Below are 72,089 nucleotides of genomic sequence, written 5' to 3'. Positions count from 1 at the left end.
CATTTATTTTTCACTTTTATTCTTGTTTTTGTTTTCAAATCAACTTGTTTATTTAATCTTTGAGAACTTCATGCAATCTATTCTGATAATATTCAGTGTAGCAGCTCCTCCCATATGCACGCTCCTTCCCTACCCAGAAAATTTTGTGTCCTCTTCTGTTTTTAACCCGTCAAGTCCAGTCTGCGCTCCACTGAAAAGTGGTGAACTTATGAAGGAACTTACTCTTGTTGTTTTTGCTTTTATTTTTTTTTCCCGGAGCTGGGGACCAAACCCAGGGCCTTGTGCTTTCTAGGCAAGCGCTCTACCACTAAGCTAAATCCCCAACCCTGGAACATACTCTTAAGAATACTAACTCTTCCTTTTCCAGCAGCTACCAAGTGCCAACAACCCCACATTCTATCCTGGGATACAGTCTAGCTTGAGTTTCCACAGATGTTATGCATGTTGTCAAAACTGCTTTGAGTCCAAATGTGCAGCTGCACTAATGTGTCAGGAAAACACTCTTTTTCTGGAAGTCATCCACTGCGTCTGGCTCTTAAGTTCTTTTATCCAACCAACCCCAGCTATCCCCAAGCCTCAGAAGGAAGGGGTGTGGCATACTTGTTCCATTTGGGGGCTGATCATTTTTTAGCCTCTTTTTCTATGCACCTGGACCAGTTGTGAGATTCTATTTTACCATGTGCGGCAAGCAAAGTTTCCTGGTGAATATTGAGAGAGTCATCAATATCTGGAAATAACAGAAGTTATTAGGAGCCAGTTTGACAGCATGCCCATTTTGAAGAACAATAGGTTTAATATTCAACAAAATTCCAATGCAGTAATTCACAGATATTGAAAAAACATTAATTTTAGTTCATGATTATGAGTCACAGGAAAACCCAAACAAATCCTGAACAATAGAAACAAACAACAACAAAAATCCTCTTGGAGATATCGCCTTCCAAGATTTCAAATTATAATGCAGAGTTATAATAATATGAACAGCATAGTACTGGCAAATTATAAGACTCATTGTTTGATGAAATATAACTGAGATCATTGATATTTACAATTGAATGATAAATCCATTGTATCAATGTACCCCACTTCCCCTATCAGTTCTTCCATTGGGGGCATCTATGCTGTTTCTAGGTTCTGGCTATTACAAACAGTGCTGCTATTAACACAGTTGAGCAAATGTCCTTGTGGTGTGGTTGAGCAACCTTTGGGATTGGTATAGTTGGGTCTCGAGGTAGATTGATTCCCATTTTTTGGGGGGAAACTGCCGTATTAATTTCCAAAGTGGCTGTACCAGTTTTTACACTTACCAGAAGTGGAGGAGTATTTCCTTCACTTCACATCCTCTCCAACATAAGCTCATGAAATTTTCGGACAAATGGATGGAACTGGAAAAAAAAAAAAAAGATCCTAAGTGAAGTGATCCAGACTCAAAAGACAAACATGGTATATACTCACTCACAAGTAGATATTAGGAATATAGTACAAGATAACAAACCTACAATCCACAACCCCAGGGAGGCTAGATAACAAAAAGGACCCAAAGAAGAATGCATGAATTTGCCTGGGAAGGGTAAATATATATTAGATCTGTGGAATAAAAGGGGTTGAAAGGATGAAGGGATGGGAACTTGAGGGAGACTAGGTATGAGAGGTGGGCTGGGGCAGGGCTAAGGGGGAAATAGAGAAATGAAGGAAATACAACCGAGAACCAATTTAAGCACACGATCCTGCAGTGATCTCATTTTTTGACAAAGTGACCAGCAGTGCACATTGGAGAAAATACAGGATCTTCAGTAAATGACACTGGTCAAACTGGAAAGCTATATGTAGAAATACAAAATTGGTTCTTTATCTCAAGTCCTACACAAAGCAAAAGTCTCAGTGGATGAAGAACCTTAACATAAGATCTGATACTCTAAGTCTGATACGCTAAGAGGAAGAGGGAATGTAATTAGCCTCATTGGCACAAAATATTACTTTCTGAACAGGAAACCAATTGCACAGGGTTTGAAGCCCACAAATAATAAATGGGCCCTCATGAAATTCAAACACTTTTTTACAGCAAGGGACACCCTCGTTTGTGTAAAAAGGCACTCTATAGAATGGAAAAAAAACTTTATGAGGTATCTATCTGATAGAAATTTAATATCTAGAATATATAAAATTTCACAGAAATAAACATAAAAAAATAACATCCAATTTGAAAATTGAGAATAAAACTAAACAGTTCTCAAGGGAGGAAACACACATGACAAAGAAATATTTTCAAGTGCTCAATATTCTTAGCTTTCAGAGAAAATTAAATTTAAAAATATTTAAAGTTTTATCTTACCTTTGTCAAAATGGTTAAGATAACAAAACAAAACCAAATGAGATGTCAAGTGCCAGGATACGAGCTTGATTGCTTCATAGTGACTGTGGGAAGAATTAACATTCAAGGTCATTGAAAAAGGCACGAAATGAGGATCACATGGACGGAAGCTAGAGAGAAACCTGTTCTCTTAACATCCTGGCAGGGAAATCATGCTAGCTGTTTGCTCTAAAATACAACTGGTAAGGAGTAACCTTGGGTATTTAACCAAGATCACTAAGCAAAGATGTGGAGAGGAAAACTGGTTCTCTTCAGCTGGAAAATGTGATGTGAAATATTTGAGTAGTTACAGGGAAGCAAAATTGAACTAGAATTTGATTATTTGTGAAATCCTCACTCTATCTAGAATGTAAAAAATAAAAGTAAAAATAAGCCAGTGTTTGTACATTTAATTTTTAGGGAGTTATTTTCGGGAAAGAAGACTAAATGCATGTCTCGACAACGTTGCTAAAAGCGTTAGGCAAATGACTCATGGATTAATTTAAACTTTTCCATAGTGAACAAGAGTAGAAGTAGGGATTATCCAGGAACAAACTTTGAATGACTCTATTGACTCATGCTCTGAATTGTCAGGAATGCATGAATTGCCTACAAGGATTGGGGAGAGATACTCAACAAAACCAATGAGATACAAGCAGAAAGCATAACTACGACTTGGAATTTGTCAGTAACAGGGAGCAAACTATTCTCTATCGGTTGAAGTGAACATAAGCTGCTATGCAAAAGTAAAATGAGATGAAGAAGGTAAAGAGTGAAGGAGGGAGAGGAAGAGAATATGAGAAGGAAACAGGCAAGGGAAAAGAAGGGAAAGATAAATCAGTGTTACCGCAGAGTAAATTACTTTGTAAAGTACTGGATTTCCTGTGATGTATTTTGAAATCATCAAAATACCCATATTCTGTCAATATTGTTCCCCGTGTATGTGAATTTCTGTTCAAGGCCACACTCTTCACCCCACGGTATATTGGAAGGCTGAAATTTGCTGTGAAGCTTGCTAGGAGTAGAGGGTATGGTCATCACTATCAGACCAAGAATCTCACCAACACCTGATGTAAACATTAGCCTCTGTGAACGTGGAGTTAACGACTCTTGGATGGAGTTATGGTTTCTACATATGCAGTAAGAGATTCAGATTTTGGTGAATGTATGTTGTGTACAGATTGCCCATGAAAGACTAGAGAGCAGAGGTACAACTGGGTTACAACTGTTTAAATAGACTACTTTGTGCATATAAAATTATAGATCTATATGTGTATAGGTAAGTATTTAATTCTTAGGCTATGTAGAAATCATTTTACTTGGCAAAAGTGTCAAAATTATCATGGGTAGTTTAGATATATTTAAGTTCAAATATTTATGTGGAGGAAATTTTCCTAAAATTATTCAGGAAATACAATCACATATCTTCCTAAAAGCTACGTGCCACAAAGTTTGACACACAAAACGGGGTTCAACAGGGAGACAGATGAATAGACTGGAATGATGAAATCATATCCGAGGAAGACCATCAATGGCAAGCAAATACGTGGTGGAGGTAATGACACAGAACTGAATGAGTTAAATCCTACTGACACACTGACACCAAAGAATTGTTTCATAGTTTTCAGATTAAAATTCTGTTATTTAAATAAACAGAGCTTGGAATTAGGACTCATCTACATCATAATGAACTAATATATGGAAATTCTAGAGATGAAAAATAAACAATACAACATAAAAATTTCACTTCATACCATAAAAGCTTATTTATGCCAACAGAATTTGACACCCATAACCTTGATAGTAAAATAATAGGAAATGTATGTTCCAAACATTAGGAGGGAAGAAAGCATGAGTACAAGGGTAGAGATCTGGGAAACTATGCAACAGGGTGTAGCTGTGTAAGTTGTGTACAATAGGATTCTCAGGAACCTAGAGGGTAGCTATTGAAAACAGTGGGTAAACGGTTTGCACATCCCATAAAACTGTGACTCCAGGATATTAACTACTGGGACAAATGGAAGGCTCCTAAGACGAGAGTGACTCACCACTTGCGAACACCAGAAGGACGCAGTAAAGAGGGAGCAGTGACGATGGAAACACATGGTCAGCCTGGAAAATATGAATAGGGCCCATGGGCTTTTCGTTCACCACATTCAGGGGCATCTTTAAAAACACTAAGTAGAAAATTAGTTCAGCTATGTGGAACTCAAAATTCCTCTATTAGTACAGGTAAAATGAAATTACACTATAGACAAACATGAGTTTAGATATTTATCCCCCAAAAGCCAGCACCACACCACACACATGCACACACACACACACACACACACACACACACACACACACACACACACAAAGATAAACAATGTTTTTGTTTTTCAGGCAGGAGAAAACAATACAATACCAGAGAGAAATTTGAATCTATTTATTTATTCATTTATTTATTTATTCATTTATTTATTTATTTATTTTAGGAAAAAAAAACTATTACAGTAAACCATGAAATAAACACAAAAGATATTTTTCTTATCCCTGTAGAAAAGCCTCTTGAATAGTTATTTACTAATTAATATGAACTCAATGTCAATGAATGAAAGGTTTATAGAAATACAGCAGAAAAAAATCAAAGTAATTTGATATTTAATCCATAGATTTTTTTTTGAAGAAAAGGAGAATGTGTAAAATTTGTTCTGTGTGGTTTTATGATTTTATTTCAGCAAGTTTCAGTGAAACTAATTATTTGTGTTTGTCGGCTATAAATACTGAAATTACAAAACAAATACAGTGTCTACACTTTCACTACAAGACATAAACACTGATAGTATCAATAGACTTGCTAACATGGAAGCAAGAAATTTCTCAGGGTGACAGCTCTCGTCAGAGAACTCTAGGCAACTAATGACTGCTAAAAGAGGGAGAATTATCCCTGGGGATGAGTTCAGAGACGGCTACTCACTGCAAAGTGGTCAGCCTTGAGATCATGCATACACAATCCACACTAAACGGACTCACTAGTATTTACTGCTATGTGCTAACGTATGTAAAAATAATAATAATAAAGTAGTTATCAATTAAGGTGAGAGTGAGCATGAAGACATGGGGAGGGTCAGAGGGTGGGCAAGGAAAGAGCTCAATGATGTATATTATTTAATATATTAAATATTAAATTAATAATATGTTAATTTTTAAAATAATTAAACACCAATTTAATGTTTTTGTTTGCCTATGTACTCTGGAGAAAGAAGGTTGCATTTGTCATTGGATTCACGGAGAATTCCTATAAACTTGATGGTGAGTCTAAAAACTGAGTAAAACAGTCAGCAAAAATATTTGGCTTTTTTTAAATTTTTAAATACTATTTACAAAGTATGACATACTTTACTTAAAATTTGGGAATATCTAAGGATGAACGTTTTTGCAATAAGTTTTGGGATCACTTTATTAATATATGTGGCAACTTCTTTACTTCTTCTTGTCAAAAAAATAAAGCAATTAAATGGCAAACTAGTGAGCTGTGCATTTCACAATGACTTTAAGCTCATTAACTAAAGTCATGAGCAAGCAAAAATGACAAACATTTTCATTTTCTTCTAGTAAAGCATGGAGAATTCTAATTATTTCTGCAAAGGTACAGTAGTGTTTTCTAAAGATTCTGTATAATGTGGTATAAACATTGAAATTTCTGAGTAGTGTCTATTGACAATTTGTCACTTTTTTTCTTCTTATCTTTTTCTGAAAAATGAGTTGTTCTTAGATCCAGGCCCAGCTTCTTGGCTGCCATGAACTCACACACTGGCATATGTCCTTCCCCTGCCATGATTGCATGATGGTCAACATGGCCCTGCCACTTCCGTGGTCTCATGCTCTGCCACGTGCCCCGGCATTGCTATGATCTTCCTCATGCCAGACAACAGAGTCAGAGAGCCTCAAACTGAATCAAGCGGATATACAGATTGGAAAGAAAGATGTCAGATTATCATTATTTGAAGGTGATATAATAGTATAGATAAGCAACCACCAAAATTCTACCTGGGAACTCCCACTGCTGAAAACAACTTCAATGAAGTGGTTGGACACAAGATTAACTCAAAAAAAAAATCAGTAGCCCTCCTGTATACAAATGACAAAGGGCTGAGAAGGAAATCATGGAAACATCACCCTTTAAAACAGTCACAAATAATATAAAAAATTCTTGGGGTATCTCTAACCAAGCAAGTGATATAGCTATATGATAAAACTCTAAGTCTTTGAATAAGAAAATTAAAGAAGATATCAGAAGAGGAAAAAATATGCCACACTCATAGATAGGTAGGATTAACATAGATAAACTGGCCATCCTACCCAAACTGATCTACACATTCAATGTAATCTCCACCAAAATTCCAGCACAATTCTTTACAGACCAAAAAAAGAACAATATGCAACTTCATATGGAAATACAAAAAAAAAAATCTAGGATAACTAAAACAATTCTAAACAACCAAAGAACTTCCAGAGATATCCCTATCCCTAATTTCAAGCAGTACTACAGTGATATAGTAATAAAAACCCCATAGTATCAGCATAAAAATAAATTAACCAATGGAATTGAATTGTAGACACAGACATTAATCCACATACCTATGGACACCTGGTTTTTGATAAAGAAGCCAGAAATATACAGTGAGAAAAGAAAGCATCTTTAGTAAATGGTGCTTCTGTAACTGGATATTAGTATGTTAAAGAATACAAATAGATCCATATCGATTACTCTGTAAAAAACTCAATGCCAAGTGGATCAAAGACCTCAAAACACAAAACCAGATAACCAGATACACTGAACTTGATAGAAGAGAAAGTGGGAAATAGCCTTACACAGGCTGGCACAGGAGACAACTTCCTCAACATAATACTAATAGCACAAGCACTAACATCAGCAATTAATAAATGAGACCAACTGAAACTGAAAATCTTTAAGATGCAAAGAACAGTCAATAGGATGAAAGGCTGGCCCATGGAATCGACAAAGATTTTCACTGTCCACATTTGACACAGGTCTAATATCCAAAATATATAAAGAACTCAAGAAACTATACATCAACAAATCAAATAACCAATTAAATAAATGATGTACATATCTAAACACAGAATTCTCAACAGAGAAATCTCAAATGAAATTGGAGAAGATAAAAGATGATGGAAAGATATCCCATGCTCATGGATCAAGAAGATTTACATATTAAATTGGCAATCTTACAAAAGCATCCTACAGATTCAAAGCAATCCCCATCAAAATTCCAAAACAATTCCAAAATTCTTTACAGACCTTTAAAGAACAATACTCAATTTCATATGGAAAAAAATCCAGGATGACTTACCCAATCCTGTAAAATAAAGGAACTTCTGTAAGTATGACCATCCCTGATTTCAAACTCTGCTATAGAGCTATAGTAATAAAGACAGAATAGTATTGGCATAAAAACAGACAGGTGTACCAATTGAATCCAATCAAAGACCTTGACATAAATCTACATACTTATTAACACCTGATATTTTACAATAAAGCAAAAATTATACAGTGGCAAAAAAAAAAACAAATTATCTTAAACAAATGGTGCTGGTATAACTGGATGTCAGCACATAGAAGAATGCAAATAGGTCCATATTTGTCACCCAGCATACAGCTCAAGTCCAAGTGGATCAAAGACCTCAACATAAATTCAGTTACACTGAACTTCATAGAAGAGAAAGTGGGAAGCAGCTTTGAATACATTGGCACAAGAGACAATTTCATGAATATAACACCAGTAGCACAGACACTGAGATCAAAAATTAATAAGTGGGACCTCCTGAAACTGAAAAGTTTTGTAAGGCAAAGGACACTGTCAATAAGACAAAATGGCAGCCTACAGAATGGGAAAAGATCTTTACCAATCTCACATCTGACAGAGTTGATCTTCAAAATATGTAAACTGGACATCAAAATAACAAATAATCCAATTTAAAAATGTGATACAGATCTAAACAGAGAATTCTCAACAGAAGAATCTCAAGTGGGCAAGATATTGTTAAAGAATTATTCAACATCCTTAGCCATTGGAGAAATGCAAATCAAAACAACTCTGAGATTCCACCTTACACCTGTCAGAATGGCTAAGATCCAAAAACACTAATGACAGCTTATGCTGGAGAGGATGTGGAGTAAAGGGAATACTCCTCCACTGCTGATGGGAGTGCAAACTTGTACAGCCACTTTGGGAATCAATATGGAAATTTCTCAGAAAACTGGGAATCAATCTATTTCAACACCCAGGTATACCACTTCTGTGTATATACCCAAAAGATGCTCAATCATAGAAAAAGGACACTTGCTCAGCTATATTCATAGCAGTGTGATTCATAATAGCCAGAACCTGGAAGCAACATAAATGCCCCTCAACCAAAGAATGGATTAAGAACATATGGTACATTTACACAAGGGAGTATTACTCAGCTGAGAAAAAAAGATCATATCATGATATTTGCAGGCAAATGGATGAAACTAGAAAAAAAAAATCATCCTAAGTGAGGTAACTGAGACGCCAAAAGACAAACATTACAGTATGTACTCACTCATAAGTGGACATTAGTTGTAAAGTGAAGAATAAGCATGCTACAATCCACAGACCCAGAGAAGCTAGGTAACAAGGGGGGCCCAAAGAGTGAAGAAGGGATTTCCCTGGGAAGGGGAAATAGAAGAGATCTCTTGAGTAAACTGGGGGCCAGGGGTGGGAGGCGGGAGGATGGGAACATGAGGAATCAGGTTGAGCCTTGACTGAGATACTTGATAGAAACTACAACCAGAGAAATGGGGAAGATTTCTGGAAATTTTATCATCAAAGTTTCATAGATACAAACTCAACCTCTTGCTTAGACATCATGATAATCCACCATTTCACTGTTACCTACAAATACATTTAGAATTGCAGTAACAGGGGTGGAATGGAGGAGGAGAGTAATTAATGATATTTCTTGATGAGGGACACATTTTAGTGTTAGGGAGAATACTGGTGCCAGGGAAACTCCCAAAAATCCATAAGGATGAACCCAGATAAGACTTCTAGCACCCACCAACTTTATTCATGTCAGGAGAAGTTGTAAATGTGTAAGGACTATTTAGAAAACTATATCTTGATTTCTATTATAGGAAAGATTAGCATGGGAATTAATTAAATCTCTTTTATGTTATTTTATTTTTGTGCAAAGGTCATACACAATTGCAGGAAGATGCTAGGGAAGAGAGGCCAGGAGGCAGTAGCAAAGGCAGGTCCACATAGACATTTATATTCCTGATTATTCAACCGATATATGTACAGATGGCTATTTAGCAAAATCAGTGGGTGAAACAAAATACTAAATTAATATTTATTGAGTCTTTATTGAGTTTCTTCATGACATGGAACAATAATAACCAGGTTTACTAACATGCTAGAAAACACAATATTCAGTTTTACTTCCTTCTTTTAATAAATCATGCAACTTATACATAGCAAATATCAGCTATGGGTGTTGTAAATCCTGAGCAGTGGGTAGATTTCTGTTTATAACATGAAATAATATCCATCTTTTCCAAAGAATTCACAATTAAATTTAAGAAAAAATAAATAGAATCTTAATTTTGTAAATAGATACCATATAGACATTAACTTGTGCTATATAAAAGTCAAATTATAAAAAGTAAGTAAAAGGTAAATCAATGCCTGTCTTAAAACCACACGAGAAAAGGAAGAAACAAAGTGCTAGAGAGGCCCACAGAAATCCTCAAAGATACCCCCACAATAGACGGCTGGCAATGGTCGAGAGACAGCCGGAACTGACCTACTCTGGTGATGGGATGGCCAAACACCCTAATAGTCATGCTAGAAACCCCGTCCAAGGACTGAGGAATCTGGTTGCAGAGATCCACAGCTAGGCCCTGGGTGGAGCTCCGGGAGTCTAATTAGTGAGAAAGAGGAGGGTTTATATGAGCGAGAATTGTTGAAACCAAGGTTGGATAAAGCACAGGGACAAATAGCCAAACAAATGGAAACACATGAACTATGAACCAATAGCTGAGGAGCCCCCAACTGGATCAGGCCCACCGGATAAATAAGACAGTTGATTAGCTTGATCTGCTTGGGAGGCATCCAGACAGTGGGACTGGGTCCTGTCCTCAGTGCATGAAGTAGCAGTTTGGAACCTGGGGCTTATACAGGGACACTTGGCTCAGCCTGGGAGCAGGGGACTGAACCTGCCTGGACTGAATCTACCAGGTTGAACTCAATCCTCTGGGGAGTCTTTGCCCTGAAGGAGATGGGAATGGGGGGTGGGCTGGGGGGAAGGAGAGGGGTGGGGAGGTGGGGTGGGTGGGAGGGGGGAGAACAAGTGAATCCGTGGCTGATATGTAAAATTAAATTTAATAAATAAATAAAAAAATTAACAATAAATTTCTTAAAGAAATATAAAAAAAAGTTGATGTTTAATGCAAGCCTTAAAGCATTTTCTTACAGTTTAGGTTGAGGGAATAATTACCTAACTAAGTCAACTAGCCTCATGAAAACATTTTAAACCATATGTGTAGCAAATATATAAATAACAGAAATTTCAGTTTAAAGCTACTATAAACCAATATTATGGAAAGATATGAAGCTCACTGTATTAGTAACTTTTCTCTTCCTGTGATAAAGTACCATGACCAAAATCATGTTAGAGAAGAAAGATGTATTTTGTCTTATAGTCCCAGAAGGATGGAATTCACAATGGAGGGGAAGGCATGGAAGCAAGGGAGGACGAGGTCACATTGGTAATTAGAGAGATAGAGGACCAATAGACATGTCAGAGCACACCCCCAGCCATGCACTTCCTCCAGCAGGCCTCCACCTCCTGTTTTATAACCCCTTCACACAGTGCCACGAACAGAAAACAAGTGTTGAGATAAGGACATAGGAGGGACATTTCCTACTCAAACACTGCTCGCCTATAACTTTATAGTGAATATATGGAAATTACATAGAAGCAAATTTAACGTGGATTTTCATTTGTTCAGAATCAATTTCCAATGAAATTAAAGGAAAATTTACACTAAAAACAGAGTTGAATCTTGGAGTAAATTCAACTCAGAATCTATCCTAGTGTAGCTCATCACTCCTGTGACATCTTAATCATTGGTCATCTGGGACATACCAAATATATGCCATCTGGGGGAGCATTGATCCCACAAGGTAACCACTCTCCACTCTTTCCTGAATAAACCATAGATTTTTATACCCTTGAATTCTTTGTAACATATTTTGGATGCTGTTGTATAACAGTTTCTGCTGAGACTGAAACATCCTGTCCTGCAGGGAAAGCTCTTTAATCAAGAAGGTAAACAATTCTAAATAGCCGTAGGAAGTCTCTGAAGCTGAACAGATTCACTGGGCCCCACCACGGCAAAGTAAAGAATGAAAGCTAAAAGTCGCTCTCAGAGGAAGTGAAACTGAGCTGCAGAGAAGGCTTAAGAGGAGAAAAGCTACAAAGAAGATGCTGAGACCAAAACAGCTGCCTCCAATAAGCAAAAATCAACTGAGTTACCTGGAAGAGGTTTAGAACAACTGACACACATGTAAGGGAGATGTTCCAAGCGGTTGAGCTGCCTGCAGGATATGAAGTGTGCTCTAGGTCCAAGCTTTATGAGCCGTCATCCATATGTAGGGATGAGCTTTGGTGATGTAGCTCTCTTTGAGTTATTTTCCCTCTTATAAGTAACTTCAATAAAACTCATTGGTTCACTAAATTGTAGTTTGCTGGTATCCATACTTTTTGGTCAGTCACGGGTTTCCTACCTCAGGTAAATAGACTTGCATGTGGCATATCTCTAGGAAACACTTGGTCAAAAATCAGATGCCCAGGCATAAGATTTGGTTCCAGACAAAGTCTGGCTTTCATGGTGCCAATCATAGTTATGATTGCAAATGTGCAGATTAAGTCAACAGCAATGATCACTATATAAAATACTAGAGGACTAATTAAACAAGAAACATCTGCATTGCAGATAAATTTCTAAATGGTCTTACTAATTAAAAAAAAAAAAACAGAGCGGCCGGGCGGTGGTGGCGCACGCCTTTAATCCCAGCACTCGGGAGTCAGAGCCAGGCGGATCTCTGTGAGTTCGAGGCCAGCCTGGGCTACCAAGTGAGCTCCAGGAAAGGCGCAAAGCTACACAGAGAAACCCTGTCTCGAAAAACCAAAAAAAAAAAAAAAAAAAAAAAAAACAGAGCCAGATATAGAGGTGAAAACCTGAGAGATCAGGAAAATAGGGAAAGCCACAGCTAACTTCACCTCACCAACTCCACAGCTTCCGAATGTGAGATACTTCCTATCTACTCATGCCTATATGCCTTGCTGTTCTGCCATCTAATTTGCTCTCTGTCCAGTTACATCACTTCCTCTTCTTGCCCAGCTGTGTCACTTCCTGTCTGTCTGTACAGACCTCCAGACCACCATAGTTAACTAGTGTTGGAATTTAAGGCCTGTGCCACCACACCTGGCTCTGTTTCCAGTGTTGCCGTGAAATCACAGAGATCCAGACAGATCCCTGCCTGCCAAGTGATGGGATTAAAGGCGTGTGCTACCATTGCCTGAATTTTGTGTTTACTTATAATGTCTGGCCTTTTCCTTTGATCTCCAGGCAAGCTTTATTTATTAAAGTACACATAAAATATCACCACACTGCAACCTTTCCTGAGCCATAGTAACTACAGAGGGTGAGGAGAAAATAAAGCTGTCTCTACCTGTTCTTGAGGCTGACATAGCAAAACTTCTACCCAATCAATTACATGTCAGAGTCTACCAGTATGTATGGGTGGACAAGACTGTAAGAGACTATGTGTGAAAGTGTTTAAGTATATTAAATTTTAGTGTGGAGTCATTAAAACCATACATGACAGGTTTGTTTTTGTTTTTGCAGTGTACTGTTGATATTGTTCACTACTCCACATCTGGTATTTATTTCTCTACATTTATCTACAAGAGTCTAAACTGTTCCAAACATATTCATTTTCTTGATGTAACAAACAAAAGGTATGAGAAATCTTAAATGCAAGAATAATGATTTGAATGTTATATAAAATAGATATTTACGCTCATTAAAAAAGAAAAGAATGTAGAATAGCAGTAGAGACAGAATTCTAGTAATTTGGTTAAGAAAGCTTTATTTTTATTTATGTCTCTGGAGTCTTCTTTCTTCAAATTTTAATTTGTTCAATTAAATTCTTGAAAAATGAGCTCCTGGTGCCTTTTCTAAAACATTGGTTGACACTGTTCTACCTCTACCAGATGATGCCATTTTCAACCTCTGCCTGTGTTTTGGGGTCTGGATTGAAAGCCATTTCTGGAGTTTCTTATTTGGAACATCCCTGACTCTTTATATTGCTCTGAAATCATTAAATTAATTATAAAAGGGAAAACAATCAAATTATTATTTTCCAAATGCTTGCTGCTCTCTTGGAAAATCTATTTGCCATTTTAAGTCTTAATTTCTTGAAAAGGGAAGATTTGTATTATTTACTAAAAGTATTTTTTCCATAAATTATAACAATGTGATAAAACATTAAGCATAGTGACAAAATAAGAATTGTAAGCTCTGAATATATGGCACCTATTGTCATATACAATTAATTTAATTATTGAAAGTGTATAAGAACATCTCAAGTACTCTGATCTGTTCTAATGTGGTGTCTCCAGAAAATAGAGATACTAATTTGTGTTCATTAACTAGACTAAACTAAAATCAATATAATTGGATATTGAGATGATGACTAAAGAATTTTACTGTTACTGATGTTCATGAGAAACAGTATAAATTCCATGTAAGATGTACTGATAGGAAATTCCTTTATGATTTATGGAATGAATTTCGGTTCTGTGTCAAGAATATTTAAAATTCTACAAAATGATATATAGAAAAATGATAATCCTGAAGTAAATCATTTATTTTTAGCTGAATTATCTGAAGCAATAAAGCTGTCTAAGAACATCCTTTATTTTTGGCATGATACAGGAAAGGGCTTACATTCATGTTCTTCACAGTGGATGGAATGGCAGTCTGTTTACTTCATTTAAATTTTGTTTTTCCATGGAGAAAGTTAGTTCCTGTCTATCAGGAAAGGATACTGGATGTAGGAGCTGTTGATTTGAGCAGTATGAAGCTCAAATATCAACAAAAGGACATTTTCCTCAACCTTACGAAGTCAGAGTTCACATATGTAAAATATGCTAAGAGGCTATTGGTCACTTTTAACAAAATCTGCTAAGCAAATGACTAGTAAGATAAGTGCTAACACAAGGTAATATAAGACAAAAGAAATTGACAAAATACCCTTGAGTTCCTTTTGTGTGTGCCATCTCCTGCTGGGCACAGGGCCTATGCTTACCTATGGTTTATGCACCTATGGAAACTTCATTTGAAAAAAATTAACTTTTCCTTTACAAGAAGTTGCCATTGTAGAGAGCTTCTTGTCTTGGGATGGGGCATCATATCCACTTCTCCTGCCCAGTACAGAGCACACATCTTTGCTAAACCTGTGCAGCCCCCATGCATTCTGTCACAGTCTCTGTGAATTTATATGTGCATCAATCACATTGTGTCTGGAAGACATTCTTTTATTGGTATCATTGATCTGATCGTCTCTGGCTTTTACAGTCTTTCTGCCTCCTCTTGCACTGAGCCCTGGGGGAGGGATTTAAGACATTCCATTTAGAACGGAGTATTTCAAAGTCTCCCTACTATCTACACATTGTCCAGTTGTAAATCTCTTTATTAGTTCCAATCGACTGTTGAAGGAAAGATTTCTGATATTGGTTTATTGAGAATTTGATCTATGGGGTATAGCAGAATGTTATTAGGAGTCATTTTATTGCTAGGTTTCTTTAGCAGAACAGTAGTATTTTGTTTTTGTTTGTTTGGCAATCTGAGCAGTGTCAGGTATGGTTTCTATCTCATGAAGTGTGCCTGAAATCCAATCAGATATTGGTTTGTTAGTCACACAACATTTGAGCCTCTACTGCACCAATGTATATTTCAGACAGGTCTTTATGGTAGATCAGAGTTTGTGGTCAGGTTGGTGGTTACCTTTCTCAGTTGGTAATGTGCAGAGTATTGTCTAGTTTTATGAACACTGGTCAGTAGGGGTCAAAGCTCTAATGAGGCAGCTCAACTTCTCAGTGTTAAATGAGTTATGTGAGTGTTGTGTTCAGTAACAGGGCCTTACCATCAGCTTCTGGAAATCAACCAGTAGCCTTGATAAAAACAGCTGGAGTTGTTTAGTGGTTTCCATGGTGCCCCTTTGGTCAGCATCTGAATGAGATATATAACCCAAGCCTGGTACTGGAGGCTTCACTTGGTGTCAAACAATGTCTAGTGGAGCTTTGTCTCCCCTATAATTTGGTGAGCCCATTTAGGTTTCCTTTGTGCATATATGTCTGCATTTTAAGAAGGTTTTACCGAAGTGTGCTTCCACATGACCCCTCAAATGTTCCTTGTGTTAGTTGTTCTTCCCTCTATCTCCTCTCTTTCGCTCCCTTCCCTGTTTTATCGTTCTGTACCAATCCTCTACCTATGTCTCCATAGAATAGATTCTATTTCCCCTTTCTTGGGAAACCCTCTTCTTCTCTATTCCCTTATCCTTACATGTGTAGTTATACAGACTGTAGCATGCCTATCAAAGGATTAAAAGCTAACATCTACATAGAAGAAAATAAATATACATCATATTTGTCTTTTTGTGTATAGGTTACCTCATTCAGAATGATTTTTTTTCTAGCTCCATTAATTGATTTGAAATTTTCATGTTATATTTCATTTTGTTTTAATTAACAGCTGAGTAATATTCAATTTTGTGACTTTACATCATTTTCATTATCAATTTATCTGTTGATATGCATCTAGACTATTTCCAATTTCTTGCTATTATGAATAGAGTATCCTTGAATATGGGTGAGCAAATGTATTTAAGAGGAAGTATGGACCTTTGCATATATGCCCAAGAGTGGTATAGTTGGATCTTGAGGGTCAGATTTATTTTCAGCTTCCCGATGAACTTCCATACTGATTTACGTGGTGACTATATGTTTGAAGTCTCAGCAGCAAGTGATGAGGGTTCCCTTGCCCTACTTCCTCTTAGTTTGAACTTTCATTTGTTTAAATAATCTTAGCCATTCTGACTTGTGTAAGTTGAATTCTCAGAGTCATATTGAACATTTCTCAGCCACTTGAGGTTTAATTTTAGAGAACTTCATGTTTAGTTCTGCATGCTATCTTTAAATCAAATACTTTTTATTTGATGCACAGGTTTTGCTTTTCATTAGTTCTTCATATACATTAGATATTAACTTCCTATCAAATGTGAAATTGGAAAAAAATCTTTTTCCATATGTAGTCTTCTGTGTTGTATGAATGATGGTATCCTTTGCAATACAAAAGCTTTTCAGTTTCATGAAATTCCAATATTTCTTCTCAGAAACTGAAAGGTCATTTTCCCACTTCATATGGAGACACAAAATTCTCAGTATTGCTAAAGCAACTCTAAATAATAAAACAGCTGCTGGAGAAATCACCATTCCCAATATCAAATTGTACTACAGAGCTATACTAATAAGAGGAATATGATATTGGCATAAAAGCAGACAGGCTGATCAATGGCATAAAATTGAAGACCTGGTCATAAGTCCTCACACCAATGGACACTTGGGGTTTTATTTTTGTTTGTTTGTTTGATTTTTGTTTTTGACCAAGAAGCCAGAAATACACACCAGGAAGAACACAGCATCTTCAAACAAGTGATTCTGTTCAAACTTGATGCCTGCTTGTAGAAGAATGCAAATAGATCTGTATTTATCACCCTTATAAAACTCAATTTCAAATGGATCAGTGACTTCAACATAAGCCCAGTTTCCCTGTATCTGTTCTATGAGAAAGTGGGGAATAGTCTTCAACTCATTGGCACAAGAAAAGATGCTCAGAATAGGAAACCAGTAGCACAGGAATCTTTGTATCTTTAGACATATATGTATAATTAGGAATACCTGTGGAGGTTTTTCATGGGGGCAATAAGGAGGGACAATTTTTCTTAACCTCTGAGCCACCTCTCCAGCCCTGCAGGAGGGACAATTTTTCAACTGAGGGGAGATACTGTGTAGGGATACAAAGAAGGAAAAAAGAACAATGAAGCAGGAAGGATAAACTGGGTGGAGGGTTGGAGGTCAAGGCAGAGGAAAATATATTTGGAGGAATGTTTAATGTTAAAAGCCTTTTTTAAAAAGATTGGAAATATATTGCATGTAGAATCTTACTAAAAATATACATATATAAGATTGTTTAAATAGTCTTATCCTATAGTGGAATGATAATAACCCAACTAGACACCACCTACTAACAATAAAAAACCATTAGTCATAGGAAATGGATTACATTTTTATGAATTGCTGGACAAAGGGTTTCCAAGCATCCCAAGAATCACATGCTGGTTTCTGTGCTTCGGTTACCTTTCAGTAATGAAATATTTAGCATAGGAAATAAATGTAATTTATTTTAATCCCACATAAGAATGGAAGCTATTAAAATACAAAATGTCATAAATAGGAAGAGATATGTATATATGTATATAATGTGTAGGTATGCTGAATAATAATATTTTTTCTAAATAGAAATTTGTTTCTTTATTCTCTTTATATTAGTTTATTATCTGATGTTTTAGACATTTGTTATTTATCTGAATAATAGTTCTTAAACAAACACAATCCTAAAATTATATAAAATACAGAAGACCCTAAATGAATGCAATCCTGGACCAAAACAAATTTGATAGAGATATAACACAAACAATTTCAAGTGATACAACACAGATGTAGTGACAAATGGCTTGATAGAAGGACCAAGCAGAAATTCAGAACAATAGAAGAGATGACAATAATATAATGACCTCCAAAATCAACTTTCATGTGTAGAACAGGTGATTTTGGAATAGAAGACTGGGTATCCCCATGTATAAGAATGAATCTCAATGCCCATATCTCACCCCACACAACAGTCCTTAAAATTTAATTAAAACCTTCATACCTGAAACTTTTAAGCTATTCAAGAAAATTATTTATATATATTCATATCCATATATAAATACATATAGTAACTATATATATATATATATATTTATCATATATATACAATATCAAATTATTATTGGTGATCCAATATACAGTGGTCATCCCTGAAAAAAAAAGTATATATACAAACAAACCAGGCTTAGAATATTTATATAGGTATATTTGTGCATACACACATATATGTAACAAATATAAATAAAGTAGAAGGGAATATATGTTTTAAATTGGGGGTAATAGTATGGGTTTAAGGTAGTGTAGATGGCAAGGCACTAGAAGGAGAAAAGTGCAGAAAGTGTATTTTAATTATAAAAATATTTTAACAGTCATAAATCATGGATTCCTTACTAGTAATCTAGTAACCTAAGATATATAAATATGATTTAAGAAGTGGTGTTATATTTAATCAAAAACTTCCTACATTATAAAGGGAAAATTTACTAGGGTGAACGTCAGCCTGCAACATCAGGGAATGTCTTTAGTAACTATGCATCCCAAGTGGGATTATTATCCAAATCATGTAATAAAGCCAAGTAATTAAACAAAATAGAATAAGTATCCCATCAATAATTGAGTTGAAAATAAATTTTCAAGAAAACAAATGAATATAACCAAAATATATATATGAGAATATGCGATAATATAGTGAAACTTCAGGGTATTTATTGAAGTTAATTGAAGTTTGTCATATAGAACTGATTTACTGATATGCCTACATATCTATTGGTGAACTTGGCATGGGAAGAATAGAGTAAGGCATAAAATTTCAACTAACCTCATTTTAAACCCAGTAGCAAGGTCCAGGATGGGTAACAATGCAAGTGCTTAAGGGAATTCCAACAGAAAGTTCTAGGCTCTAAGACAACACAGCAGAGTCCCACAAGATGACCAAGAGCCTGAACCCAGGAAGGCATGTGGGACACATATGTAGAAATGCCAGCATCTCTAGTCACATCATGATTAGCTGTTCAGAGAGTTAACATTAGTTAACATAAACTATGGGATATAGGTTGTCTCTTATGTTGATATGTTTTAATGAGCAATTGTGGTTTGCTACCTTTTCTATGGGAGAATAATTGTGTTAGACTGAAAACTGTTAGTCAAGGAAAACATCACAATTCAAAATGAGAAGTGTGATCTCTAACAAATGTGTATTTCCATTGTACTATAGGACAGTAAAAATCATGGTGAGTCATCATAAATTCAGGAATATTTTGCATCTCTGTTTTTGCTTCTGAAGGGCCCCTACCTCCATGCTCTATTTTGTTCTGCTACCTGAGTTAATTCTATTAAGAGTGGCAGAACAGTTTGCTCTTCCAAGGTAAGGGTGGGTTAGTGCTATGTAAACATTTTTTTGATAAGAGGGATTTCTAGTAGAAAGCAAGATCTTGGATTATGTCTGCTGTCAGTGAGGCCTGCTCTTAAGGAAAAAGTCATCCTTCTCTCTGTCTTTGTTTTATCCTATGCTGGAGATTGAGGTCAGGGCATTGAACATAGCATACATGCTTAAAACCCGTCCCACCCTCAGAGTTTTAAATTTATCTTTTTAAGTTGAGGCACTAATGTGTACATTCAGATTTTTTCCTGCATCACTTTTGTGTTTAGGACTGATTCTTCTAGAGTGCCTGATTATTGAGAAGGATAAATCCAATCTAAAGACCAATGTTTACTCTCTGAACTGCTAATAATGTTGTGACTAGAGATGCTGGCATTTCTGCACATGTGTCCCACATGCCTTCCTGGACTCAGGCTCTTGGTCATCTTGTGGGACTCTGCTGTGTTGTCTTAAAGCCTAGGACTTTCTGTTGGAATTCTCTTAAGCACTTGCATTGTTATCCATCCTGGACCTTGCTACTGGGTTTAAAATGAAGTTAGTTGAAATTGCATGACTTGCTCTATTCTTCCCATGCCAAGTTCACCAATAGATATATTAGGCATGGAGAATGGTAAGCCAGAAATAAATGCTTTGTCATGAATCAGTTTTGCATTTTCTTTTTGATTTTTTTGAGTTAAAAATAATTTGACAATTGTGATTCTAATTGAGAGAGAATTCAATTTATGCTTAACATAAATACTTATTAAAAGAAAATTAATGAGAGACAAATAGAGAATGATTACATAAAAGGATGTATTAATGTGATCTTGGATCAGAATAATATAAATGATGTATTAGTGCTTACATTGATTGATTAATGAGTGATTATATTTAAAAATAAGTGGTTAGAAGAAAGTAAAATCTATTGTACAAGTTGGTATAATAAAAGATGAATGTGATATTCTTAGATGAATATCATGTACCTGAAATTGAATACTGTGACATAGTTTGAGAATGTAAAGATACAACTTTATCCATAGTGTTAAACATCAACATAGAAGAAGAAACTGTTGTAGCTGAAAGTTAAAAGAGATCCTGAACTGCATCCTAAACAATAATCCTTTTCTAAATTTGTAAATCAATGAAGACCTGTTGACTTCTACATATGATATGATTGCTATCCTAAGAAGCAGCCTCATTTTGGAACTGGATTTAGTAATATTGGAATCAGGGTAACTCATCACAGTAATTTACACAGGAATGAAGAAAGCAAGGGAGGTGCCCAGAAATCTGTATAGTGTTATGAAAGTTTGATATCTGGCTGACATTGACTTAGTAAGTAGTGATGGAGAGAGGATATCAAAGACGGTTCTGTCTCGGTGAGGTGGGAACTGTACTTGAAGCTAGAACTAATGATGGATGGCTTGGTTCTCAGAGAAGTCTGAGATCATAGATAGGGAATTATAGGTCATCAGTCTAAGAAATTAGGGAAGAAAATGGCACAAATGGGACAATGACATCTATATATACCAGTCTGGAGATCTGAGAGTCCTAGAGACAGAAAGCCATGGAACGGCCACCATGACTTGTTAACTGGTATTGTTATTAATTACAAAAACTGCCATTTTTCTCAATTTTAAAATACAGACTACATAATAAATACAAGAAACAAATGCTAAGTTAAAAGAAAAATCAAACAAACTTGGCATTAGAGAATATTAAAATTCAAATGTACAAGCAATGATACTAAGGCGGATTTTAAAATGCAAAATTAAAGGGAAATACTTTGGATAATTTCTATAGCTCTTATTCTAATGTAGCTCTTTATCCTAAAAACAAGCGCTTAATAGGAAACTAACAAATGAATGAAATGCACTTAGGTTTGCATACATTAATGAATTCAGATACTGGGGAATTCAGAAAATAACAGCTACCACAATAGAAGCAGACATTTCTTCTAGTAATATTATGACAATGTTACTTGTAAATATATTAAACTGCCTTTCTAAGAAATCAGCTAATTAAATTTACTCATACAGTAAAAAACCAATACCAATATTAATCAATATTCTTATTAATTGGTTACTGGTATGGCATGATTTCTTAGGAAAATTGTCTCATTATTTCAAATGATCTTAAAGATACCCTTTTATTTGAATAGCTTTAAAAATGCATCCTTAACACTTAATCAAATTTAAATTTTATTCATTATCATTTAGCAATTTAAAGTTATTGTTTTTAATAGTAATGATTAATTTACATTTCCGGAACCCATACTGCAATTACCAATATATAGGTGGTCAGAACAGATTGTATTGCTGTAACGAACAAATAGAGTGACTCATCAACTCTTTCCTCAATGATAAAAGCCATGACTTACTACACAACTACAAGGTAAATATTTTTAAAAAGTCTAAATATATACTTCTTTTCATTATTTGACTAATTTTCCCAGGATTTAATGAGAAAATCATGTTTCAAATAACTAAAATTAGGATTTATTGTGGAGTTTTATGTAAGGCCTCTACAATGACCTAATGAAGGTGTGTTGGTACACTGTATTTCTTTTCTTTTCTTTTACTTTTATTGAATTTTGTGGATTTCACATCATGCATTCCAATCCCACTTAGCTCCCTATCTCCTCACATTTTGCCCTCTGCCCGCACATCCTCCCCCTAAAATCAAAGCCAAATTTAAAAGAAAAATCGAAAATCAAGCCAAAGAAACAAAACATAACAAAAACAAAAGCAAAACAACAACAACAAAAACAAAACAAAACAGAAAAAATAAGAATCTTGCTGTGGAAGCTGTAGTCACAGTTTACCCTGTAGTACATTCATCTTTATTTTCAAGTGCTCATTGCCCAGGAGTCCTTGGTCTGGTTCGAGGCCTCTGGGTTGTACTACACCACCTATAATGAGCTCTCTCTGGGGGTCCTCTTGGATATCCTGTTGTCATGGAGATCCTGTGTCCTGTGTTGTCCTGTGTCATAGAGATACTGCTGTTTGGGATCTGTAGGTTCATCTCCTCAATATGCTCCAATAGTTCATAGGATTCGGTGGATGTTGGGGTGGGCCAACTCAGAGCCCTGGTCTATGCGTGGGTGGTAGCTGGGCTGGTCAACCTGCCAGCTTTCCCCCATAGTCACTCCCCAGGCAAGCTCTCCAGTACTGGCCAAGCTAGCTCATCCAATGTAGCTGGCTGCAAGGAGCAGGCCCATTTCTCTTGCTCTCAGACCCTAAGATCTGGGTTCCCCACGCTCATATCGCTAGGTCCAGCTCTACTGTTTTGCCCAGGTAAGATGCCGGGCCCTCTCTCCTGATTGCTGTAGGAGGCTTATGAGGAGGGGGGGCGTGTCAGCTCTCCTGCTCTCACTCCCTCTGGGCTGGCTCACCTGCACCCCCTACCACAGGGTCAGCTCTAGTGTGCTGCCCAGGCTGGATGCTGGGCTCACCCTCCTGTTGGCTACAACTGTGTGGGGTCAGGGTTAGTACTGTCAGGCTCATGAGTGAAGGTCCATCTCTTCCACCTGCCACAGGTAGCAAGGGGCATAGAGTGGGAGCGCATCTTTCTCTCACCCATGCCACCTCATGACAGGCAAGGGTGGGTGGGGTCAGCTCCCCTGCTCCCAGGGTTGGCTCACCTGTGCCCCCAGCCACAGGGCCAGCTCTAGTGTGTTTCCCCGGTGAGGCACATGCCTATGATGAGGGGTGGGACCATGTTTCCTGAGTGCAAGGGTGAGCTATCCCCTGAAGGGTAGGGCCAGCTCACCTGCTGTCGTATCCAGCAAGGGGCAGGGCCAGTGAAGTGTGGGACCAGATCAGCACAGTATGGTTCTAAGGATCCCACGTGCTAACAGGAGACATGAATATCACCATGGGCCCCAGCTGCAGCAGGACCATGGGCACCAACATGGTCCCGGTATCTGGTCAGATCCCGGGCATCCATCCATAGAACTTTCTGTGGCAACTGGAGCCATGGATACCACATCAGAAACCAGGCTCTGGAGGGCCATGGATCCATACATGGTCCTCGGCAGTGGCTGGTGCCTGGATGTCTCCGTGGCTCCAGGTGGCAGCACCAGCTACCCAGATCAGCATGGCCTCCAAGGCAGCATGGTCCTTGGACACCAGCATGGTCCGAGGTATCTAACCAGACCCTGGTCAACTACACGGTCCTCAGTGAGAATAGGAGCTCCGGACATCAACTCAAACCCTGGCTGCCATAGGGTCATGGACCCAGACATGGCCCTTTGTAGCAGACCTGGCCCAGATAATTCCATGGCCTCAGGTGACAGCTCAGACCACTCAGATCAAGATGTCCCTGGTGGCAATATGGCTCTCAAATGCCTTCATGGCAACAGGTTGCAGCCCAGACCCCGGGCATCTATGTGTTCTTTTGTGGCAACTTAGGGCATGGACATCAATACAGCCCCTGGCTGTGGTAGAAACACAGACCCAGACATGATCCTGGGCAGCAGCCTGGGCCTTTATGTCACCATGGTCCCAGGTGGCAGCACAGGCCACTCAGACCAGCATGGCCCTCAGACACCAACATGGCCCAGAAGGTAGCCCCAACCATGCATCGGCAAGGTCTTCGATTGTCTGAGGAGCCAAAGACATTTACACAGAATCTGGGTGCAGTAGGACCCTCGAATCAGACACGGCCCTCAGCTGCAGCCCTGGTCACTCAAATTGACCTGGCTCTGGCAGCGGCACAGCCTTCCAACATCAGCATGGTCACAGGTTGTGACCCAGAACCTGGGCATCCATGTGGGTCCTGGTGGCAGCATGTGCCAGGGACATCAGCACAGATCCTGGCCACAGCAAGACCACGGGCCCAGACATGGTCCTCTGCAGCAGCCTGGGCCAGGTTGTCACCATAGCCACAGATTGCTGTGTAGGTCACCCAGATTGGCATGGCCCCAGCGGCATCACAGCCCTCAGATAACTACATGGCCCCAGATGGTAGCCCAGACCACAGGCTCCTTCTTGGTCACAAAGGCCACAGGAACCACATGCATCAACACAGGCCCCCTCAGTTTCTTCAGGGCCCTGGATCAAGACATAGCCCCTTGGTCATAGCAGAGGCCCAGACATCTCCCCGTACTCACATAGCCAGCTGGCCATTCATGTAAACCCTTTCCTCACCCACCACCCTCAGATCTCTCCAGATCTGCCTCTTTCTCCAGCCCACAAACCATTACGCCTCTCTCTCTCCGTCCCACCTCCCCACCCTGTACTCTCTCACCACAATGGTGCCCAACCACCCAGCACCCAGCCTCTTGGTTGAGTCACAGGTGAAGCTTGGTTGAGTACTGCCCACCCCAGCCACAAGGGATGGTGGAGCTGTGGCCGTTCCTCTCTCCTGTGCCCTGGCCTAGAGAGCTCATTCAGTAGTTGGTCTGATGGTTACTGATCCCCTGGTGCATTGAGTTCCTGGTGGATTTTGAACCCCACAGCAGACAGAAAAGTCTGCCGGGGGAGGGGATGGGAACCATCTGTGTTTCCTGCTGATTCAGGCTCAGGACTTTCTATTTCTTAACATTTTGGATTGAAAAACAAAACTTACCTAACATTACCTTCCAATTGTTCTTTTACTATCCATTCATCTTCTTAAAGTTTTTACTTTAGTTATCCGCTTAAGGTTAGAATATCAGGTTTTTGAACATTTTTTGTTTTTTGTCATCCCTCTTCATCCCTGAACCTTATCAGCTGGTATTGGGAAGTCCAGGTATTCAACACAATGAGAAGGAGCAAGGTGATTCAGTTCCTGATCTTTTCCACTGCTGCATAGGAAACCTTTCAATTCAGGCTTTTTTTACTTCAGAGCCAATAAATAGTGAGTAATATAATTCATCATGAATATATACTGGAAGATTTAGTATCACTTTTAAAACATTCACTATATTAAGAGTTTTTATTCCTCATGACTTAAGTTCCAATAAGAATTAAATTGCAATTCTGAAAGCATAGATGCTGATCTCTCTATATTTTGTTCAGTTTGTGCATTTTTCTCATCCTCTTAGTTCTGAATTTTTGCTTAGTGGCATCTTCTTGTGTTCAATATTTTTCAGTTCAAGGTTCACTAGTTTCCCATACCTAAGACACCTTCCTTTCTCAGACTCAGCCTCCTGGGTAACCGTAATTACAAGCCACACCCTTCTTTATTATTGTCCATTTGATCATTAAATATGATGTTTATTCAGCTCATATTCTTTTAGTTTTTGAAATCATAATATTGTTACATTTCTGTCTTTCCTTTCCTTCCTCAAAATCCTTCTGTATATACATACTGCCTTGCTCTGTTTTAAATATATGACTTATTTTTTTCAAGAATTGTTATTATTTGCAAATACATATACATAAATGCATATATATTCTTAAGTAAAACCTGCTCAGTCTGTATCATGTTATTTGTATCTAAAATTTTATGGCTAGACATTTGGTATTGAATAAACAATCAGTAAACCCTCAGATAAGTGTAATCTTCATCCCTCATCAATGAAACTTCTCTTTGCCATAGATGAAGATGATAGCAGAAAACAACAACCGTCCAGAGTCATGCAACCCAGTCCCAATGGACACACATACAAAACACTCTATTCCCAAGGCTCAGGGAAGATTGTAAAAGAGATAGAAAGACTTTAGGAGCCAGAGGATCAGGAAGTTTGAGTGTGTCTCTCAGTAATGTCAGAAGCTACACCCATATCATCTTACCAACATGACTATCTAAACATGAGTTAAAGGAGGAAAACAACAATAAACATGGCAAAGGAGACTGGGGAAAATCCAAAAGACCTCAAACCTCCACACAGAACCATAAGGCAACTGACTAAAAAATGCAGAGAGTGGGAAAAATCATCTTCCAAGCTCACAGGTTCTTTCACTAAGTCTTTGTTATTAAAAGACCTGACATGCTTTCCATTGAATCTTATATTTGGTAGTTAGAAAGTACTTTACAATAATTTTTTTTAATAAACTCATAAGTACAGGGAAACTGACAAGTCCTATCAGTAACTGGAAATCTCATCATGATTGACAGAAATAAATCACAACCCAGATTACTGTTTAGATAAGCTCCTCTATGGTGACAAATTCATTTGGATGTGAGCATTAAGTTCTAAGAAACATAATTAAATTTGCTCAGTAAGAAGTTTCAACACAGTGTTGTAATTAGGTTGCTCTGTTAGAGAGAACCCAGGTACTGAAACATGGCTACACAGACCAGAGAGTTGTTGCTGAGACACACTGAATCAAGGCAGCAAGGGCTGGCACATTGGCTTCCACCCCTGTTTGTTGAATTAAGCTGAAACAGTTTGCCATGAAATCTATGTTTGCGGCGGAGGGGGGGGGTCTGCAATGGGACATTTAGAGTTTTGTCTGAGGCATTCTGGTGAAACTGTGGACTTCCTTTTGTTCCAGACTCCATTGGAACACCTTTCATACTTCACCACAGAGGAGCAACCCATGGAAATTTCATCCTCATGCTGTTGCTCCAGTCACCCCAGGGAACTCTTAGAAGAAGCCTATTGCCTCACGTTTTTGTAAAGTGAATTACCACCATTGTCTTTTCCCTAGAAATCTTGGTAATGTAATTATCTTCTACTCCTACCACCAGCACCACCATTCAATTGTTAAAATTTGACATCAGTAATGGGAATCAAATTGACTAAAATGTTTTAATCTGATTATAAAGTGCTCTATGTGTGTGTGTTTGTATTCTTGTATGTTCTTCACACACCACAGACAATAGAGTGTGAGAGTTTGAAATATGGTGTAGGTCTGCTAAAATGCAATGAAACTAATTTGAAGATTATTTTGTTTTTTATCAAGAGTTAGCTTTCTCTAAGAGGGCCAGCTGAAGAGCAGGCACAATAACCCTAAGAGTCTGCTCAAAGCACTTTGTCAGGACACTGGCTCCTCCATTCTTAGCGACATGAATGCACTTAGCAGTTCTCTGTCAGTGTGCAGGCATCCTCTCTACATTTGTTTACCTTTGTAATGACACACTGGTTTCTAAAAAGAGTTTTAATTTACTTTGTTTTTTATGTCTTTTCCTATTTACTCATATACTTTATCTAACATGCCTTATTCTATCCATTAATCATTCACCATCTTAGACTTCTGTTGTTGGAGAATAATCTCTTAAAATCTCAGAACTTTTATCCAAGGCCTTGCACTTAAGGTTTTAATGATTTTTAGCTAAATGAGATATTATTTTAAAAGAAAAATAATAGTGAAAGTACTTATTTAGTTATTATCAAACTTGCAAGATCTCAAATATGATGAATTATTATTTAGTTTTGTTTAATATTTAGTTATTTCAATTTTTTAAACTTCATTATATGTGAAATATATATTTAAATGTTGCTATATAATTTTAGCTAATCATGGGTCATTTGAAACAGAATATAATAATACATAATTGCATATTGGGCATCTCCTGGTTGCATTGCCTATATATTTGTTCATATGCCTACTTTAGGAGCCTTCTAGTCTGTCTGATGATAAAACTGAGGCTTAGGGTAAAATGAGCTCACAAATAGGGCTAACTAGCTGATTAAGCACAGAGTTGTGTGTAAGGATGTATTTATCTCTCTATTTAAGTCTATATCATAACCGAAGGAATTTAGTGATCATTGGGGCCAACCAGCTCATTATAATGAAAACAACAACAACAACAACGGAGGTTCAGCAGGGTCAAGTGGCTTACCAACAGGGGGTGTGAAACAAACACAACAGGGCTTGCAAAAGAACTCATCGCCTCTGAGTCATTTGTGGCAACAACCATCTCCCTACAGCTTGGGTTGTTATGTTCTAGATTTTTCCCTTGGTATGTAGCTCTGATAATAAATATGGGTGAGCCCATGACAGGTGGGTGAGTCCCTTTACCTCTTCATGTCCATCCTTTTCATAATACCATTTGCTACAATCAAAACTTCAATTACAGCTGATAGTAGATGCTCTTAGAAGAAAATGTAGGGAGATATTTACAGACAATATAATAGAAAATGAAGGGATATTTACAAGTAGGTAAAGCTTTTTAAAAAAGAAAATAAATGAGATGAAAGGAAAAAGTAAGAAAAGGGCATGCTGATGAGTGAGAGTTTTGAATACTTTTATAACAAACAGACTTCAATTTAAGTTTTATTATTCTATCTGTGGCACATAGGAAAACTTGAACTGTTGCAGTGAGTAATGGCACACAAAATACCTTCACCATCTATCCAGGTTTAATAGGTGGTTGAACTAACTAGGATGCTAAAAGTTAAAATAGGGAAATATCTAAGTATTTTTCTGGAGAAATAAAGATGTTATCGCAATCTGGAGAATTGAATACTTAGTTGAATGGTATTTGTTAAGCACAGAGTTGAATGTCTTGCTGGTCCAAATTTGAGTATTTCAGTTGAATGTTTGGTTGACATTTATACAAAGAACATCCACATGAAGTTAGTTGTATCCAATGACAGCAAACAGCAATAAAAGTAAAGACTGAATTAACAACTTTAAGGGAATTAACAACAAAGGGAATGAAGTAATTCACGTGAATTCACATTTCCCACTGTCTGATGCACTGTAGCTCATTATTTCACTTTCAGAGAAGTTGACTTATTGCATGAGATTTTCTCCAAGCCACTAGAGTATGAAGGTATTAGTAAAATTTTTACCATAAATTTAAAATTGCAATATTAGTAAACAATAGCATTTATGTATCTATTATCTATAAGAGTTCTATGTGATAAATAGTATAAAATAATATAATAAGTGCAATTCTATACTTGTGTTGTAAAACTAAATAACTCTGAGTGATGAACTAATTTAAATATAAAGACTTAAAGCAAAGTAGTTTGGTAAGGAGGACAATCCTTAGGGTATTCTGATCTCAGATGAAATGCCAAACATGTCTACTGTCTGGGTTTCTGTTTGCCACTGTATTAGTCAGGGTTATTATATCCATAGTTACTGAATTTATATAATGAATCTCTCTCTCTCTTTCTCTCTCTCTCTCTCTCTCTCTCTCTCTATATATATATATATATATATATATATATATATATATATATGAATTTATTGGAACATCTTACAGGCTGCAGTCCAACAATGGCTAAGTATGAATAAAAAGTACAAGAATCCCATAGTTGCTTAGTTCCAGGAGGTTGGGTGCCTCAGCTGATATTCAGTATATGCTGGAATCCCAAAGAAGTAAGACTCCAATACCACTGAAGAAATGGATGTGCTAACAAGGTGAGAGCAAGTAGCCAAAGAATGAACACACTCCCTTCCTTCTTCCATTGTCCTCATATAGGCTCCCAGTGGAAGATTTGGCCCAGATTAGAGATGTATCTTCTATCCTTAAGGTCTGGATTAAAGATGTGTGACATTCAGCCTTAACATCTGGATCAAAGGCATATTGTCTTCTGGCCTCAACATCTGGATAATAAGTGTGCCCTCAGTTTCTGAATTATAGTCATTCTGGATATGGTCAAGTTGACAACCAAGAATAGCCATCACAATCACCAACGGCTGACCATAGGCTGAGTTGGTGAGGCCTCCTCCAGCATGGTAGTTTGATCCTTAATAATGTCTCTTCCTCAACAACAGGAAGCTCTTCAGGTCTCTCCTTCCCAAGTCTCTCTTCCTTTTGTAGACTCACCTGGGGGTTCATCTACCAGAATGGGAAAGCTGCCCATAATTGCCCTTTCACAAAAACCTCCCAGAACATGGAAAACCCTTGCTGTTAGTGATGCATCTCCTCTTCAAGCCAGTATTTGGGAGACAGCAGAGGGGAAGAGATGCAAGGCTTTCAAATGTTCTCCATAGCTGAACAGCCAGATGCCCAGGGTAATATAGTATAAGTGAAACTACAGCTTGTAGCAGTAGGGTTTCCTCTGAAGCCAGGGCTACTTGAGAGCCATGGCTCATAGCAGTGGCAGGAACCTTGAGCCCCTGGGGTGAGAAGCAGTTGAGAGTGCTTGGACCTCAGGACTGGTATCCTGTTTAAAGGCCTGAACAGAGCTAGCAGCTAAAGCCATGCAGTTTATGTTTGCTTGTTGTAAGAAAATCTCTTTTGAAAGGACTCTTCCATAGCCAGCTAGCAGCTTTTGCCCTGGAGCAGTTTTCTCCCAGGGAAAGCTAATTGAAAGTGCTGCTGTAACTGGGAGGGAAGTTTGAGCAATGTTGAATTTTTGTATTCAGTGGAACTGCAATGCATTTGGGTAAAGAGACTGCCCCTGTCCGTCAACCATCTACCCCTGGGTGTACTTCCACAGGTTTGGAATGGCTGGGAGGCCCTGGTGGAGAAGGAGGCTCAGGGGGAGTGGCTTTGTCCAGAGTGTTGCAGCTCCATAGCAGTAGTTCTCACTGAATCCCGGGGTCGAGGGATACAAAGACTCCAGAGCAGCTGATGCATTAGGCTCTAATTTCAAACATTCAAGAGAACTTTAAGATGGTTAAGTAGAACTGACTTTTCTGAGCTATCACAAACGTCAGAAATGAAACAGTTTTGAGTTCATCTACCATTTTGACTATGGAGACTCACGATTCATGCACCCTGTGTCTTTTTGGATGAAAATGTAAATAGTTCTGTTAAGAGATCACTTTTAGATGTTTGCTAAAGTTTGTAGAGTAGTCCTATAGAGAGTTTGAGTTTGAATGTGTTTGTAAGAATTGTAAATATGTATAGTAATATTCATGCTAGTTGAAAATATGTATGGTAATATTCATACTAGAATTACATTAATCCGTTATTAATGAACCATGGTTTGGTGAAGCTAAGGGAGTCTTTAAGTTTGATGCAGTTGCATCAGGAGTTTATTGATTTATTTGATACATTTGCATCAAGAGCTTATTGATTTAAAAAAGGGCTTGGCACAGCTAAGGCTGTTATATATATCTTTTTTTTTTTTTTTTTTTTTTTTGGTTTTTCGAGACAGGGTTTCTCTGCGTAGCTTTGCGCCTTTCCTGGAGCTCTCTTGGTAGCCCAGGCTGGCCTCGAACTCACAGAGATCCGCCTGGCTCTGCCTCCCGAGTGCTGGGATTAAAGGCGTGCGCCACCACCGCCCGGCTGTTATAGATATCTTAGACACATTCAAAAAGGATATTCCATCTTGGTCATTCTCTACTCCTTCACTGGTGGGTGTGGCAGCCCCAGGGATTGCTGTGGTTGTTCCAACTACTTACATGCCCTTAGTTGGCACCTCAGTCAGAGCTGAGTTAGGCTCTGTACTTCCCCCTGCCAGAGGCTGGTAGTCAGGGACAGGCAACATTCTTCTTACTATCTTCCAACCTAAGACAAAGTACACTTGGTGGAAAGTGTATCTCAAAGATGAGTAAGTCTTGACTAGTTGAAGAAGACGATCTAAGGCAGACACAGTCTATCTGAGGGGCCTGAGAAACCCTTTAATTGGACCACGGGTTTGGTTACCAGGTGTTTGGAAGGGTCTGTACTTGGCTATGCAGTGTGTTTTGATCTAGCAAGATGGGGGTTCTTTTGCTTTACCCCTTGGCATTGTTATAAAACACCCTTTTGAAGGGGGTGGTGGATTTTGATCCAGGTCCTCCCAAAGCTATCCTGTGTTTATGTCTGTCTTCTCTCAGCTATCATTCTATCTAGAAGTGTCTTATTCCTCTCTCCTCTTCAGGAACCCTTGAAAAGTTGGGAGCTAGCCTCCCACTGATGGTGCCTTGAACAGGACTTTGGGTTCAGGGCCTCCCACACATATAATGTTTGAAAGTATAAATGTGAAAGATTTATACCATTGTATGAATTTCTACTATAAACTGCAGTTTAACTTAGATCCAATAATTTTCATACTCTCATTTCCAGGATATTTGTCAAACTGTAATAACTGCATTTCCTAGAGCGCCTACTATATGTTACATTAAAATACAGGAAATATTTTAAAAATTATTTTCTTGAATGAAATTAGAAACTTGTTGAGATAGGTAAAACAATATTACCCTTACTTTTAGAAGAAAAATGTTAATCTTCATAGATTACCTTTATTCTTCACCTTGTAAATTTTTAAGTAAAAACCGTCATTAAAATCTACTATGTCTCCTCTTCTTATGATAATCTTTCTTATATTCTAAAACTGAAGTACTAATCATTTATATTTGTTCATTAATGCACTTTGAGGATTCTTCTCATTAATGTTGAATAACATGTTTTCTCTGGCATATATCTGAGTTTTAAAAAGAAAATACTTAAAACATGATTTGAAAATTACTTAAAAATATACACCCCAAACTTTGTAATTTCACTATTACTTACTGATTTTTAAGAGGTGGTCCATGTGTTTATGGTGGCCCAAGTTTTACTTTTGAATATCACAAAATTCTCTCGTATGTCAGGGTCTGAACATATGTTAATGAACAGCTTGAATTATCTCAGAGAGTCATTCATGTATAATGCCAAACTTAGTGCTAGACCCTGGTTCAACAGTTCAAAGGGAAGTTGTATATGAGCAATTATATGATGATGACATACATGTATACCTTACCTGCTGGGGATGCTGTAAATGTGTTGCTCTGGTTGATTGATAAATAAAACACTTATTGGCCAGTAGCCAGGCAGGAAGTATAGTGTAGGTGGGATAAGGAGAGAGGAGAATTCTGGGAAGTGGAAGGCTGAGGCAGGAGACACTGCCAGCCGCTGCTGCCATGAGAAGCAAGATGTGAAGGCAGAACTGGAAAAAGGTACCAAGCCACGTGGCTAAACATAAATAAGAATTATGGGTTAATTTAAGTGTAAGATCTAGGTAGCAAGAAGCCTGAGCCATTAGGCCAAACAATTGTAATTAATATAATCTCTGTGTTTACTTGGGTCTGAGTGGGACTGGAGAAAACTCCAGCTACACTTACCCACAATCAGGTTATAGAAATATGGATTAAATGGTCAAAATGTAGATGTGAGACTTCATGAAAAGGTTTTATGTGGACAATTACCCAAGCAATTACCCAGGATATGATAATGAAACTTTCTATCTTTGCCATTATGTCTAGTGGAGGCAAAAATCTAAAGACCTAAACTGTGTTCAGGACCATGCATTCGAAAAGAGCTCAGGGCATTTACCTGACATACTTTCAGGAAAGCATGACCAACCCACAGCTGGTAGAAACAAGAAAACAAAAGTGAGATTTTATATTTTAAAAATGAAAGCTGTTTTATTGTGTTTGAAAAAACGGCATGTCCTCCCTGCTGATACCTATAAATGTGGCCTCATTTGTAAAGAGCGTCCATGGAGATCAAGTTGAGGCAATTTAGATTAGGGTATTTATTATCCAGTGACTGAGTTCTACGTAAAAACAGGGGATTTGAACATACAGACAGTGGGAAATGAGAAGACTGTGGAGACAGGAGACTTTAGTGTTCGCAAATGAAGATGGAAGTAACAAGAGTCAAAACTGAAAAGACGTGGAAGATGATAAGAGTCAGAATGAATATCAGCAGTCATCTTAAATGCCCATCAATATATGCTGAGAGTAGCCAGGCGGTGGTGGTGCAGGTGGTGGTGCGAGCCTTTAATCCCAGCACTGGGAAGGCAGAGACAGGTGGATCTATGTGAGTTCGAGGCCAGCCTGGGCTACCAAGTGAGTTCCAGGAAAGGCGCAAAGCTACACAAAGAAACCCTGTCTCGAACCCCCTCCCCCCCAAAATTATGCTGAGAGAAAAATTCAATGACATTGATACAAGGACAAGCAGAGCCCCAAGTAACTTTTTTTTCTAATTGTTTTCTACTTCTCACATATTTCTAAACTATTAGTTAAATTACCCAAAGTAATTCTAATCATAATGTAATTTCCTTTTCTTAGTATTTTGGATTACTTTCCACAGTAATAATTCAACATGACACAGCTGATTCTGCTTTCAGATCTCTAGGTTGTTATAATTAACATTTTAGATAGATGCGAAGCAATATATGTGAGCATCTATTTTCTGGGAGTTCATGTGTGATTCCATGAGTTTGGATTAAGCTTATTAATTTTATCTGCTTGCTTATTTAGTTATTAAATACACCTTGAAAACAACAAAAATGTATAAATCAGAGAATTATTCAAATTGTTCTTTCTTTCTTTAACGTAATTTTGATTGATTCTTTGGGAATTTCACATCATGTACACCAATCCCACTCATTTCCCAGCCCTTTCATATCCCCCCTCCACCCTTTTTACCTTCTCCCTCAAAAAGAAAATATGAAAAAATAAAATTAAAATAATCTCGCCAACCCCTCTGGGCAACAATTTATTCCTCTATCAGCCACAACCTTCTCTCACACCCATCACAGCTACCTCCAGTTCCACTGTGCATGGACCACCATACTCCTCCATCTTTCCCACCTCTCTATCACACACTCATTCTTCCTCGTGGCAGTGGAAGCTGCGGTGTGTCACACGGCACACCCTTTTGCCCAAACAGCTTTACTTGCAAATGTTAATTGCACTGAGTCCTTGCTTTGGTTCAAGGTCTCTGTCTTCTGTGACACCATCAATACTGAGCCCTCACCAAGATTCCTTTTTAATATCCTGCTGTTGACCAGAGTCATGAAGATCCTGTGGCTATGGTTCCACAGGACCAGTTTCTTCACATGTTCCAGCAGGTCATAAAAAAAGAAATAGATATTGGGGTGGGACAAAACCCGGGATCTAGGCCTGGGTAGCAGCTGAGTTTGTCAGCCCAGACCAACCCCATAAGGGACAGGAATAGCTCTCACGTGCAGCTAGGGACAGGCCAGAGGTGTGATGCTAGGTTTTCTTCACACATGCCACCACAGGCACCAACTTGCATTAGCTGATGAGGGATGGGGCCATCACAGCATGGCTCTCAGACATCAACATGGCTTCAGGAAGCAGCCCAGACCACGGATATCCACATGGGCTTTGGTGCTAACATGGGCAATGGACATTAACACAGACCCCTGCTGCAGGAGGACCACGATCGCAGACATGGCCCTCAGTGGCAGCACATGCCAAACATCACCATGACCTCACCTGGCAGCACAGGCCACAGATAGCGGCCTTCTGCTCACTGCTGTTATATCTCCAGTTCCTCCCCTCTTCATAGCATGATAACTGTTCTGCTTCTGTTTCTCTGTCTTTGTACCCCATAACTGTTCATCACAGTGGCTCCATCTGCAAGTACTGCAAGGTGGTGGGTGATCCTCTCAAATTGTTCTTTCTTAACTTAAGGCTGCTTTAAGATAAGTATGTCTTTGTGACTTAGATTTTTGGTGTTTTTTTTTTTTTGAGATTGTATTTTAATTACATTTCCCCTTTACCTTTCTTTCCTCTATACCTTCCCATATGCTATTCTCGTCTCTTTCACAACCATGTCTTCTTTTTTCACTATTTGTTATTGCATCCATACATGTATTTGTATATATACATATATATTTTTCTTTACTTCCACAGTGTGTGATCTTTAAATGTTCTACTTTCTTCCTTCAATAACATAAAGTTAATTATTTATTAAATATTTTTCCATTAATGTTTCATATGTGGGTATGGGGAATATTGTACAGTTTGGTGCTATGCACAATGTAGAAAACATAAATGGTGCACATTAGAGTCATATTGCAAATGTAAAAATATGAAATAATGTTTTAGAACATAAAAATATAGACAAGATAAAATGTATAAAGATCAAAATTTTAATAAGGTACATATGTTTTGTTTAGTTTTTTTTTGACAAAAATAGTTACTCTCCTATTCTTTGGAATACAGGTTTTATTTCTTTTAATATTTAATTTAAATTAATAAAGCTTAAGTAAAATTCATAAATATTATAAATATTTTCAAGCCGGGCATTGGTGGCACACTCCTTTAATCCCAGCACTCGGGAGGCAGAGGCAAGCAGATCTCTGTGAGTTTAAGGCCAGCCTGGTTTACAGAGTGAGATCCAGGATAGGCGCCAAAACTACACAGAGAAACTGTATTGAAATTTTTTTTTTCAAACCACTACATGTAATTTCTGATAGTAGAAATATTCTTCATTCATAAAAGTAATTCTTTTCTTATATAGATCAACTCCACTTCATTTACCAAAAGGAGCTAGGCTCGAACCAGGGAGAAGAGGAATTCTAACACACTATTTATTGAAACATTTTTACCAACACAATTTTTAGGAAAATCCATTCACATTTACCAACAATTAACCAGGCAAAGCATAGGAAGGATGAATTATTACTATGGTACGTTTGTTGTTGTTTTGTTTCTATATTACTGTAGAACAGATGGAATTTTATGTCATGCTGCATCAGTATACTGTTAAATTTTAATTTCAATTAATGATCTTTACTCTTTTCTTTTATGCACATGAGGGATATTTTAGGTATTCATTTCCCTGCTAATTAGCTTTTATTGCAGAATTCATTTTGAATTGGGAAGTCATTAAATTCTAAAACATTCACAGCTGAATTTATGTAGACCTTAATAAAATTAATTAGTCCCATGAGCAAAATATTCTGAAATTTTTAGTTGATAAGTTTATATTGTCTCTCTCTCTCTCTCTCTCTCTCTCTCTCTCTCTCTCTCTCTCTCTCTCTCTGTGTGTGTGTGTGTGTGTGTATGTGTGTGTGTGTGTGTGTGTGTGTGTGTGTGTGTGTATGTGTGTATATAATCCATACTCCCAGGGTCATTATATTCTCCTAAATAAGTCCTGATCTTATTTACTAACCATGACCATTCAAAATGTTCTCTAGACTTCCATGTGATTAACTCCTGTCATTTCCCATTTGTTAGGTGTTCCCAGGTGACCACAGTTTTCTCTGAAAACATGGTGTTTATTCATAACCTTGTTCCTTCCATCTTTTTTAACATTTATAATGTTCTTGCCTTTTTATTTTTTTACCTGCTTAAAGACTACTAGCCACTTCTCAACCCTTGTTTGTAATATTCTGGAGTGTAGTTTGATATAGTAACAAAATCACTTCCTTAAACATTTGCATCTTGAGGCTGTAACTGTAAGTACTAGCTAAAATATAAAATTTAAGTCTTTCAACCTTCCAACACTAAACGCAGGAAGCACAAGATAGTCGAACATAAATGTAAGGTAAATTAATGCAAATTAAAAAATAGTTTAAATATAACACAGCATTTATATTCAAATAATTATTTTACTAATAAAATTATCTAGACATACAAGATCTTGTTTTTTTTTTTAATTGTTTTGTTTCTTCCCTCAAATGAGACCCATAGTAGGAAATGTAAAGGTAATGAAAAATGACATTAACTATTATGGGTCCTTTAGTTTTCAAATTCTGTCTTAGCAGATCTTATTTGGAAAATCAAACCCACTATCAAATACATTAAAAATTACTTTCTCAGGTGATTCTGACACTCAAATTTAAAGCCAAACTTTATCAGTCATAATAAACAAATGATAAATATATATCCATTAATGTAAATAGCTTATAAATTATTTGAAGAGGTATTTTTAAACAGTTTAGGATATCTGAAGAGATTTCACAGTCTTACTTTTTCTATATGTAGCTCTAATATATTTTATTTTTTAGTGAGTACTTACAGTTATAGCCTCAAGATTAAAAACTAAGACAACTTTGTATTCAAGTGTTTGTATTCAGAAAGCAACCTCAATTGGCTGGTCAAATCAATAATTTTATGTTATTCGATGATGTTTTTTACTTACTTCTAGGTTCTCTTTGTTCTCACCAATGTATAAATAAAATATTCTGAGACAATCATGAGTTTAGTGTTCTGAACATTTTATACCCACATGGTAGGTTCATTTGAGGTAAAAGCTTTGATTCTTTGTTGGGCCATTGCTCACTCAACAGTGCATTGATCAATCTCCATATATTCACAATATTCAGATTATGGAATCAGCTTAGACATTCATCAACAGATGAAGGAATGAAAAAGGTATGCCTCATATGTAAGGGAGTAATTTTTGTACACATTACACACGATTAATTGTAAGTATACAGAATGAAAGTAGTATTGATAAAGTGGACTGTCACAGATCTAGAGATGGTGGGACTTGGGAGATCGGAGCCTAAAAATGAGGTTGTCTAAAGTCTCACACAATAGCCAACTTTATTCAGAGCATCAGACAATTTTATATTCTGAGGGTTAGGCAGACACATGAATAATATTCACATGAATTCAAGCTGTACCCCAAGGACTGTTCTTACCTGCAAACATTATTTAAATAACAATAGTAAGATAATGGGTAGTCCCAAGTAACCCATTTTTATTTACTCTACCTGGGAGTGCCAGAAAAGCACATTCCAAAAGCAACTCTGTGTTTAGAAGAAACAGAGATCACAAGCATTCAGAATTCTCCTCACACAGCTCCATTATTGGACACATTCCTACAATGGATGGCTGGGAGAGGGGAAGTGTGTCAGGGAGAGATGTGAGTGGCAACAAGAAAGTAGAATTCTGAAGCTGAATATTTGTAAAGTACAGGGTGCCCATGAATGAAAATGTCATGATGAAACCCATCACTGTATCTACGGCATATTTGCTAATTCAAATGTAAAAACAAAAGAGAATTGTGGTGGTGGAAGCTCTACCTCAGCCCCTGGTACCAATATACACAAAAGGAAGCCCCACCTCTCTATTTCCCCAGACCCTGCCCATTCCAGAAAGCCCCTCCATTGGTGGCTCCTCCCCCAGAGATGCCCAGGACCACATCTACCAGCTATTTAAGACCTGGCCCATAGATCTGCCTGTCTTCGAGAGAGCCACCCAGGAGTGCTCTGCTTTGCATTGCCCTGTTTATTAAATCTGGATTTATTAAGTTTGATTTGGCTTATTACATCAGCGGTGGCAGAACCCAGCAACCGGGAATTCAAAAGTTATCAAGAATATTTTTGAGAAAGGTTAAATATTGAAAATTAAAAACAAAAACAAAAAAAAGTTCAGGAAAATCAAACTCAGAACGGAAAGGTAGCTGTCAGTCCTGGCTGCTCACCAAGTAACCCAGGGATTGTAAATATCAACTGTAATACCAGTGTACCAGACACCAATTAAATGACAACTTATTTTAGGATGCCAAATGTCAACATTTTTCCAGGGTTGTTAATAAGGATATTAATGTGAAGACAGGATTGCGTTGCAGAAACTAAAATTTTTGTCTGATATTTAATCAATGAATAATAGTAATAATATTTAATCAGAAATGAAAATAGCCATGGATTAGGAAATCATGATATTTTCTAGAAAAAAAGTAAAATTATTACATGGATATGATTATGGATTTCAAAATGGGAAAAAACAGTAAGCTCTAATGAAAGAAATGGGACTCTTGGTTCAATCTACGGGATTTGATAGATTTCACTGAAGACCTTAAATTTGTACATAAGAAAACAATACCACAGGTCTGCTTGCTGAATATCTATCTGATTGAGAATTTTTCACATTTTCTTCTGTTTTTTTAATCATTCTTAAATTAATATTCATAGTTGTTAGTTTCCATATATGTACGAAATTTGTATCCTATACATCTTATATACATACATATTATATATACATATGTAATATATATATAATATATATATATCATACTCTTTTTTCCTGTCCCCCATTCTTCACAGCAACCTTTAACTCCAGTGTTCCCTCTCTTACTTTGCTGTATTTTCCTCCATGCCCACCTTTAACGCCTCATCATTTTCTTTTGGAGTCCCTTGGTCCTTCTCCTAGTTTGCTGGCCTTTAATCTGTTTATTTTTTCTCCCAGCTGTACATGCATGTTTAACCACCAGAGGCTACAACCTACATGAGACTGAGAAAATATAACATTTGTTTTTCTGAGCCTGAACTACCTTGTTTAAAGTAACGCTTCATATATTCGTGAATAATCCAAATTGCTACTTGGACTGTAGTTTCTGAAATACTGTAAGCAGGAAGTGATGGGGAGAGGAGCCCAAAGCTGGCTCTGAGGCCAGCAATACTTTCCTTTCACTCATGACTTTTGAAAATGTCTATTAGGATTTTATCACTCTGTCGTTAAAGTGAAATATTTTATAATCAAAACATTATAAATACTAAAAAAAATTCTTTCATCACAGCTGTTATTTGTTATAGTTCTACTTTTATTGTGACTTTGATAATTAGTATTTCTCTTCAAGTCAGTGCTTAGTTATCTAGAGGACAATTAACTAAGCGATGAAAACCTCGCTGGAATTTGTGTCAGTGGTTCTGAAGGTTAGAACCCTGACCACATAGCTAAGGAAACAGATGGAAAGTGGGCATTACATTGGCTTTCCCTGTATCTTCACCAGAAACAGGTCAATTGATGAAGGAATCATTGATTAGATCTCAATTGCTTCTTTGTTTTCTCAGTCCTTTTTTGTCCTAGAGTTTAAAGCTCCAATGCAGCACCATGCAGAATATTAAAACCTATGTTTTGTTTTCAAGGGGAGTTTTGGTTAGTATACTAGTAAATATGCCTGTTTAGGAAGTGTTGGTTAAATTCTGGAGTCTGTTTATCCTAAGATTTTAGTATGAAAGGGAAGTAAAATGGCTAATAAAATGGAAATGCTGGCTTAGCTGTCTATTTCCTGACTGTGGTTCTTTTCTGTCGATGGCAGCTGCTGCCCTGTATTTCCGTGTCTGGTGTGACTTTCTTCTGCTTTTTTCTTTACCTTTAAAGTTCCTGGGCTGGTTCAATTTATTTTAACTCTGGTGCTCTCGAATCCACACATAGATTGTTGACTACATTTACATTCTTATCTTTGTGATTTCCCTATACCTAATCCTCTTTAAAAGATTCATACTACATTCAAATAATTTACTGGGCGACTCTTTAATATTTTATTTTCATAGCTATAGTTTATTTCTTTGCCCTCATTACTGCATTTTAGAGACTACCAGCTTCCTATTTTGCTATAGACTTTCTGTCAATATGTTCTTCCCTGGCTGTTGTCTGAGCTTGCTGATGCATACTTTTTTAAAAGCATATTTTCTTGGTCCTTTTATTCCTTTCTAACTCATGATCATTATCTCTTAAATTGCCTTCCACTGTTACATTTTCAGCATATGAAATATAGGTAATGAAAAGTGTTGCTAGCATTTGGTCATCTATTTTGAAATTTAATGTCTTTAGAAAAGTTTTAAAAGCTAAAAATATTCTTCTTTTCTCAATTTGGAAAGTTACTTTAAAACTATGTAATAAGTAGTTCAAAATATGTTGAAATAACTTATAGGTTATCTTTTTTCTCTACCAAAATAGTTTTAAAATTTCTAAGATAATTATCTTACAGGGATTTCTAATGAAAGTTATTCAAAGTAAATTAGATATTGCAGTGTATAATTTTAAAAACTATTTCTAATATCTGTAAGTCTACTTTGAGTTACAACACTTTACTTATTCTTTATTAAGTATGAACTCTTGTTGGCTTAGCAATCAGTGATGACCTTTGAGCATTTGGATGTGAGATTATTATGCATTTTTATTTTAACTGCTTTCATGACAATATTGATTGCATGATAGTATTTTAAGTAGTGAGGTTGACAAACAGGTAAAATAAAATGTTAATTGAAGATATTCTTGAGTGAGAAGAATTTTCCATTAAAGGTTAGCTTCCTACCAAAGATTCTTTAACCAGTAGTTCCTTTCAAAAGGACGTTTGATATTTTTCTTATATCTGAATGAGGCATTCACATCAGCAAACATTTTACTACCAATGACTGACGCTGTTTTTAAAAACTACTGTATGCATTTGTGAAGGGGATTGTTTCAAAAGACCAAACCATTACAGCTTGTGTTGAAGTTCATTGGCTCTCCTCCTTCTAGAGTTGTTTATTTCTCTGTAGAACAGAACATGTTATTTAAGCAAATGATCAGCACTACAAGGAGGAGGACAGGGTAACACAACAGAGGGCAAAGGCAGATCTGTAATTCAAAGGTATTTTCCTCAGAATGAAAGCAGAATAGCTTTTCTTTTTGTGCTGACTCATGTTAACTAGAACATGTTAGAATGTTTTAGAATAGTCAGCATTATAGAAACCAGTATGAAAACACCACAGAAAGCCCAAATATCTTTCTTCACTTGATCTAATTCATTGAGTAAAATCTAATTCAGGAACCGCCGCTGAAAAAATCATCTTCCCCAAATTTTGAAAATTAAGGATAGAACTAGAAAAGATCATCCTGCATGAGGTAATCCAGATCTAGAAAGATAAGCATGGTATGTATTCACTTATAAGTGGACATTCACTCTTAAGTAAAAGAAAATCATGCTACAATCCACAGACCCAGAGAAGAGAAGTAACAAGGAGGACTCAAGGTAGGACACATGTATCTTCCCAGAAAGGGAAAAGAGCATAGATTTTTCGGGTGGACTCGGGGCAGGTAGAGATGGGAACAGGAGGAATCAGGTCTGGTGAGGTAGAGGGAGAGAGTACTAGGAGAGATGACTAGAAATGGGGGCCTTTGGGGGATTGATATAGAAACTAGTGCAGTGGAAGCTTCCTGAAATCTACAAGAGTGACCACAGCAAAGTCTTCTAGTAATGGAGGATACAGAGCCAGAACTGACATGGCCATATTCTATAACAAGACAAGGCTCCTATCAGAGAGATGGGAACATCAACCCAGCCACAAAACCTTCAACATGTAATCTGCCCTGCCTGCAAGATGTGCTTGGGTTCATAACTTGTGGGAGTGGCCAATCAATGACTGGTCCAACCTGAGGCCCAGGCCTCCAGAAGGAGTCCACACTTCACACTGATTAATGGCCAGTAAACAGAGGCAGCACATCACAGACACATGGGATAGAACCAAAAACAATTGGAAAAAAAATGTCAATGAAATAATTCTTAATGCTATTCTGCTATACGAATTCATTGGTACCTAGCCCAGTTATCATCAGAAGGGTGTCATCAACAACTGATGGGTGCAGATGCAGAGACCCACAGCCAAGCACTGGGCAGAGCCAGAGGAACCCCACAAAAGAGGGGGAAGAAGGATTGTAGGAGCCAGAGGGGTAGAAGACAGCACAAGAACACTCACTACCGACAGAATCAACTAAGCAAGGCTCATAGGGACTCACAGAAACTAAAACAGTCAGGCATGCTGTATGGGTCTAAGCTAGATCCTCTGCATATACCTTATGGTCTTTTTGTGGGACTCCCAAGTGTGGGAATGGGGCATGTCTCTGAGTCTTTTGCCTGTACTTGGGACCCTTTTCCTTCTAATGGGCTGCCTCCTCTAGCTTTGATATGAGGGTTTGTGTCTAGTTTTATTAGAGCAAGTTTGATGAATGTCCCTGAGATGCTTGCTCTTTTTTTTTTTTTTTTGAAGGGAAACAGGAGGGGTAGATCTGGGGTAATGGGGAGTTGAGAGGTAGGAGAGAAACTGGGAGAAGTGGAGGGAGAGGGAATTGCTGTGGGGATGTAATGTATGAGAAGAAAAAAAAAAGAAGTTTAGAACATAAAACATGAAACATGGTATTATTATTTTATGTTAAGTATAACATATGTCATAAAATATTAATGAGTAGCTGAAATATGATGGCTTAGATATTAGAGGTTTCTACATGTTCCTGAAAAAGTGACTTAAGATGATGATTTTTAAATTCAATTCACATGTTCATGGAAAATGACAATAATTATTCATTTTGTAAGTTGTACCTGTGACCTAGAGAGGTATGTGTAAGTATGTGTGTATGCTTATGTGTGTCTATGTGGATATGCATGTGTGTGTGTGTGTGTGTGTGTGTGTGAAAATAAAAGATATTTTACTTTTAAATAACTTCTGGAAAATGTAATGTAACATACACCAGAGAAAAATAAGCTAATTTCACAAGCACTGGAATTACCAATTTCCTCTAAAATACAGACTATACAAAATAGCATAGTACCTAAGTAGAGTTTGTATTTTAAGTACTGATAAAAGAGACATTCCTACTATCCTAAAATCAATCAGAAGTGCCACATTCTTGAAGACTTGCTGAAACTGAGGCTTGTAACATCAAGTGGCCACCACCAGGCCCCTCCACATCGCATGTGACTTCTGTGATTTTTTAGCCCTCAACAACACCGAAGCAACAATTCCTCTGCAGATTACCATTTTAGTCTTAAGCTGCCCCTGCTTTGTGTGATGCAGGCTCCATAAACAGGGCTGGGGAAGCATTGGGCCCTAAACTTCAGCCACCAATAATGATGGTGACGACCACAGACAGCAATGCTGTGTGACAGTTCGTCTACCAAGTTTAACCCTTTCCGTCTCAGGTCACAAGATGTGCCTCAGCTGAAGCTGCTTTCAGATCACGTGGAAGAGTTTCCTGTGTCACATTTTATTTTAATATAGTGTTTGGTCAGTGTGGAAATCTTTATAGCATTCCCTGTTTTACTAAGGACAGAACCTCAGAGACAGACACATATACGAAAGTAAACTCTCAGTACTTCCCACTTGCTGTTTATACCTTAATCCTATTGGAAGCAGCAGTGCTGTAAGCTCACCTGGAACTGGTTTACCGTTTGTTCCCAATTGCTGGAGAGCTGGGCTTCTGCCACTGTGAGGTCTAATAATGAGTAGAATCAGTGTTGGAAAATGCTGTGCTTGTGAGTTGTTACTCCAAAAGCATGATTAGCTGCAAGGATTGTAAGAGAACAAAGCTTTGTATTGTCGGAGAGAACAGTGAACATATGTTCCCAGGAAATACTGACTGAATATGCTGTCTTGATATAGAGTCACATTGTCAAGGTAAGTTAAGCAGCTGTCTTTGACTATGTTGTGTAAATGTTTCTTCAGAACTGTAAACTGATAAGATATCAGAATGAGAAGGAAATGGCATCACTTTGCGTGGCCATAGGAAATTGCCTTGGTTCATTGGTGATTATTAGAATAAACAAGAAACCCTCTCAGCTAGTAGCAACTAGAAACAAAATGTGACAACCTCACCGCCCAAAAAATAGTTTCAAATGAATAAATAGTAAAAAGAAAAATGATTGGAACCCACCAATGCTTCAGTTAAAAGGGACATCTGCTTCATTGAAGATTATGTATCCTACCCAAGGTAAGTCAATATTTGTCATGAAAGCATTGTTAGCAAAACTACACAAAAAATTAAAACTAGAAAATGATGACACTTGTATTAGCCTAGAAACCAATGAATACACCAAAAAATCATAACATAAAGGCAGATCTATGGAATGTTTGTTTGGAAATTTTTGATTCATCATTAGGTGGACATGGTGTTTTCTGACTGTAACCTTGGCACTCAGGAGGTAGAACAGGAGAACTGTGAGTTCAAAGCCAGCCTGGACTGCACAGTAAGAGCTTTGTCAAACAAAACAAAATTAAGTAAAAATATTAATGGTGAATTTTTAACAAAATAAACATTTTAATTACTTTTTTCTGCTAGTTGACATTATACACAGTAGCTAATATTTCAATTGTTTTTAAAAATTAGTGAAAAAGACCTCACAAATTAAGAAATCAGTGGATGTAGAGATTGCCTAGCATTGTTCTACTCTGGATTACTCCTCGTTTCAGAACTATGCAATCAATTTTTTTTTCCTTTTCTCTCCTAGGTTTGAGGAAGCAATCAAGAGTTGTTAGAAAAGAGAAAGATCATTTATTGCTATTGATATGTAAAAAAAATTAAGTTTTATACTCTTTCATATATAAATATCTATTTGAAATAATCTTATTTTTGTTTGGCTATAGCAGTAGATTTTTAATAAAGTGGATAACTAGTGTATACATTATACAAAATTGGCAATCAATAAACACTAAGTAAACAGAGTAGAAAATCTGATTCACCAAATGTATTATCTTACATGTTGGAAATGTGGTTTTTAGAATGTGCAGAGAATGCAGAGCTGGGGAGATGTTTCAATGGTTAAGGAACTTTACATGCTCAAGTATGAGACAAGGATTTTGGCCCTCCAGTGCCTAAATAATTGGCAGTGTGCATGCCAGGTCAACTATTATTCTAGATTTAGGGAGCAGAGTCAGGGAATCCCAGTGCATGCTGGATAGAGAGCTTAGCCACATCTGCAAGCTGAGAGTTAAATTGAGAGCAGCTGATTCAATGGCGAAGGTGGAAGAGCCACTGAGGCTGGTCCCAGACACCAACTTTGTTTCTCCACATGCACACACATACATATGTAACTGTCCAGACACATGCAAAGATTTGCACACATGCCCACCAGATATTAAAAGGAGAGAAACTAGCAAAAAAATGTGAACACTTTGGATTTATTTTACTGAAGTTTTCAAGCGATACCACACTCAGTGGTCCTTGCTGACTGTGGTACCCACCACCACCACACTTTTGAAAGTTCACTGCTATTAAGCTTCTGTGGAGAAATCTGTGACCTTTACTGAGGGATAAAATGAAGCATGAAGAAGACAGAAAATTATATTTCTTCGAGTTGAGAGAGAACTCAGCAACAGAACTCAAAAGAAATGTCTCAGAGTTTGAATTCTGGTTCTAGGCTAAACTGCATCTCCCTATTTTTCTGTCTGTGGTGTGGTAGTGATTTTAGTATTTTTACTCTACATTTGGCAAATGATTTTGAGTCTTTCAGTCCTTTTTCTTTTCATTTTTATAACCCATTTTATTTAATGATGGGTAAGGAAATGAAACTATTAGTTCAGTTTAGCTGAATTTTCAGGCTGGATGTCTTCTTATATATTGTCGTAAACGTATTTACAACACCAATGAAAACTTTCTAGTTTCCTTTTTAACCTATTTCACAATGATTAATTAATTTATAATTAAAGATTTTACATAGGTATTGTACGTAAAATTTGTCACTACGGTTGTTGCTTTATCACTTATTTAGATCTCTGGAATTTAAAAACCACTTTAAGAGTGTCAAATTAAATTAAAAAAAATATTTTATGTGTATGAGTGCTTGTCTGGATGAATGCATGTGCAGTGTGCATACATGTGAGGAGGCCACAGAGGCTTAAACAAGGCCTGTGATCCCTTGGGACTGCAGTAAGAGGTGACAAATACCACCACATGGGTACTGGGAATTGAACCTGAGTATCCTCCAAGACCAGCAAGTGCGCTTAACCACTGAGTTATCTCTTCAGCTATGGAAGGCTCAACCATAAATTACATCTGTATCCTATCTCCTCTGCCCAAGAATCAGGGACCATGGCAAGAGAGGGAATGAGAAGAATATAAGAGCCAGGGTTAGCAAATGTGAACAAGGAAACGGTGTTATCAGGATACAATGGTGTTTTTGCACAAATAATAGTTATGGCAGAATGTGCAATACCTGTACAAGTTCAAGACAGACACAGTTCGAAGTATGGGGACATAATGTCCCGCTGTTACCTGAGGAGACTGCATCAAATTGCCGTTTGACCCTGAGCGGTGTGGGTCTGGTTTCTTTAGTGGTGTGATGCCTAGCTCATGGACCATACTCCACCAGGACATGTCCGACACCAAGAAATATGTGGCAAGCACAACTTGGACTTGACAGTTTGCAGAATGTAAATAAATAAGAGGACACAAAGTTCAGTGTTTAGGAAAAAAAGGGTATGGGTACATAAATCTGGGCAGAGTTGGGGAAATTGAGCAAATAATAAAACAGTATATGAAAGTCACAAAGAATTAATAAAATATTTTTAAATAATCTATAATGCCCCTCCTACTTACTATGTGTAAACTGCATTCAAATTCTTTTGACATAATTATTTTAAACTCAATTTCACCTAATTTTTATGTAATAGATTTTTTAAAGCTTATTTACCTTTATTTTTTATGCATTCTCATAGCTTGGCATGATCAGCATCTATAAAGCATGTCTGTTTTATTAAAGATTAAAAACACAGGCTTTGAATGAGTGCTGAGCTATACTTTTCCAAAGGCAAAGTCTACAGTCTATAGTCTACATATTTATATTCACTGAGCAAACGTTTTAAATCTAATTTTAAAGGACACATAGTCCACATATAGTATGTGGAAACACTGCAGATACACATCCTCTGTTCTTGACATGGGCAGCCAAACCACAAGTAAGAAGCATCCAGGATTATCTGAGTGGTAGTTTGTTTGAGCATAATTCCTATATAGATGAAATAAGAAGAGGAGAAATAAAGGAAATTCTACTATTAGTAACATTGATAATGCATATCACCTGTTAGAAAATTAAAGGAGGTTGCAAAATTTTTTTTTTTTTTTTTTTTTTTTTTTTTTTTTTGCTTTTTCGAGACAGGGTTTCTCTGTGTAGCTTTGCGCCTTTCCTGGAACTCGCTTTGGAGACCAGGCTGGCCTCGAACTCACAGAGATCCACCTGCCTCTGCCTCCCGAGTGCTGGGATTAAAGGCGTGCGCCACCACCGCCCGGCGGTTGCAAAATTTTTAGAACTCCATTTCTGTACTCTTTAAAAATGTGTTTTTCTATTTTCCTTTAAATAAGGCATTGGTTTTGACAAAAGTATAGTAAGCTATAATATACATATATATACATTATATATACATATATACATTATATATAAGCATTAAGTCATTAAGAAATATATTTAATAATAAGTGTTTTGTTGTACACATGCTTGTTATATAAATGCTCTGAAATTGTCAAATTGTATCTGAGCAGGGAAGAGGATATGAATTAAATATAATATATGACAATGTTAGGAAAACTGATATTTTTATCGTTTTCTTCATAGACTTTAGGAAATAAGCAGCAATGCTTACAACCCCTGGAATAAAAAGGTTATATTCAGCTATTTCTGTACATGACCCCAATTTCATTATCTTCCTGAAGTTATCAACCACTTACATGATGGAATGAGTCTTGGCTAGATTTGGCTTATTTGGGATCTTACTTGGAGATAGCAGTGTGTTGGCTCAGGACAGTTGATAATCTAGGAGGACTTTATCCCCCAAATCTGTCTGATCTGTGAATCCTGTCACATCTCTGTAAGCTAGGTACATGGTCTAGTGATGAGGGAAGATTCATCATGAGAAACACACACACACACACACACACACACACACACACACACACACACACAGGAATTTTTTAAAATCACTTCTAATATCAAATTTACTTTTTAAAAAAATCAGAAATGGCAAAAGAAACTTTCCACAACAAGCAGAAATACCATAATTATTGTTGATACTGTAAGAGTCTGTCCACAGAAGGGTTTACAAATGTCAACTCCTGTCATCAACTGATCCACACATTCAATATCCTTTCCGGGGATAGCTACTGAAATCTGTGGATTCCCAGAAAAACTTTAAATGCACCTCTGTTCTGTCACTTTCTTAACTGAAGATAAAAAAATGAAAGAGAATCATAGGCTGAAAGAGACTGATAGAAACCCAATGGCCATCCTTTTATATAGGATTTCTGAAGATTCTGGAAGTTAAGTTTTCTGACTAAATGGAAAAGGAAAGGTGCTGAGGTTTACACTCCGATGACAGTGTCTCATGCAAAGGTGATAAGTTGGAAAATGGAAGCTGAATTATTATTTATTTTTATGTTTACCAAAACATCAAAACTTAAAAGAGACTGAGATCCAGAAAACACTTAAGATGCTGCTTGGTGTGACTGTCTTAACCCTACAAACATCCTGCCTAGATATTCTTCAAATAGTGTGAAAATTCATAGATTTTTTTTTCTCTCAGTTTGGATTGAAGCTAGAAAGGTATGTTAAAGTAAACCAAACTTCTACCCATGGGGTTGAGCTATATTAGTGTACTGTATAACTCTCTGTACGGACCATATATTAGAGTCTAAAATATGATCTGTATAGAGAGTGATACAATAAATTTTGAGGAACTAAATTTTAGTGGAACTTAAGAAGAGTGAAAGCGTGCTTGCTTTTTTTTTCTCCACATCTCAGTTTGTGAGGAAACCAGCAAGAAAAGACAAATTGAAAAACACAGTGTTATGCAGCTCAAGAGAGTTCCTGTTGAAATAAAAGAAATATGACTTGGTTTAACTCAGCTGCGTTTTATTGGCTGTTCTTGGGGGGAATAATGCCAACAAAAATAAACACTGTGCTCATGTATGCTTTAAAACCAAACTCAGTCTCACTGAGAAATACCAGCCTTTGCCCATTAATCAAAGCCTCCTGCCAAAATCTCTCATGGCAATAGGGTAGTCAGAGACCAAATACAGACTGCCTTCGGTTCACCTACTTTCTGGTTCTTAGGTCAAACCAGTAGAATGCCTGAGATTTCTCTCCAAAGTTGTCCACTTCTGGAAAGAATACAAGCGAATAGTGTAGACTTGGCTAAAGGATATCTTTAGGTATTCTTTTTATGTCTCTTTGAGAATTTCGTATATTTACACAACATTAATCATGTACATTGATTTTTACCTTTTTCTAACTACCCCTTGTGCCTCATCTTTCTCTCAACTTCATACTGTCCTGTAGCAGAACTATTTGAAGGTGTGTTACTTTTGTTCATGTTGCATTTGTTTAACTCTGTGAAGCTGTGCTACTGTGCCTGTCTAAAACACCTCTATGGTCTAATAAAGAAATGGCCAATAGCAAGGCAGGAGAAAGGATAGGAGGGGCTTTGGGATACACACACACACACACACACACACACACACACACACACACACACACACACACACATATAAAGAAAACTGTGAGGAGATCTAGCAGCCAGAGGAGGAGAACTCCAGGGGTCAGTCACCTAGCTACACAGCAAGCCACAGAGTAAGAGTAAGATTTACAGAAGTAGCCATGGGGCAGTGGTGCATGCCTCAAATCCCAGCACTTGGGAGGCAGAGCCAGGCAGATCTCTGTGATCAAGGCCAGCCTGTCTACAGAGCAAGATCCAGGACAGGCACCAAAACTACACAGAGAAACCCTGTATCAAAAATCAAAACAAAAAACAAACAAACAAAACAAAAAACAAGCAAAGATTTACAGAAATAAAAGAACCAGAAAAGTTCAGAGGCAAAAGGTAGACAGGATAAGTTAAGGGAAGCTGGCAAAAAAACTAAGCCAAGCTAAGGCCGGGCAATCATAATGAAAATAAGCCTTCATGTGTGATTTATTTGGGAGCTGGGTGGTGGACCCCCCAAAAGAGTGAAAGACCAACAATAAGGTTGTCCTACATTTATTTTTGTTGCTTATAACTCTTTGAGTCCAATTGGTGTAGCCCATTTGCACAGGGGTATGTGGCTATCCACTGACACATGGAGCCACATCCCTAAAGGAGAGTGACTCTCCATCTCTCAGCAACCATCTGTTGTTAGTAGCTGCTCTACCAAGAGAGGGCCTTCACGGGCCCTTTCCTCACTCACTGGGGGACTAAAATATACTTTTATCATGAAAGTAGATCAAAAGTTAAATTCACTTGATGTTATCACCCAAGAGGCAACCTGCTGAAATTTCAATTTGAAGTTATTGTTCTGTTTTCAATGTCTGTCTCTATAGCTGAAACAAATAGCTATCTCTGGAAGAACCCAAATTGGATAGACCTAAGTGCCGGTGGTTTCTTTTAAAAATATTCCATGTCCTTGAAATAAGCAGTCATAAAAGCAATTCACAAACTTATAGGCACTGAAAATGTACTGTCACAGTATCAGATATATCACCACCATGATAACCATTTGAATTATATATGTGACTATTTTATCTTATCCTGGTGAACTCAAATGTGTCTAGCTCAATCTGCAGATTTAACCCTTCCAGTCCCTAAATATGTATCATTTTGAGCAAGAAAGTAGTCACAGAAAACCTTAGAATGGTAGCTCACACCAGAGGAAGGTGTTTTACCACTTGTTCAAGACCAGCATGAATGAACACCAGGCCAGCTTAGACTACAGAGCAACTCTACCTTAAAAGAAACAAACAAATGAATGAAAAAGACAAGTAATGTGGGTGTGATGGACAATTTTCTTTGGAATGAAAGACTCTCTTGAGACAACTAAATATGTAGTCAAGTTAAAATGAAATCTAGCAGGTTTTTATCATTTATATTTTGCTGGAAATATTCTGTATTTATTTTTGCAGTTTGGAGGATAAATAATTTACTTTACTCCATCACTATAAAATAGATAATCACAAAGTCTGAAGGTTGCTTGTCATTCCTCTTCAGATACATATTTTTAGAGCTATCACAGTTTCAATTCTATCATAACCTTGCATAATGCTAACAGGAAAATATCCTGTACACATATCTCTAATATCATTTTCCTAAATAAATGTCAATAAGTAGTTTTTAGTATAAGATCAACAATAGAAATGTCTTCATTTTTATAGATAGCATCATCACTAACATCTTAATTTCCTCTACTATTCATTTACCAATCACAATACTCTAGATTCCATTTCAGATATAAATTTAAGTGCCAATAAAATGAACTACAAATATATTTCAAGTAAAAGGCAAATATTACATTTTCTGTTTCAATTTAAAATAACTCAAAAGGAAAATGAAATAGATTTTTAAAGGACTGATGATATAAAAAAATACATGAAATATTTTCTAGTCTGCTGATTTTAATCATTCTCAGCTTTTCCCTAAGCTATCATTCAAGTAACTTTCAGAATATAAGACTTTTTTCATGTAGGAATACCTTTAAAATTATTTCAGTCATGTGTATGTGAAATAATACAAAGTGCTGTTATCTAAGCTGTCTGTCCTCTGTATATATTTATATATGTTGCACATATGTATATACATATATATAATTCCAAGACAAAGTACTTTACATATTGTATATATATTAGTCTGAAAATTACATTTCCTGCTGAAATCATATTATTATGGTTTCTGTTCTTCAAATATGTTGGTACTTTGAAAGGTGTATAGATTCACATTTAATATTATTACTAACATGTCAATATTCTCTAACGGTATAAGTGCAAATTTTTATTAACAATTTAAAATGATTACTATTACATAAAAAATGACCTGAGATTAATAACTCAATACAGTTTCTCACTATGTTTTGTTGTAGAATATTATTTTTAGGTGTGTTACATTGGTTTATGCTCTGGAACATTTGTTTAGTGATGCAAAGATGTGTTGCAGTCTTTTATGTTGCATTTGTTTAACTCTGTGAAGCTGTGTTACTTTGACTGTCTGAAACAGCTGATGATCTAATAAAGAGCTGAATGGCCAATAGTGAGGCAGGAGAAAGGATAGGCAGGGCTGGCAGGCAGAAAAAAACATATAGAAGGAGAAATCTGGGAGGAAGGAAGAATGAGCAATAGAACAAGGAGAGGAGGACACTAGTGGCCAGCCATCCACCCAGCCACAGAGTAAGAGTGAAGTAAGATATACATAAGTAAGAGAAAGGTAAAAGCCAACAGGCGCCGGGCGGTGGTGGCGCACGCCTTTAATCCCAGCACTCGGGAGGCAGAGGCAGGCGGATCTCTGTGAGTTCGAGGCCAGCCTGGGCTACCAAGTGAGTCCCAGGAAAGGCGCAAAGCTACACAGAGAAACCCTGTCTCGAAAAACCAAAAAAAAAAAAAAAAAAAAAAAGCCAACAGGCAAAAGGTAGGTGTGATAATTTAAAGTTAAGAAAAGCTGGTAAGAAACAAGCCAAGCTAAGAACAGGTATTTATAATTAATAATCAGCCTCCAGATATGATTTATTTGGGAGCAGGGTGGCAGGCCCCCTAAAGAGCCAAAAGAGTAAAAACAGAAGAAAACAACCAACAACAATGCATGCAGCATTTCACTGACTGTTAAGCATCCTCAAAACCCATATTTCTAAATGTTATTTTCATTTAGTGTTCATAAATGTGTGTGTGTGTGTGTGTGTGTGTGTGTGTGTGTCCACGTGTATGCTATGTTATGCATACAGAGACTGAAGAACAGTTTTCAGCAGAAATTTCTTCAACTAAGTGGGTCTTGGGGATTGAACACAAGTTATCAGGCTTAGTGACAGGTGCCTTTAGCTCTGTGTCTTTTCACTGGCCTCAAGTCAACATTTCTAAGAAAAATATAAAGGCAAATTTGCACTCTATAGGATGCATTTGTCTCTCCTGTTTCTTTTAAGTTGATTTTTTTCTTTACCTGACTGTGAGTGCTTATTCTGACAGTATCTTGTGTGTGTGCATGTTTGTGTACAGAAACTTGTTACCTACCCTTTTTGTTTGTATTTGTTTAGGAGAAAGTGATTTGATTATTAATAAATTATCTGTGCTATTCAGTTAAAATACACCTTATAGAAGAAAAAGATAAATGGATACAGGTTGCTAGGAAATGTTGGTGTAAAAATACATACATATTAGAATAGTATTTACAGATTTGCCATCATCTACAATTATATTCTCATGATCTATAAAATTCAATAGAAGTTAAATGATGAACTATTTACCTAATTTCTTGTGTGACTACCAATTATTATTAAGATATGCAAATATTGCTTAAATCCTTGTGAATATTATTGATATTTGAACTCCTGGATTCTTGTCATCTATGTCAAAACAGTTTATTGTGGAAAAAGGAAAGTAACAATATTAACTTAATGCCTCCTGGAGCAACTTTTCTCTTTCATGCTTTATAAAATATATTCAAATGGTCTCAATGTTCCAATATTTTAATTTCAGAGTAATTTTAGAAAAGGCAAATTAACACATCACTGTAATATAATGTATTTTCCAATCATTAACTTAGTCTATGCCAGTTGAAGGCAGGTTTTAACCTGTATATGCAAGGACTAGCATAAGGTCTTAAGTCCTTATTTATATAAAACAAAGACAAAACCAAAACAAAACAAACAAAAAAAACAATACATTTTCATTATATTTCCTGTTAAAAATGAGGTGGCATTTAATATTGATACAAAAGCTCAAAATTATTGTTGAACAATATATATCTGTCTCTTTCTGCAGCTAGTGGACACATTTTCCCATTTAGTTCTTTGGAATATAACCTTATCTCAAAATTAATTACTTCAAACAGTACAGTTGGTCTGCATTCATTTTAAAAGTTACACTTTAGCATAATTCTGATAGCTATCATGCCTTACCGCCATCTTGGATTCTTAACTTCTAGAGGATTAGTATGATTGTTTCTACCTTCTTATCAAATCCCACACATTATATAAACTTCAATGATATTTCTCTATGCTTGTAATATATCCACCCCATTTCCTAAATATGATTTTGATATCATTCTATGAATACTGTTTAATTTTGATCTTTGTATGGATATTTAGTTTGGAAGTGGGAATCACACCATCAATACACCACACATGATATGATGACTAAGATGTAGAAAGAAAAGTCACACTTAAGACTTATTTATGCTCCCGTCAGTTTTTATTGATAAGGAAAACAAAATAATCAAGTGAAAAAATCCTGTATGTATTATATTCACAGCTTTGTGTCAGCCTGGAAAAATTTAGTAAAGATTAAGCATAGATCTAAAATAAAAGCTGACCCAATAATATTAATACAAAATATTAAAAGGAACCCAGACTGAATGATGTTAAGCATAACTTGCAATGGAGACAGTAGGTAAATTGGAGTATGTTAAAACTGTGCATATGTTTGCTTTATTCAATATTGCTGAGTTCAGTCTGAAAAAATGACATCTCTCAAAGACTATGTACCGAATTATCTGAAGATTCAGGAATTACAATCTAGATACTTTTCCAAAATTATTCTATATGTGCATGTGTGTTTGTATAATCTTTCCATGTAAAAATTTGTACAGAAGCATTCCCAGAAGTAATATTCATATTAAGTCAAATATTGGAAAAAATTCAAAATTTTTCACTACCCAATAAAATGTGGTTCATCTGTCCATAAAATATTAATGAGGTAGTGATATAAAATTCATACTATGAGAAAGTTGGAAATATTATGCTAAAGTGTTGAATTCAGGCATATACTATTTGATGATATTTGTATAAAAGTCTATGATTGAAAAATTCAGATATTCATAAAATAAGTAGTTACTGAATTGTAATAAATTGTAGCTAAGGGCAATAAATGACCAAGTAACATATGTGAAGTTTATTTTGGGGTTGACAAAAGTGTACTAAAACATGATTCTAGTTATGAAATTTTGTTTTATTGATAGTATTAATATATCACACACTGTTATCGACTGATTTGATTATGCACTTATTTTTCAGTATTGATGTTTGAGCCTAGAGCTTTGTGAATGTTAGGAAGGGGCTCTGACACTGAGGTGACCTCCAGCTTTCCTTTTATGTTTTATGTACTTTGAGACAATACTTCCCCATTTTCCCAGCCAGGACATAAATTTTCTTTGAAATACGAGAAGTCATTGAACTTGCAAAATCCTACTTACCCGTGTGGCTGCAATTAGGTTTGTACTGACCAGCCTGTCTTGTAGAATATACTGAATGGGTAAACTTTATAAAATGCCAATTAGATGGTAAAGGTGCCTTTTAATGATGTGTCTTTATTAATGAAAATAGTTGCATAATATAATTAACTGGATACTCTCTTTTATAATAAGCATTTTGGTATATACTTCAAAATCAGGAAAATATGATGATCAGAAATTTTCTTTTTAAGAAGTCTCAATTCTCTGATATTCATTGCCTCTTTTAACGCAATATTTTGAGAATATTTGTATTTATGGGTGCCTTTGATATAGAATACAACACATATATCACACTTATAATTCATTTTATCACATATGCATTATGTGACAAACTAGTCCACAACTAATTAAAAAAAAAAACAGCCATGAATTTCAAAGAAAGGAAAGGAGGGATATTTGCAAGTATGGAGGGAGGGAAGGGAAGGGGAATTGATGTAATTATAGTATAATCTCAAAAGTTAAAGAAATAAAGATGAAAATTTGAAATTTATTTTGGAACCATATGTGTAGACTGGGTTGATGATATCCAATATTTTTCTTAGTATACATCACTATTATTTATAAAATATTTAAGCCACTCTAATTAGAAACAAAATAGGCATCATATGGTAAATTTATAAACAGGAAATAATTATTACTTTTGATAAATTATGATATATAGATACTATATGAGCTTAGCAGAATAATTTTTAGTTAATTTTCTTCACCAAGATTTCTGAGAATTTTGAAAAATAACTATGAAATATTGAAAGCATATTCCAAATAGCAGCTGGCTGCCATTGACTTGATGTAAATATTCATTTGTTTATGTATGGCAGAAGAGATTTTTAAACACAATGCATTTTACATTAAAATACCAAATAATTAAAATATTAGATTTTTAATGAGAAACAGAGTTTTAGGCTATTTTTTTCATTTTTAAACTAATTTTTAGGCTAGCATGTAAGGTAATGAGCCTAATTTACCTATAATTTTAGAAAAGCCTCTAGATTATCTTTTTTAATGAACAACAGGACAGACGGAGAGATGGCTCAGCAGTTAAGAACACTTCCCAACACCCACAGTGCTACTCACATTTGTCTGTAACTACATGTCCAATGAATTTGATGCCCTCTTCTGGCCACTGTGGACTACTGCACTCATAAAGGGCACAAAAACTCATTCCCATAAGCACATACACCTAGCCATAAAAATAAAATATAACTATAAATGAATATTTCAGAAACCAGAAATAAATGAATAAATATTAAAACTGAGCCTAGAAGTTTACAAGAATGTGATCAACTACTGCTAATATATTCCAATTCAAACAACCAGGAAGAACTGGATAAATTCCTAGGTCTATACAAATTAGTAAGACAAAATGAAGAATAAACTGATAACCTGAGGTCTGATAACAAATACAGATACTGGACCAGTAGTGAAAATTCCTCTTCAAAATGAAGGCCAATACTCACTAGTTTTAGGGCTGAACTATGCTAATTTTTTTAAATAAAATTTAATACTATTTATTTTGAACATCAAGAAAATTGAATTTGACATGTAAAACTTCAAAGCTCATTGTTGAAGACAGAATAGTCCATAACTCAAAGCCAGTTGAAAACAATATAGTTATATACCTGTATTGGTCAGACATATTGTAATTGTTACAAATAAATGATCAAAACATTTCAAAAAAAAGAAAGAAAGAAGTTAGTTTTCAGTATAAGGTTATATGCATTCATGTCTTGGGGCCTGAAAACAGACCAACTATTATGATGATGAGAACATATGGCAAAGGTTACTAACTTCATTTTAGACAGGAAACATGGAGACAAACTAGAGAAGGCAATAAATACCTTTCAAAGCACACATCTTTCATGCACACCCTCTACCATATCAATACTTAATAAGTCATTATTGAAGAGATCTCATAACCCAATTACCTGTCTATGATGCCACCAGATAGAGACAAAGACTGGAAATCATGAAGGTTTGAGGGAGTCACTTCATACCCACTTGTGTGGGTTTAAATAAAAATTGCCTCCCTAGGCCCATAGGGAGTGGTACTATTAGGAGGTATGGCTTTGTTGGAGTAGGTGTGGCCTTGCTGGGGGAAGTGTGTCACTGAGGGCAGGCTTTGAGCTTTCAGAAGCTTAAGCCAGGCCTAGTGGCTCACTGTCTCCCTCTGATGCCTGTGGATCCAGATGTAGAACTCTCAGCTGCTTCTACAGCATCATGTGTGCCTGGATGCCACCATGCTGCCCACAGTTATAGTAATGGAGTAGAACTCTGAACTTTGAGCTAGCCCCAATTAAATATTTTATTTTATAAGAATGCAGTGGATATGGCATCTCTTCACAACAACAAAACCCTAACTAAGATACCAGTACACAAGAACTCACCAAAAATATAGAGACATGTCTCCTCTAAAATCCAGGGAAATTCATATTTACATTAAATTTAAAGGTCATTTAAAACCATCAAGTATATACAAATTCATTTCTTATCAAATGATAAAGTATCTGAGAAGAGCAGCTTAAGGAAGGAAACACTGTTTTTGTCTAATATTTGGTTGGTACTGGCTACTTAAGCAGTGGCTAGATACACTGTGTCCACTATAAAAAAAAAAAGAAAGAAACCATTCCTGGCCTCTAGCCTGTAAAATGGTACTGCTTACATTCAGGGCTAGTTATCCTTCCTTACATAAGCTTCTCTGAAAACACAGACATGCCTAGAGGTACACCCAACCAAGGAATTCCTACAGCTGATGGACACTTTTAGAAAAGTGGCTGAATACAAAATTAATTCAAAAAAAATTAATAGCCCTCCTATATACTAATGGCAAACAAACTGGGAAAGAAATCAGGGAAACAATACCCTCTATAATAGCTGCAAATAATATCAAGTATTTTCATGTAACTCTAACCAAGCCATTGAAAATTTGTATGATTCAAACCTTCAAGTTTTAGAAGAAAAAAATGAAAAATATACCAGAAGATGGAAAGATCTCCCATGCTCACGGATCTGTAGAATTAACAGAGCAAAAATGGCCATCATACCAAAATCAATTTACAGATTCATTTCAATCAATCCCCATCAAAATTCTAACACAATTCTTTTCATACCTTAGCTTCATACAGAAAACAAAAACCCAGTATAGCTAAAACAATCTTTAATAAAAAACAAAACAAAATAAAAAAAAAACTGTTAGAGTGATGGGTGATATTGCTCTGTGTGCTGTGAATGTAGTGCTCTGATTTGGTTGATAAATAAAATACTGATTGGCCAGTAACCAGTCAGGAAGTATAGGCGGGATAAGCAGACAAAGAATTCTGCAAGAGGAAGGCTGAGTCAGAGATACCAGCCAGCCACCCAAGGAGCAATATATAATGGGATACAGGTGAAGCCATGAAACATGGTGATACATAGATTAATAGTTTTAAGCTAATTTGAGATATAAGAACTAGCAAAAAGCCATGGCCATGCAGTTATCGTTAATATAAGTCTCTGTGTGTTTATTTAGGGGACGCCAGTGGGAGAGATTTTTCCTAACCATGGGCAGGCCAGGACAGAAAAAAATCTTCTGGCTACAAATGGTGCCCAATGTGGGCCAGGGCATAGCCCTTGTAGATGGGCACAGCATGTGTGACCCCATCACCAGAGACCATGACAATGCCAGTGGTGCACCCAGATGCACCCAGACAGCACCGCTTGATTGGCCACATACATGGCTGGGGTGTTGAAGGTTTCAAACATTATATGTGTCATATTCTCTCTGTTAGCTTTGAGGTTCAGGGGGCCTCGGTCAGAAGCACCAGGTGCTCCTCAGGGGCCACACGTAGTTCACTGTAGAAGGAGTGATAATTGTAATGTATCATTAAGTAATATAGATTAATTTTTAATCATCTATGATGATCAAACTTGTATTCATTATTAGTTAAGTTTTCTAGGTATACATAGATATATTTCAATTAGGTAGGTAATCTTCAAACACTTCAAAGACCTACAGAGTATGACATTTAAAATGTTTTAAAAACTTAGACTTTTCTAGACATTGAGACACATCTGCTGGCAGCAATAATTACTTCAAGGAAGATGATGGGCACTAAAGGCACTCCATATGGGGTTCATTTTCTTCATGGCAAAAGTTAATCATTTGGGCAAGAAACTGTTCTTGCCTGGACTGCTTGATAAAATGTTGCATTGACTGGTCGTACAGGACCCATAACAAGGTGACAACTGAACTTTGCAAGGCAAAATGGTCCTTTGGATTCCTGCTTTGCAGAGAAAACTGCCAGATATCCTACAGGACACAGAGAGAAGCGACTGAGAGATTCTAAGCCTGTGGGCTAAAGATGGATGCCCCAACATTACAGAGGAACTTTGGGTGACTGTCCAGGCAGGCAGCTGTCTCTGTCATTTTAGATTTTTGGAAGTTGCTTACAATGCACTTCCTGTTTACTTAGGTAATATGATATCCTTCTTATGTCCTTGATATAGTTGAAGACTAAATGGTTATAATTTTCCTTGGTTATGATAAGAGACAAGGTTGATATGAAACCTTATTCTCACATATGATAAAGCTCTAAAATCTAAACTATATAAAGAACTCAAGAAATTGGATATAAAAATAATTCAATTAAAAATGGAGTACAGATCTAAACATATTTCTCAATAGATGAATCTTAAGTGACTGGGAAAAACTTAAAGAAATATTAAGCATCCTTAACCATCAGGAAAATGGAAATAAAACCTATTTTGAGAGTTCATCTTACACCTGTCAGAATTGTCAAGATCTATAACAGAAATGAAAGTTCATACTGGTGAGGATGTGGAACAAGGGGACCACTCCTCTATTACTGGTAGGAGTGTAAACTATGTACAGCTATTATGTAAATCTATATGGGGGTTCCTCAGAAAATCGTGAATTGATCTACATCAAGACTCAGCTATTCCTCTCTTATACATATTCCCACAGGACACTCTATCCTGCCACAAAGAAACTTGCTCAACTATGTTCACTGAGTCTTTCTTTATAATAGCCAGGAAGTAGAAACAAAGTAGAGGTCCCTTAACTCAACAATGGATAAAGATAACATGGTACAGTCACAAAATGCAGTATTACTCACCTGTTAAAAATAATAATAACCATGAAATTTGTAGGAAAATGGATGCAACTGGAAACTAAATAATCCTAACTGAGGTAACTCAGATGCAGAATGACAAATATTGTATGTATTCAATGATAAATGGATACTGGTTTTGAAGTAAATGGTAATCAAGTTATACTTCACAGACCCAGAGAGGTTGAGTAAAGAGCAGGGGCAATGTATGGTTTCCCTGGGAGGGAAAATAAAATCGATTTTGTGGGTGGACTAGGGGCAAATGAGGACAGGAGCTGGAGGGAACAGGTGAGCAAGGGAGTAATGGAGGGAGAGAGTTGAGGGAAAGAAAGCTGAAATCTGGGGGCATTTGAGATGTGTGGAAACTCATTGCAGTAGAAACTTCCTGGAATCTCTGAGCATGACCCTAGTGAGCACTCCTAGTAATAGAGGATAAAGATTCTATGCTGGCCATCTTTTGTAGACATGCAAACTTCTAGTCTCTCTATTGAAAGAGAAATGTGGACAACAGTCAGGGGTCGAACTTAAAACCAAACACTACTGCTATAAAAAAGAAAAAGAAATCAAGAACATGATTCCTAGTGAAATTCTGCTCTACTCATAGGTCAGTGCCTAATCCAGTCATCATCAGGTTGGCTTCCTCCTGCAGCAGATGGGAACAAATACAGATACACAGGCACAGCACACAGAGGTTGGCCTTAGAACATACAGCTCTACGTGGGATTTCTCCATCAAGATCTCTTCCCTCAGAGTTTAAGGAACCCCACACAAGAGGAGGTTGGAAGGATGTGAGAGCCAGAGGAGATGGAGGACACCAGGTGAACAAAGCCCTCTGAATCAACTGAGCACATGTCATATGAAGTCACACAGACTGAAGCAGCATGCACAGGGCCTACATGGATTTGTACCAGGTCCTTTGCATGTATTTTATAGCTTTCAGTTTAGTGTTTTTATGGGAATCCTGAGTGAGCTAATGAGGGGGTCTCTGGTTCTTATCTCTTCTCTTGGGACCCTTTGGCTTCTGTTGGTTTGGGTTATCCAAATTTGATATGGTAGTATTTGCATAGCCTTACTACCTTTGATTTTGTCATGTTGTGTTCTTATCTCTTAGAAGGATGATGCTTTCTAATGAAAGACAGAATGGGATAGGATCTGGAGGGGAGGAGACGTGAAGAGAAACTGGGAAGGGTAGAGGGAAGGGAAACGATATTCAGGATATATTGTACAAAAAAGAATCTATTTTCAATAAAATAAATTGTAAGAAGAAAAATAAAATTAAAAAATCACTCTCTCAACTTTCATTCAATGTACTATTGGGAATTCTAATGAGAGTGGTTAGTCAAGGATTGAAAACAAAACATGCAGAAAAGGAAGAAATGGAATTATCTGTCACTGATGACACTCTATGTACCTATAGAAACTGTGGCCAGGTGTGACAGCATATGCTTGTAACCCAAATATTCTCGAGATTCAGCAAGAAAGTCACTGCAACCTGTGCTTCATAGAGGGATTAAAGACTATGTTACAGACTCTGTCAGGAAGAAAGAAAGCACCTAAATTTAGGGGGAGCTGTTCCCTTGGTTTATCTCGATCCTTTTTCTCTCTCTGAGCAGAGATATATAAAAAGACTTCCCAGGAAAGGTCACACAACACTGAAGTTAGATCAAACCAAAAACTCGTTAACATTAAAAGAAACAATGAAAAGGGCAAAGGGGAAAAAAGAAGAGAGAATACGCTGTTTACGAAGACATGTTTACAAATTATGCATTCTATAAGGGCCCTGTATCTAAAATATATAACATTCAAAGTACGTGATACCCTCTGACAATGAGCAAATAGCCTGAAAAGAAATTATTCATAAAATGCACTTATGAATAACACAAAGTAAGTGCATTCTGAAAATCAATTATCATCGTGAAAGAGGAAGCTGAAGCCACAGTGACTTAACCCCTCCATCCGCTAAAGGGAATATCATCAAAAAGGTGAACGAGTGATGGTGGTGTTATGGGAACCAAACAGCATTCACGTGGGGTCCTTTAAATTCACCTGAAGTTTTGGCTTAAGTCTCCATGGAATGAAAGGCATGACATACTGCGACCGGCAAGACATTTGTAATATACCAGTTCACAACCATAGGCTTTTAGACACCTTTTTAAGACCAGAGATCAGCATGTACAATTTCTGAAATAATGAGCTGCCATTTCAGAGAATGCCCAGACTATTCGGTTGTGTAGTCTTGCTATCATGGATCTGTATTGCTCTTAAGTACTTGTACTTGTGTTTTCTGACAGCCTGCTCAGCATCACTATTTGGTGAATGCTAAAAATTGCACTGTGCATTTAGGCTCTTAAGTGCTTACATGGATAGTAATTAAAAAAAAATTCCTAACAATACAATATTAAATACAATGCAAGCTGTGCTTGAGAGACGGCTCAAGCATTAAGAGAAGACACTGTTCCTATAGAAGAGCAGAGTTTAATTTGCAGCAGCCACAGCAGGTGATTCAAAACTCCTGTAACTTAAGTCCAGGGCACCTCACCCCTGTTTGGATAGAAGTACATGTATACATAAAAAATAACAGTGTAGAGAGCCTTCAAAAATAATCATAAATTTATTACTATAATATTCAACTCTAAGATACAGATTCTGCTATATATCCAATGAAGTTTAAAGCTGAAAAGCTGCATGATCTCTGCATTCCTTCAATATTCTCACATTATTCAGCTTGCATGAGATGACTATAACACCAACCAATAGCTGGCTTATTTTTAAGAATTTGCTTATACCCAATGGGATATTGATGCTATACTATTTATATATCATCATTTTGTTTGCATATAATGGCATGTAAAAGATTAGAAATCCCTGTGTCATGTAAGTACCAATACACCATATGGAGAAACACATGTGGACACAGATATTTGTATATAAAAGCAATAATCTTGGTAGTCATTGCATATGTATAACTAAGTAAATTTTCTATTTCAACCAACATTATCATTGCTTTGTGAAAAACAAAGAAATCACACAAAGTCACCATATAAACAGGGATGGGTATACTTATTTAGAAGTAAATACTGGCCAGGAGTGGTGGTTTGAATAAAAAGGGTTCTCATAGACTATTAGGGAGTGACAGTTTTGGAGGTGTGGCTTTGTTGGAGTAGTTGTGGCCTTGTGGGAGGAAGTGTGTCACAGGGCTTAGGCTTTGAGGTTTCAGATGCTCAAGCCAGCCCACATTCTCTTTCTGATACCTGCAGATCCAGATGTTGTTGGTCTTGCTTTGGTCCAACATTTTCTCTGCTCCCTCTTCTCCTTTTTTGTAATGGTAATGTATATCCCATGCCATTGTATGTTGGAAGTATGTGGGCTCCTTTTTTATTTCGATTTTATAGAGGATTACAGTCAAGAGATTATTACCAGGAGTCACAGAAAAGACTTTGGACTTTTAAACAGGATTATGACCATGATAGATTATGTGGACTCTTGAAGTTGGACTATATGCATTTTGTATTATGATATGGCTACAAGTCTATGTGGGCCAAGGGGTGAAATGTGGTGATGTGAATTAAAATGACCTATATAGATTCATAGGTAATGGGATTATTGTGGTGTGCCAACAATGTTGGAGTTGTTGTAACTTTGTTGGAGGAAGTGTGTTACTGGGGGTGGGCTTTGAGGTTTCAGATACTCAAGTCAGGCCCAGTGTTTCTCTTCCTGTTTCTTGCCAATCCAGACATAGAACTCTAAGTTACCTCCCCAGCACCATGTCTGCCTGCTTGCGGCTATGCTTCCTGCCATGATGATAATGGACTAAACCCCTGAAACTGTAAGCAACTCCAATTAAATATTTTCCTTTATAAAAGTTACCAAGGTCATGATGTCCCTTCAGAGCCAAAGCAATCCTAACTAAAACCCCAGATATGGGGCACAAGCCTTTATTGCTAGAACTGTAAAGGCAAGTGGATTCCCAGGAGTTTGAAAGAAGCCTGTTTTTTGTGAGTTCCTGGTCAGTCAGGACTATACAGTTAAACTGTTCCAAACAAAAAGTAAAAATGATTATGCATCCTAGAACTAGATGCCACCACTTGTCAGAGTTAGTCCTAAATTAAACATAAGTGGAGGAATGTTGATTCAGGAAGGTAAAGAGGCAGGTAAGAAGCAGAGGAAGCTGCAATGTGTGACACATTCATTCTTTAAGCCTCTTTTACTCTCCCAAAGTGCAGCATCCTTCCTGCATAAGTTCCCTAAGCACCATATAGTTTTAAAATAATTCCATAGTTAAAAAAAAAACCTCTAGGCATTGTGAATTTATAGAGTTTAAAACTGCATTAATGTTTTGTTTGTAAACCTTGAATTCATTTATGTTTAGAAGATGTGATGGCATGTGCTTGTTTGAGCTGAGAATTGTTATGGTCTTTGCTAAACTTCCTTGGTTTACATGCTTTTTACTGCCCTGGTGTGAGCAGGTCCCGTTAGGATGAATGATGGAGATACAGTATAATTAGTCAGTGTTCTATTGCTGTGAAGAGACACTCTGATTACAGTAACTCTTGTAAAGGAAAGTATTCGGTTGGGGCTTTCTTATAGTTTCAGAGGTTTAGTTCATTGTCATCATGTTGGGAAGCATGATGCATGTAGTCAGATATGCTGCTAAGCGAGAAGTAGCTAAGCTTTCTATGTCTGAATCCATTGACAGAATAAAGTGGGGAACCACTGTGCCTCTCCTAAGTTTTTAAAACCTCAAAGCCCACCCATCATAACACTTCCTCCACCAAGACAATATCTCCTCCAATAAGGCCATAACTCCTAATTCCTCCCAAGTAGTCTCATTCCCTGATAATTTAGAATCCAGACATATGAGCCTATCAGGGGCATTCTTAGTAAAACCACTGTGTTCTCCCTGGCCCAGAGGGTTGTCATTATATCATAATGGAAAAAAAATACATTCAGTCCAACCTCAAAGGTCCACATAGTCTATTATTGTCTCAAAAGTCCAAAGTCTTTTCTGATACTCAAGGTAATTTCTTAACTGAATCCCCGGTAAAATCATAACACAAAAGCAGATCACACACTTCTAATACACAATGATACAAAATATATATTACCTGTGCAAGAGGGGGAAAATGAGCATAGTGAGTAAATGCTAGACCAAAAGAAGAACACAAAACATCTGGGAAAACTCCGAACTCTGCGTCTCCATCTTCTCAAGATGGAAGCTTACTTGAGTGGGGTCTTGCCCGGAGGTCAACATTCCCTTGATTCCATTTACTATCAGCTTTTCTTTAAACTTTTGTCTCTGTGAACACTGGACTTAGCTCCATTAAACTTTTTGGTGCTCCTTTTCTACTCAAACTGTACATTTTTAATATTATCTTGCTCAGCTTGCTTCTTTTCATTATAGATCTGTGTAAGAGTAACCATATAGCACAGTCAATACCAGGCTATCTTGAAATCTCTTCTGCCAATACCATTAATCCCAAACTCTTCAATGTAACCTCAGGTAGGTTTTTTTTGTTGTTGTTGTTTTTTTTTTTTTTTTGACAAAGGTGGAAAGCAGCCACATTCTTCATCAAAACATCATGATGCTCTTTAGGTCATGTACTAATATTCCTCCCCTCTAAAACTTTTTGAGCCCCAACAGTTCAAATCTTCTGTAGTACTGTCATCAATTCTCCTACCAGAAAGGTCCATGAAGCCCCAATAAATGCCTTCAACTTCTTTCTTAAACCAAGGTCCCAATGTCCATATTCTACCAACAAGCAGGAGGAAAAGGCCCAATCTCAGCAGTACCTTTTTCCCTGGTACCAACTTCTGTCTTAGTCAGCATTCTATTGCAGTGAAGAGACACCATGACTAACAGCAACTCTTATAAAAGAAAGAATTAATTGGGTTTTGCTTACAGTTTTAGAGGTCTAGTCCATTGTCATCACAGTGGCGATCATTGCAGCCCCTGGGCAGACATGGTGCTGAAGAAGCAGCTGAGAGTTCTGCATTTGGATTCACATAAACTCTGGGCTTGGAATGGGCTTTCTGAAAGCTCAAAGCCCACCCCAAGTAACATTTCCTCCAACAAGGCCACAACCATTCCAGCAAGGCTGTAGCTCCTAATTCCTCCCAAGTAGCGTCATCTTCTGATGACTAAGCATTCAATCATATAAACCTATCAAGGCCATTCTTAGTCAAGCCCCCAAAGGTGGTGAGGGTGGTGTGGCACTGAGAGGGCCATGTGATTGTGGCTGCAATCTTTTTCACCTCTTCCGGGTGAAATGTATTACCTTCTCATTCTCACAGGAATTAAGCACACAATGTAAAAAATAACCTTAGTTTTCCTTTTCCCTCTTCTCCGAGTGTTACCCTTACCTCACCACTGTCTCCTCTCCTTCCCTTGCTCTTATAACCTCAGCTATTCACTTAGAAAACAGAACATAATTTTGCTTTTTTTGTTTCAATCATTTTTTTCTACTGTGGGAATTTTTGTAAAAACTGAAATTAAACGAATATATTTTACATCCAGAAAGTTTTCTTTAACAATGTCAAAAATACGCACATACCTGTAACCCCATATGCTAACACACCTCCCTGCAGTCCACCACACCAAAGCACATCTGTGAGGACAGTAAACACCGCACATTGAAAATGGCCTTAGACTCTGATAAAATATGCAGCGTGAATAGAGAATCAGCACTGAATTATTCAGGATAATGTTTGCTGATGGTAAAGACTACGGGAAGCCTCCTCAATGACTCTGTTACTATGATGCAGGCATTAGGTGGTGTGACTTCCATGAATAAAGTAAAACTACCAGAGCAGAAAATAACAGCAATGAGTGGTTTTTAAGTGCTTATTCCAAAATCAAAATCAGTGAAATAACTAAGCAAAAGAACAGGAACTCCCCAAGCAAGCAGAGCATTGAGGCTGTAATAATGCTCAGGAGTGGGCTGGCATTTACTTCCTTACCATTGTTCCTCCCACTCTCCGCACTTCAGTCCCGACAGTAGTCGCTGTATCATTGTGGGGAGGCTTTCATGTGGCGTATATCAGTAGTTACATATGGCTGGCCCAGCGTTATAGAACTAGCACAACTCTTGCTACCTGAAATTCCACTGACTGACTTGAGCAATAGCCACAGAGAAAAATCAATTAGCCCAGAGGCCCCCTCAGCCCAAGCCTGCATTGTGTATGCTACGCAAAGTCATGTGTGTCGTTTCAAGTGTCTTTCAGATCCGATGACCCAGGATCTCTATTTGAAAATCAGATGAAAGAGCATGGACTGTGTGAAAAGTTGTTCTCCACCTCTACTCTGTGGCTCTATAAAATGAAAGTTTTATTTTCTTCCTACAAAAACAGCTAATTAGACAATATAGTTATTGCAATGCCTATAAATAGGACTGCAAGCAATGTACATTCTAGAATGATTTACAGTACATTAGTTTTATTTCTGATAGTGTGGGAATAATTTTAAGTAGAACTCAACTGATTGAAAAAACTGACAGATATGCAGGAGTTAGGAGAGGACTGATTTTTAGATTACTGTACCCAGAATATGATTCTTATGAAAAACTATTTCTCAGTTACAAATAGAGAAGCCAATGGCAATCTGGAGTGGGATTGTATCACTTTATAAATTGTAGGAATGCATATATTTTCTCATTGATAAGCTCTTCCACTAAAGTTGTAAATTTTCTCATCGTCCATTAAAAATATTTGTTTTAGCCAGGCAGCAGTGGCACACGCCTTTAATCCCAGCACTTGGAAGGCAGAGACAGGCAGATCTCTGTGAGTTCAAGGCCAGCCTGGTCTACAGAGTGAGTTCTAGGAAGAGTGCAAAGCTACACAGGGAAACCCTGTCTCGAAAAATCCAAAATAAATAAACAAAAATATTTGTTTTAATTTAAGCAACATGTATGGTCTATATGTTCAGTATAATGCATCAAAATTATCTACATATAAGAAAAAGTATCAAATATATCCAGTAAAATTTGTCATGATATAATTAAATAAAGCCTGTATGTGTTCATATGAAGCTTCAACATTAGATAGAAATATAAAGGAGAGACGGGTGGTAGATAAACCAAACGCTACTATTGTTTATCCTAGTTTCTAAGTAAAAAGTTAATAGAAAATTTGAGCTACCAAGCTGAATTGGAATGCATATGATATCATTGAACTTTATGTCCTGAAGAACTTTTAGTTTAGTTTAGTTTAGTTTAGTTTAGACTAAACAAATCAAAGAAATTATGCCTAGAGTAAAACAATGTTGAGTTTGATTACCAGTGTATGTGTCGTAGGAAAGTAGCATCCCCACATATTAGTTTATTGACATAGTTGTTTCAATAACTGATGAATCCACAGTAGGAAGGTCATGAAATTGACCTCAGATTTACAGCACTTAATAAGTACTGAGCACTGCGTATGTGTTCACCGTCAATACAATGGAAGTTTATTTTGTTTTATTTCCTACTTAGGGTTAAACCAATCAACTACACATTGACACAGACATTGTGTTAGTGTGTTAGTATATATGTATGTTAGTATGTACATAGACAAGTTTTATGTTGTGCTATGCCTGAGTTAGACAGTTTAAATTTTTCTGAAGCATGGTTAATCAAGCATGCTGATAATAACATTTTTATTGTGAATATGTATTTGTCTGTTCAAGGGATTCTTTGGTGTGCATCACATTCTAGGCATAGTGGATGATGATAAAAATTAACAACTTCTAAAACATCCCTTAATGCAGTTCATAATCTGGATAGTAAATATAAATAAATGAAAAAACAGGAACATATTAGAGAGTAAAGGAAAAAGGATTTGAGTCTGAAAGCTCAGGTAGACTCCTCAGAAGATATTAATTAAAATATCATTTAGATACTTCTGATTAAACTGTTTTGGTGCACACATGAGAAGTTAAAAAATAAGGAACACAAAAATATCCTAAAAATAGGAAAGGACATTCCAGCACTATTTGGTGAGAAAAATATATCAAGCTTCAATTTGTAACTATAAATCAATACATGCAAATAAGTATGTTATAGGAGATACATATGGTCATGTTTATAAGTCCAGTTTATTTGCTCTTCCCTCTAATAGACTTCCCTGAGAAGGGGATACAGTAATTCATTGTTCATGCAACATAATTATTTTCCAACTGGAATATATTTGCTTAGGCACTCTGAATGATTATGTCCCATTCAGATATTTATTTTTCAAATCATAATTTATGAATATAATTTCATTTAAGGCAAGTAAGACAGTTTTAAAAGTAAGTTATGTGTAAAATGTTACATGCATAATATTTGCCTTACCAATACATATTTTTGCAATCTACTGGACATTAATGAAATGAATCATAAGATCAAACAGAATGTCAGGTGTGTGCTGTACTCCTTCAGTGATACAAATATGTTTGAAGCTTCTGCCCCACACAGATAAGCAGCACCCTCTCTATCTCTGAAAGCCAAGTGTTTTCTTTCTCTGTAGAAAGAGTATTTCAATTTTGAATTCAATACCTTAAGGAATACTATTCATTATTTGTTCTTTGAAGATTTTATGTGTAAATTTTAAATACAACAACATTGCTTAACATCACTGAATGCAATTGCAATATGTGTATCAGAGCCATAGGTCCTGATAAATACCTACAGGTCTCATGAAGATGTGCCAAAAAATATATTTCTGCTAAAAGAATTTGTTTAAAAATAGGATAAAAAGCAAAAGCAAAATTATTCTCACTTCTCAAAATTAAGATTGTTATGGTGGCTATTTTCTGTTATTCTCTATATATACCCTGACAATGGTGCATTTATCACAAGGAATTTGATGCCCTGTCTTAAATGATTACAAAGAACTGTTAACTCAAATTTTATAATTTCTTTTTGCCAAATCTGCAGCACCAAACTTGTGGTGACATTTCTGTCCTCTCTAAGTTGACACATGGCTGGTGAAATAAAAACAAAAATGAAA

The sequence above is a fragment of the Peromyscus maniculatus genome, chromosome 13, assembly GCF_049852395.1.
Source record: "Peromyscus maniculatus bairdii isolate BWxNUB_F1_BW_parent chromosome 13, HU_Pman_BW_mat_3.1, whole genome shotgun sequence".
Lineage (NCBI taxonomy): Eukaryota > Metazoa > Chordata > Mammalia > Rodentia > Cricetidae > Peromyscus > Peromyscus maniculatus.
The sequence above is the reverse complement of the archived record's forward strand: the minus strand, read 5'-3'. Positions refer to the sequence as shown.